The sequence below is a fragment of the Acipenser ruthenus genome, chromosome 4, assembly GCF_902713425.1.
Source record: "Acipenser ruthenus chromosome 4, fAciRut3.2 maternal haplotype, whole genome shotgun sequence".
Lineage (NCBI taxonomy): Eukaryota > Metazoa > Chordata > Actinopteri > Acipenseriformes > Acipenseridae > Acipenser > Acipenser ruthenus.
In genome coordinates this window covers 44,150,907-44,222,995 of record NC_081192.1, presented here as the reverse complement: position 1 = coordinate 44,222,995, position 72,089 = coordinate 44,150,907, and the positions used below count along the sequence as shown (strand labels likewise).

Genomic DNA, 72,089 nt, shown 5'->3' with positions numbered 1-72,089 from the left:
TACAGCTCTTTGAAATGTTTAATGGAAGGCACATATATAAATTCCTATTGAATTGTATTGTATTGTATTACATTATTATTATTATTATTATTATTATTATTATTTCTTAGCAGGCACCCATTATAAAACATTACAGTACAGAGTATCACATTGCAGAATTTCACATTGCAGAGTATCACATTACAGATAAGAGCAGTTGTAAAGTACAATAAAATCAGTGGCAAATAAGATCAAATTCAAATAAAAGTGAGGTAAAGAATACAGTAGATGATTACATATACATACTGCTACCCTATGTAATTACATATTACATAGGGTAGCAGTGTGGAGTAGTGGTTAGGGCTCTGGACTCTTGACCGGAGGGTCATGGGTTCAATCCCAATTGGGGTACACTGCTGCTGTACCCTTGAGCAAGGTACTTTACCTAGATCACTCCAGTAAAAACCCAACTGTATAAATGGGTAATTATATGTAAAAATAATGTGATATCTTGTAACAATTGTAAGTCGCCCTGGATAAGGGCGTCTGCTAAGAAATAAATAATAATAATAATAATAATAATAATAATATAAGGGAGAGTTTGACTGAGCAGTTAACTTATAGAAAAAAAAAATGCTTATATGAGTAGTCCAGGTGTAGCGTGGGAGAAACGAGGACGGGGAAAGACAAGGTGAGCACTTTTTGGTAGCAGTTTTGGATGAGCTGGAGCAGTTTATCACCTCAAACACTTAAGTGATGTCATGAGCACAGCTCTGGTGGCTTTTCACAGGAAAGCCTCAGTTTGTTTAATGTCAAAACTCAACCGTCGACTCTTAAATAAAATGTATGAGGGAGAAAACAAATAAAATGTGAAAGGACAATGTAAACCAACTGAATGGTAAACAAATAAATTAAATAATGTAAAGTGTTTGGGATCAAAACTAAAGTTGGGTTAATGAATACACTTTGTAAATTATAACTGTGTGTTAAATAAGGGAAACTAAAAATAAATAAGTCTGGTTTAAAATCAATACTTATTATTGTGCAGAGACCATACATGGGGGCATTAAGACCCTGAAGAGGTTACTGGAGTCAGGGTTGAATCAAGGAGAAGTCAATTGTCTAATTGTTCAATTATGTAATTGGTTATGTTTAAAAGGGGTGTGTGTGTGTGGGTCGGAGAGGGTGATGGTAGGAGTTTGGAGAGTTGGAGTTGGAGTTGGAGTTGGAGTTGGAGTTGGAGTTGGAGTTGGAGTTGGAGTTGGAGATGGAGATGAGGTTGGAGTTGGAGTTGGAGTTGGAGGTTGGAGATGGAGATGGAGATGGAGATGGAGATGGAGATGGAGTTGGAGGTTGGAGTTGGAGTTGGAGTTGGAGATGGAGATGGAGTTGGAGTTGGAGTTGGAGTTGGAGGTTGGAGATGGAGATGGAGATGGAGATGGAGATTGGAGATGGAGATGGAGATAGAGATGGAGATGGAGGTTGGAGGTTGGAGTTGGAGATGGAGATGAGGTTGGAGTTGGAGTTGGAGTTGGAGTTGGAGTTGGAGTTGGAGTTGGAGGTTGGAGATGGAGATGAGGTTGGAGTTGGAGTTGGAGTTGGAGGTTGGAGATGGAGATGGAGATGGAGATGGAGATGGAGATGGAGATGGAGTTGGAGGTTGGAGTTGGAGTTGGAGTTGGAGATGGAGATGGAGATGGAGTTGGAGTTGGAGTTGGAGTTGGAGGTTGGAGATGGAGATGGAGATGGAGATTGGAGATGGAGATGGAGATGGAGATGGAGATGGAGGTTGGAGGTTGGAGTTGGAGATGGAGATGAGGTTGGAGTTGGAGTTGGAGTTGGAGTTGGAGTTGGAGTTGGAGTTGGAGGTTGGAGATGGAGATGGAGTTGGAGTTGGAGTTGGAAATGGAGTTGGAGTTGGAGTTGGAGATGGAGTTGGAGATGGAGATTGGAGTTGGAGGTTGGAGTTGGAGTTGGAGTTGGAGGTTGGAGATGGAGATGGAGATGGAGATGGAGATGGAGTTGGAGGTTGGAGTTGGAGTTGGAGTTGGAGATGGAGATGGAGTTGGAGTTGGAGTTGGAGTTGGAGGTTGGAGATGGAGATGGAGATGGAGATGGAGATTGGAGATGGAGATGGAGATGGAGGTTGGAGGTTGGAGTTGGAGATGGAGATGAGGTTGGAGTTGGAGTTGGAGTTGGAGTTGGAGTTGGAGTTGGAGTTGGAGGTTGGAGATGGAGTTGGAGTTGGAGTTGGAGGTTGGAGATGGAGATGGAGATGGAGATGGAGTTGGAGGTTGGAGTTGGAGTTGGAGATGGAGTTGGAGATGGAGATGGAGTTGGAGTTGGAGTTGGAGTTGGAGTTGGAGTTGGAGATGGAGATGGAGATGGAGTTGGAGGTTGGAGTTGGAGGTTGGAGATGGAGATGGAGTTGGAGTTGGAGTTGGAGTTGGAGTTGGAGTTGGAGTTGGAAATGGAGTTGGAGTTGGAGATGGAGTTGGAGATGGAGCTGGAGCTGGAGCTGGCGAAGGTGAGGGCGAACTATTATTAGTACTGTGAAACTGGACAACAAACTATTGAAAAAGGTATTTGGACTACGGCTTGGATAGTGATTTGGTTTTGAAGACGAAGTGACAGGCTTAGCCTGCCTCGTTATTAGCTAGAGACAACTTCTGTTTAGCCAGGACCCGAGATCGGGTTAGGTTTTGTTTATTTTCTTTTTATTATTATTGTAAATAATAAACACACACTAGGGTGTTTCCTCACATCCTGGTTGTCAAGTGTTTGTTTGAAGAAGGAAAACCTGGGACCAGAAGGCAATCCGTCACACAGACTAAACATTTACAAAAAAAAAAAAAAACACAAGATAACTACGAAAGAGTATTTAGATCCACCTTTACCAAAACAGTTAGCACATGTGAGGGGCTGAAAATTCCTGTAACCACTCCAAAGTGAGCAGGTGTACAGAAGCATTGCAGAAACTATTCACCAGAAGAGCCAGAACATTTCTACTGCAATCAAGCTTTGTGCCATATCTTGACTTTGTGATTGTGGTATAAAAAGTACAATTTAATATTTGCTTAAATGAGAGTATACCATTGACTGTATAGAAGAGATCAATTTGAAATTTGTTTAGAGGAAATCCCCTTCTGTAACTATCGGCTGGGCTTGTTAAGCACATTTAGATTATCAGAACTAAGTATCCACCTTCAAACAAAGCATTTCTCATTTGTGAAAATAAATTCATATATGATGCATCGTGTCTCCGAATGGATACACAATAAGATCTGGTCAAAAATAGAGTAATACTGCCATCTGGTGGACGATGGAGATGGTTCCGTCGGAACACTTGTTTTTAATCTACTCTTTAGGCAATACACAGGTTTTTAATTAAGGTTGTTTTTATCAATAAAGAGCATCTTGCCACATTGATAACTTTTATACCGCATAGACAAATGTCTTTGAAAAAAATATATACATTTGTTTGGAGCAATGCAAATTACGTGTTTCTATTAAGTATTATAATGACACCAGCAAAGGTGTCTATAGTGTGTCATTAAATATGTAATTCCTATATGAAGAACGTATTACTCCAAGGTATCCATTATCCAGTATCCAACAATAAAAACAAACCAGCCGCAGCCCTAGTACTCCAATAAGGCTGGCTTTTCCATATAAAAATTCCTTGTCCCAGGATAATGCCAAGTGCCTCATATTGTATGGCCTTATATCTGTTATGAAAAATAGTTGAGATTCGCAAACTACACAAAAAAAGATATCGCATTTGCGGATCATTAGTGCGTTGCGTAAATAGCACTGTCAAAACATTAGCGCAACCCATAACCTAGTTAAATAATGACAGATTGTAACTGATATGGGAAAATCATACATTTAATTGTTTTATTTTTTCTTTATTAAAAAAGTGAACAGCCTCGATTCAACACACCGTTCGTTAATTTTTCAATCTGGGTAAATCGGTGTAACGTCAGAACATGTATTCCTGAGAAATGCATCCCTTGGCCATATTTAATTTTTGAACGATATATTTTTTAATGTTTTGTTATTGTCGTGGGTGCATATTTTCATGAAACGTTGTAACGTCAATTAAAGAACCCGCATAATAGGCCCTAGTATGGGATGCGACGGGGGTGCAAAAGTTGATGTACAGCACCGGGATTCATTTTCTGATGTTACACCGGACCAAGACAAACCTGCCTGGACAAGTCACTAAAACAGTGCGAAATGTCTTTAAAACGTTAACACACAATTACTCCATTATAAATATTTTTTTAAAAATCATTTTCATATTTATATAATAATATAATAAATAATAATAATATTTATTAATAAAAATGCTCAAGGACAAAGACAAACCTTCCCCATCATAGCACTAAATCAACGAGAAACGTCTTACAGACTAGCACACAATTTAAGTATGAAAACTCATAATAATCATTGTTTTGTTGTTGATCGAGATTTCGGTAACTAACAAATCATACACACCAAAAAGCGATTCAAAGAAAGAAAAAAAAGTAACGTGTGCCACATTACAGTTGAATCCTGCTTTGTATGACCTTATAAATAAGGTTACAACCACAACCGAGCTGTTTTGAAAATGAAAGCTAATTCCAGCACGGTACCGCTACATTTAAGTTTCATGCAACGTACACCTGGTTTGTTCATAAATATGTATGCTCCCACCCTGCCTTTTCACTGCATTTTTTAAATGCTGTACAATTTTGAAGAAATTAACCAGTAGTAATAACAGAATAAGGGATATCAACCAAGAATTTTTTTTAAAAAAAAGGGGGTTAGTTTTATTAAACACCTCTCTCCTTTCTGGTCTCTTTCCCCACCTCCCTCCAGAGGTACCGTCGTGTCTCCCTCCTACCCTTCCTCTCCAAAACCCTCGAGCGGGCTGTACACCGCCAGCTCTCTGCTTTCCTGTCCAACCACTCTCTGCTCGACCCTCTCCAATCTGGCTTCCGCTCTGCTCACTCCACTGAAACCGCCCTACTCTCCCGCCTAGACTACTGCAATTCCCTCCTGGCTGGCCTCCCTGCGTCCGCCAACCGTCTGCTCCAGCTCATCCAGAACTCCGCTGCTCACCTGGTGTTCTCTCTGCCTTGCTTCTCCCACGCAACTCCACTGCTCCGCTCACTCCACTGGCTGCCGATCACTGCTCGCATCCAGTTCAAGACTCTTGTACTATCCTACAGATGCCTTGACCAGACTGCACCCAGCTACCTCCAGACCCTCATCTCTCCCTACACCCCCACTCGACCTCTCTGCTCCTCCTGCACTAGAAGACTGGCTCTACCTCCTCTACGCTCCCCTGCCTCCAGAGCCCGCTCCTTTTCCACCCTTGCCCCGCAGTGGTGGAATGACCATCCTACAGATGTCAGGACTGCCCAGTCCCTGACCACATTCCGGCACCTCCTCAAGACTCACCTCTTCAGACAGCACCTGTAGAACTCCTCTTTTTTTCCCCCTGGACACTTATCACTCTTCCTTAAATGCACTTTACTTGCTCTTATCTGCCCCCTATTTTACTGCATTTAATCCTGTACTTTAGAGTACTATAATCTGTCAAGTATTATTTAATCTGTAGTATTTTGTATTTAATTATATCCTGATATAACTATCACTGACACTGTTATCTGCTCCGTTATTGAATCGTATTTTGACTTGTACTTGCTAGAACCAAAGTCATTGTATTTATCTTGCTCTTAATTGTATTATTACTTGTACTGTGATACTTGAAATGTATTTGTTTACAACTGTAAGTCGGCCTGGATAAGGGTGTCTGCTAAGAAATAAATAATAATAAACCGTGATATTAGTTAGTTATGTGTGTAAGTTATAGTTTGACGGTGGAATAAATATTGTAGCATTGTGGTATGTCTCTACTTTAGTAACCCTTTTCCTTTGGTTAATAATGGCCAGACAACTATTTCTTAGTTAACACTCAGAGCTTTTTATTGCTGTAATAATAACACAGGGTCCCTATTGGCTGAGACCACCCCAAAATAACAAATGCACGTCTTGACTATCTCCCTATACACTGTCCTGCTCTTCCCTCTGACTATACTCTACTCTTCCCCACTGTAAATCCTGGAACCCGGCACTATCAGGCTATCACTCTTATACCTCAGAATTATACACCCACAGCACACAGTGTTTCCAAGCACACCTAACCACCCCCCCCCCTTTGTATGCCAACCCAATACGGTCCATCCTCCACCACTCTCTACCCCAATCAGCTGCCCGCTGTCTTTCCTGCTGTTCCCCTGTCACTGGTGGGAGCTGACCCACTTCTGCCCTGGAGGGGTGACCCACTTACAGGCAAAACCAGGTACATGTATCCCTCCCCACTTGTTCCTCACACACTCCCACCTGCACACCCACATACACACACACACACACACACCTCCCCAATATACAGTTGTAGTCAAAAGTGTACATACCCCAATGGAAATTTATAATTTCTTGAAATTTCTCAAACAAATAACTATAGGAAAACTCTTCTGTAGCAAAAGTTTTGTATTTGTAGATGAGGAAAAAAAGTTACAAGAAAAAGATTAAGTCTACAATTACTTATTACAGCAATTTTTTTTCCAAAACTCACTACCATTCTTCAATGCATTCAGTTCATTCAAAGTCCGAGGACTTCTCTTATGCACAGCTTTCTTCAACTCAAACCAATGATTCTCAATCCGATTTAGATTGGGACTTTGACTAGGCCATTCCAGAACCTTTATTTTATTCTTCTTTAAAGGGTACATAAGGACCTTTTTATTTTGTGTTAAATGTTCTCATGTGTTGCTGCTATTTATGTAACTGCATTTCGTTAAATTAAATATATATATATATACAGTGCCTTGCGAAAGTATTCGGCCCCCTTGAACTTTGCGACCTTTTGCCACATTTCAGGCTTCAAACATAAAGATATGAAACTGTAATTTTTTGTGAAGAATCAACAACAAGTGGGACACAATCATGAAGTGGAACGGAATTTATTGGATATTTCAAACTTTTTTAACAAATAAAAAACTGAAAAATTGGGCGTGCAAAATTATTCAGCCCCTTTACTTTCAGTGCAGCAAACTCTCTCCAGAAGTTCAGTGAGGATCTCTGAATGATCCAATGTTGACCTAAATGACTAATGATGATAAATAGAATCCACCTGTGTGTAATCAAGTCTCCGTATAAATGCACCTGCACTGTGATAGTCTCAGAGGTCCGTTTAAAGCGCAGAGAGCATCATGAAGAACAAGGAACACACCAGGCAGGTCCGAGATACTGTTGTGGAGAAGTTTAAAGCCGGATTTGGATACAAAAAGATTTCCCAAGCTTTAAACATCCCAAGGAGCACTGTGCAAGCGATAATATTGAAATGGAAGGAGTATCAGACCACTGCAAATCTACCAAGACCTGGCCGTCCCTCTAAACTTTCAGCTCATACAAGGAGAAGACTGATCAGAGATGCAGCCAAGAGGCCCATGATCACTCTGGATGAACTGCAGAGATCTACAGCTGAGGTGGGAGACTCTGTCCATAGGACAACAATCAGTCGTATACTGCACAAATCTGGCCTTTATGGAAGAGTGGCAAGAAGAAAGCCATTTCTTAAAGATATCCATAAAAAGTGTCGTTTACAGTTTGCCACAAGCCACCTGGGAGACACACCAAACATGTGGAAGAAGGTGCTCTGGTCAGATGAAACCAAAATCGAACTTTTTGGCAACAATGCAAAACGTTATGTTTGGCGTAAAAGCAACACAGCTCATCACCCTGAACACACCATCCCCACTGTCAAACATGGTGGTGGCAGCATCATGGTTTGGGCCTGCTTTTCTTCAGCAGGGACAGGGAAGATGGTTAAAATTGATGGGAAGATGGATGGAGCCAAATACAGGACCATTCTGGAAGAAAACCTGATGGAGTCTGCAAAAGACCTGAGACTGGGACGGAGATTTGTCTTCCAACAAGACAATGATCCAAAACATAAAGCAAAATCTACAATGGAATGGTTCACAAATAAACATATCCAGGTGTTAGAATGGCCAAGTCAAAGTCCAGACCTGAATCCAATCGAGAATCTGTGGAAAGAACTGAAAACTGCTGTTCACAAATGCTCTCCATCCAACCTCACTGAGCTCGAGCTGTTTTGCAAGGAGGAATGGGCAAAAATTTCAGTCTCTCGATGTGCAAAACTGATAGAGACATACCCCAAGCGACTTACAGCTGTAATCGCAGCAAAAGGTGGCGCTACAAAGTATTAACTTAAGGGGGCTGAATAATTTTGCACGCCCAATTTTTCAGTTTTTTATTTGTTAAAAAAGTTTGAAATATCCAATAAATTTCGTTCCACTTCATGATTGTGTCCCACTTGTTGTTGATTCTTCACAAAAAATTACAGTTTCATATCTTTATGTTTGAAGCCTGAAATGTGGCAAAAGGTCGCAAAGTTCAAGGGGGCCGAATACTTTCGCAAGGCACTGTATATAAATAACAGCTTATATTGTGTAGCGATCGTAGTCTGCTTTCTAACCTCTACAGCTTGCTGCATGTTCCTTTCTATAATTTATCTCTGCTTTCTGCAGCTGTAAAAAAAAAAAAAAAAAAAAGACGGGAGAACACAACCCTCCAGCGAGTCCAGTCCCGTTCTGCTGCCGCTGTGGGCTCTGAGCGACCTCGGCACGCCCCTTCGCTGTGTGAGGCGACAGTTCTCCTGGTGGCCCCCAGATGGTCCAGGAGAATCTGGTTTTCAAACTTCTGCCAGCTGCTGCGAGGCCAGCCCTGGGAGATCCCACTATGTATTCATGGATCTCCTCAGCCAGGCGAAAGAAACCCTCTGGCACTCAGAACCAGGCAGACTGCAGCTGTGGGTCTGGCCCCTGAACGGGACCGTCTGTCAGCCTTAGGGCTCTTAGACTAGGTAGTTGGTACGCTGCAGAATGCTAGGGCTTCTTTCACAAGAGCATTGTACACTTGCAAATGGAAATATTTTCAAAATTGGTGCATGGCCAGAGGCCATGATCCCGTTATATTGCCTTATAGCGATTTATTTTGCAGTTTCTGCAAGATCTGTTAGTGGCGGGTAAATCCCCCTCTACATTGAAAGTGTACCTAGCAGCCATGTCCCCATTGACTCGGTATCCCCGAGTGCTCATATACTGGCGACCTGTTTTCTAAAGGGTGCTCGGCGGTTACGAATGGAGTCTAGACGTGGTACTGGAGGCTCTCACTAAGGTCCCGTTTGAGCCCATACATACCATAGAGCTAAAGTATCTCTCTATGAAGACAGGCTTTCTATTAGCTATCACCTCCGCAAAGCAGGTCAGTGAGCTACAGGCACTGTTCCTGTATGCGCGTTTGGGACGATGGAAACAGGGTGTAGTTGCGCATGAACCCTGCTTTCCTCCATAAGGTGATTACAGCATTTCACTTGAATCAATCAGTGGAACTAGAGGCTTTTCCCTTCACGGCGGAGTCAGATAGGAGATTAAATTCCCTCTGCCCGAGATGAGATGCAGATGGGAGATTAAATTCTCTCTGCCCAGCATTGAGATGCAATGTGAATAGAACGAGAGTATTGCGTCAGTCTGACCAGCTCTTAGTTTGTCATGGTGAACGGACCCGAGGTCAAGCCCTCTCTAAGCAGTGACTGTCCCATTGGATTGTGGACACGGTTTTGACTGCGTATATTAATGCCGGCCTACCCCCACTAGTCCGACATTGCAATTTTCCTTTTCCAGTCTAACGTCAGACCCTGTCTGACATCATCAAAAGGACGTAAAAAACAGGTCTCTAGTCGTTTTTTCTCCGGAAGAAGCCGAAAAAAACAATGAAATGGCCAAGTGAGACCGATATGAGCCGAGAGAAGCCAAAAAAAAAAGGGGGGGGGGGGCGGTTAAAACTAAATTCCTCACCTCGGTTTAAACAATGACCTTTCGAACACAAGTTCTTCTTCGGATTAAGTTGAAGTCAAAGAGTTTTGAGTTTTCTTTCAATTATTATTATTTGTTTATTTAGCAGATGCCTTTATCCAAGGTGACTTACAGAGACTAGGGTGTGTGAACTATGCATCAGCTGCAGAGTCACTTACAATTACGTCTCACCCGAAAGATGGAGCACAAGGAGGTTAAGTGACTTGCTCAGGGTCACACGGTGAGTCAGTGGCTGAGGTGGGATTTTAACCGGGGACCTCCTGGTTACATGCCCTTTTCTTTAACCACTGGACCACACAGCCTCCCTTATTTGCTATCAAAGTCATCCTCCATTTATGCTGTACTTGTATGACTGCTTCTGTTAAACTACTGGGTTCAACAGCGTTCGTGTTGTGCATTGTGTGAACTGTAGAACTGTAGAGAAAACAATACTCAGACACCATAGTAAACTCAAAACTCTTTGACTTCAACTTAATCCGAAGGTCATTGTTTTTAGAATGCCTTATATATTAAATATAATATACTTTTATATTCTTTTTTTTTCTTACTCTGACAGGTTTTGAGTTCACACCTCGTTACTGCAGAATGGATGAGCGCGGAAACTCTTACTGAGTTACAGTCTTTGCAAATGATGACGTCTTGAATTATGATATGATTTTTGCTGTTTTTGTATCAAAATCCGTTTTGGGCCTGGATAAAAACACATGGTTGACATAGAGGGGTCCCCCTGTCTGAGCTTTGAAATAAGTGGCCCAAAACGATTTAACTCCCGAAATACCCCACTTACTTACTCAATTTGTATTACATTTGCGGGATGCGAATAAGAAGCTGGAATGCGAATAAGAAACTGGCCGAGTAATTTAGCGTCAAACATTGGACCCTGTTTATCAACAAGTAAGAGCAAAGGGATTCCTATGCATTTTATTGGTTACACTTTGAAGTGCTGCTGCTTGTGGGGTACGGCTTGCTCACTAAAATCTTTAGTGTTTTTTGTGGATACAATAACCTATCTATGGATACCTCGATATTAAGTGAGCAAGGCGTCTAAGGCAGTGGTGTAGCCAGGATTTTGTTTTCGGGGTTGGATGGAGATTTTTTTTTGATGGTTAATAAAGCCTGGGACACACTGCCCTCTGCGATTAATAGAGACACGATTTTTCAGTCAGGCAGTGTGTTGTGCTTTGCAATGCGATTTTACAGGATCGGCCACTCTTTCAATCGGCTCACAAAGTTTTAACATGTTTTATATTTTGCGATGCAGTTCCCTCGCAATGGGCAGTGTGTCACACCCTCTAGTGATGGTTCGAGATTTTTCCACGTGGCTGATATTTTTTATTGTCCCATGTAGTTGAATAATTCATTTTGGAGGGGGGGGGGAGGGAGGTAAAAAACCCCTAAAACCACCCCCTAGCTTCGCCACTGGTCTAATGGGGTACATGGGGAATCCAAAGAGGTGCCCCCATGCGTTCTGTATTGGTTATAATGGGCTATGTTTTGGGGTGCTGCTGCTCATGGCATATGGCTTGCTCATTAACATCTTTAGTGTTTTTGCAAAGAGGGGGTGATAACCTATCTACGGATACCTCGATATTTAGTGAGCAAAGCATCTAAGGGGGCAAAACAAGCAGGTATTATATGGGGTACCGCTATGATGTCATTGCAGGTGTCTCAGTCAGATGTCTTGTAGCCCGCTGTGGTTGCTGCTGAAGTAGACAGGTGGTACTTCAAATGTTCCAGCAGAAGAAATGCCACAGAATGCAATCGTAACACTGGTGCACTGTAATGCCACAATCTATCCAAATATAATTACATTCACAATTATTTAGCTTAATCTCATTAAATCAGTATTGTGTGAAATATGCCCTTTGAAACAGAATTGCCCCGTAAATTTAGCCAATCCAGTCATATACAAATTATAACACACCATGCTGTGGAAGCACAATGACCCCAGTAGATGGCAGCACTGACTACTTTTTTTAGCAGTTGTGTCTGCACAGAAAAGGCCTAATCGCCATTTCCTCTTAGTAGGCAGGCCCTGTCTCTGTTAACCAGAGATAGGTAGGTGGAACCCAGCCTGACATGACCTGAATATGCCCAGCTTGACATTACTCCAATGAAATGTAAAACGTTTTCCTTAAATTTGTTTTGTACACAGATTGATTTTAGTATCAGCTACATTTATGTTCCCTGAAAAACATTACCAGTTTAACAACAAAAAAAAAAAAAACCTCAGACACCAAGGAAGTTGATAATTAGGGAGTTAAATTGATTGTGGGAGCTTCATGGAGCAGTCCTGTGACTGGGTGTGAACAGGAGAGAAGGAATCCGAGCTGCAAATCTACCTCCTGACCAGGAAGGGTGCTAATAAGGTTGGTGGTACGCTTCACAGTGGTGGGCCGACTCGTTGGTAGGAAGGAACCAGAAGTCGGCCATCTTGGGAAAAGGCAGTAGCTGTAAGACTGCTAGGCAACTCTATTGTGATCAGCTGTGTTAAATGTGCCGATTGGACAGTGTGTGGCTCCGCACTGATCACAGGGAGGAGTTTAGCAGTACAAAAGGGACACAGCGACGTAAGTACGGCCCCTTACGCTGAAACTGCCGGAGCGCTGTGCTTTTTGTTATTGTTTTTGTTGTTGACAGACAGAGAGGGAGGCTAACAAGCCAGCACACACACCTGGAGCATCTGCACTGTCATACCACCGCAAGCTGGACCTGTACCTGGACACCTTCCCTTGCACACCCCTTCAATCCGTGCACTTATGGATCACAGTATTCTTGTTTATTTTTGTTTGGGACTGCAAGCCCACTGTTTACATCCCCAATACCACTGATGGTAGAGGGGACAGCCTTTTAAAATAAACAGGACTGTTTTATTATTGTACTGCCTTTTGTGGACATTGACTTTTACCTGCACCACCGCTCACATCCTGACACTGGGTCATACCATCTGAGACGAAACCACCGCTCACATCCTGACACTGGGTCATACCATCGGAGACGAAACCACCGCTCACATCCTGACACTGGGTCATACCATCTAAGACGAAACCACCACTCACATACTGACACTGGGTCATACCATCTAAGACGAAACCACCACTCACATCCTGACACTGGGTCATACCATCTGAGACGAAGTTAAAGACAAAGTTATTTTCTTTTTTGAGACAAGGTGCTTATTAAAGGAAAAGCAAGGCGACCCTGTACAGATTCACCAAACCATCAGCCATGCTGCACTGGGCATCGATTGATTAAAGAACATGTTACTGAAATCTATTTGTCAATGGCATTTGATGGTAATTTTTGATTTCATAATGGTACAGATCATTTTTTTATTTTTGAACCAGCTTCATTGCATTAAATATATATTTTCAACTTGTGTAAGGAAACTAAATTACTTATGTATTTTTGTTTCTCTTTGTGAAGAAGTGCACACAACAAGGAGCTAAGCGCAATTTGACAAGTTTACTTTTATTAATCTCAATAATCAAAAGTTACACACATATTGCTTAAAGATAACACAGTGGGTTTAATAGGACAGAAAGACAATGGTCTGGTTTCAATTCAAATCACCCTGGCTGAAGTGCTGTTTACATTCCCATTGACTCCACCTCAAAGACAAACATTCAGAAATCTACCCAGAAACAGGCTACTGAAGATCTCACAGAAACAGCAAATCCTTGTCTAATTAACCAGATTCCTTCCATGTTCATTTATACCAATCTTAAGGGAGAGAAGTAACAAATACAAATAACTGCTCTGGGATATGAATCACCGGGGTTTCAATCATTTCATATTGCTAGGATTCAAGTACTTATTTCATCCAACAGTTCAACAATAAATATTGAGAAGCACACTGTTGTTGAACAATTTATTTTCAAAACATAGTAAGTGGATCTTGAGTAAACATACCAATGTTTATCATTTTGTTTTGTATTCTTACGCGAAAGTATTTCTGCTCAGTAAAGTGATATGCACTGTTAAACAAAGGACTGCCAATGTGTAACAAGGCTCATTCCTGTTGCTCTGAAGTGCCTTCTTGTCGAAGCAACAAAGCCACTGGGAAACCTCTCAAGGATGGTTTTAGCATAATATATTAATAAGTGTTATGTTCTGGGGAAATATGGGGTTGTTCATTTGTCCATACATTTGAACATCTGTATGTCACATGTACTTTTTTTCATATATCTGGAATAAGGCTTTTTAAATTGTGATGAAACTTGAGTGTAACATTACTGAGTATAAGCCTGTACACGCGTCCATCTGCATGTATCCTGAGAACACAAGAAGTTATTCTACATACTGCACATCAGTCATTTTAATATCACTTATCCAAATCTAACCATTGCCATGTCTTATTCTATACTACTATGTACATACACTTGATATATGCAATGAGCACCCATTTTTTCATCATACTGTATCTTTAATTTTGAATTTACAGTCATGATAGGGATGCATGTTACTGATGTACTTGTTTTAGGTTAGAAATACTACAGCTTCTTTACAAATGTAACTGCAGAACATCAAATATGTGGTGCTTTGCTTATTAAACCTAAAACCAGGTTAAAATATTAGACTTTATGGAATAAACTGTACATCATACACACTGGGAATGGCCACATAATCTACTGTTTTTAATAAACTTTTATGCAACCCAAAGGTTTTTTTTTTTGTTTCATGATAATTTGATTAAATCTAGTGAGTAGAACAAAGCACTCGTTTCACTCAGCTGTGTGAACTTGTTTGACCATTAATGGGCTTGGCTACTTTGATTAATTGACTCTAGGTAAAATATTAAACAAATAAATATAACATAATCATGCCTAATAAATTACAACATAAAGTACAAATCTTTGTTGGAAAATAATCCACAAAATTGGTTACAAAAATTGCCTGACTAAGGGCTGGCTTTGTCATTAGCTCATCTACATTAACAGGACCTATGTGTGAATTCTGAAAACAAATTTTCGTGAAGAGGACTGCAGTCCTAAATCTGAGTAGGATAGAGGTGAATTGCCTGCTTGTGAATGCGGTGGTGTGATAGATTATTTCAGGATGACTCTCAGAGAGTGCTCCTCCCCAATGAATGGTTAAGTACTGTGCATATGAATATTGAAAGGCTCCTGCAAGTGACAAACACTACATGTTTCACACATTATATATATACAGTGGTTTGCAGAAGTATTCACCCCCCCTGCAAAGTTTTCATATTTTGTTGGCACCTGAGCGCTTTCAAATTAGACTTTACATGTAGAATCTACACAAACTACTCCACATTGATAAAATAAAAAAATGCATATAGAATATAAATAAGATTTACAGAGAGAAACAGATTAATCTCAGTTGCAGAAGTATTCAACCCCTTTGCTACTGCAGCCCTAAATCAGGTCAGGTGCAAATGATTTGTTTGAAAGGTCACAAAATTAGTGAAATGGTTTCAGCCTGTGTGTATTCAAAGTGGTTTAACTTGTAGATAATTTCCCTCAGGTATATAAAGACTTTCAAGCTGCAATTCACATAGTGATCCAACAAAGCAACCATGAAGACCAAGGAGCTTTCGAAACAAGTCAGGGATAAAGTGATAGAGAGGCACAGAGCAGGAGAAGGGTACAAGAACATTTCAAAAGGTGATGATTATCCCTCTCAGCACAGTGAAGTGCATCATTAAGAAGTGGAAGATGCATCATACCACCCAGACACTACCCAGATTAGGTCGCCCTCCCAAACGGAGCAGCCTGGGCAAGCAGGAACCTGGTTCGGAATGTCACTCTGAAGCCAACAATGACCTTGAGAGATCTGCAAAGTTCTGTGTCTGAGATGGGAGTCACTGTTCACACATCAACAATAAGCCGGTCCCTACACAAAGCTGGCCTGTATGGATGGGTGGCAAGAAAGAAGCCATTACTCAAAATGCCTCATCTTAAAGCACGTATGGAGTTTGTGAAAAAGCATTTAGATGATACTGCAGACATGTGGAAAAAGATTTTGTGGTCAGACGAGACAAAAATGTAACTTTTCGGTCTAAATTTCAAGCGTTACATCTGGAGCAAGCCCAACATTGCACAGTCAACACCATCCCAACTGTCAAGCATGGTGGTGGGACTGGGAAGCTTGTCAGGATAGAGGGGAGAATGGATGGTGCAAAGTACAGGTGAATCCTTGAGGAAAAAAGGTGCTTCTACCAAGTACTGACTTAAGGGGCTGAATACTTATTCAACCAGTAAATTTCATTTTGTACATTTTCGTTGCAAGTTTTGCTGACATTTAACCTCCTCCATATAACAGTGTTCAGTTTAACCACTACAGCTTTGAATAAAAAAAGTTTGGAAAAGTTTTTGTTTGAAAAACTGTACATACATTATTTGTAATTCCAACAAAATGTCAAAACTTTGCAGGGGGGTGAATACTTCTGCAAACCACTGTGTGTGTGTGTATATATATATATATATATACAGCTGAGCTATATCATATTTAACAGATAATATATTTTTCTGTGGACTCCCGTATTTTGCAACATTAAAGAGTAAGTAGCAGGGTTCAAAAAAACTGTTTAAATAACATACCTGTACTATTTTTGGGTGCACATGTTTGTGGGTGTCTGGTGATGTGAGTGATTGGGAAAGTGTGGAATGTGGCCAGGTGGAAATTGAATGATTGGTTGCCAATTCCCCCTGGGCACGCCCTATAAAAGAACAAAGGAACGAATGTTTGGTGTGGGTTGTGTAGGAGAGTCAGGAGCGGGCAAAGTGACTACGTTTAGAACACCCAAGCACAGCTACCTCATGTTTTCAGCAGTTCTTTGCTGGTTCAGTAGGGGGGCACTAACCCATACCACCATAATGTGGTAATGTGACTGGCGGTTAAGGCTGGCCAGCAGCAGAAATAACAACTCAGACACAGAAACTGTAGTTCAGCACTTTCTGCGCACTTAATAAACACAAAACAAACAAAAACACAGGAACAAAATAAGAGTTTGAACAGAAACACTCCTAAACACACACACAACACCCAAGCACCCAGTGTTCCACAACTACACTTTTTTTTTTTTTTTGCTCTCGCTCCTAACTCGCCTACACAACCCACACTAAACATTTGTTCCTTTGTTCTTTTATAGGGCGTGCCCAGGGGGAATTGGCAACCAATCATTTAATTTCCACCTGGCCACATTTCACACTTTTCCAATCACACATCAATCGCTCAATTAAATGCAATTTCCATCCCCAGACACCCACACACATGTGCACCCATGTGCAGAGCGTCTGCACTGCACCCATCTCCCCTTATGCTGTCACAGGATGTTAACAATGAAAAGAAAAATGACAGGTATGTTATTTAAACAGTTGTAGCAACACGTGGGGATGTGTAATGCTATATTTTTTGGAACTCTGCTACTTACTCTAATATTGAAAACAACAATAGATATTTTATATCATACGCATTGTTTGTGATATTTAAAGGAAACAAATCTATAATATTAATATTGATAGCAACAATAGATAAAGCTTCTTAAACTACAATAAAATACAGCACTGAAGATACGTCATTAATTCACAAAGTGTATTATACAATGCTGATGTGCACAAAAGAAGATTCCTGTTATGTCATGGTGGCACGCATTAAATGCAGTAAGCACAGAATCAAGTAATGCCAAAGATATAGCTGTTTCTAATCAGGAATTATTACATTTATTATTACAAATAATAAAACAACAAACAAAATACAGGAACAAAATAAACAGGCACGGTGGCCAAAAGACAGACTAACAAACAAGTATCATGCTGGTATAAAACCAACACGGGTTGTTTCCTAATCTCACGTCTCACGTTCCGCCTCTGAACAAACTCAACCTCTTTATCACCCATGATCACCCTATTTATACACCTGTGGCTGGATCCGTAATTAATCATTTAATCACTTATAGAGCCACATTCCCACTTGTTTTTGAAGGCAGGATTTATAACTGCCTCTCTGTCACCCACTATTCCACACACAAACCCACATCCCCGTGCTCACATACCGCTATACATTTTAACTCACCCCGTGATAAATAACCCAAACTACACAAAATAAACCAAAATACTCCCAGGGGCGGGGTGACCCCATCACAATGGCATAAATAAGTTCTCCACTGATATGCAATTAGCAATTTACTGAAGGTCAGTAACATGTTAATAAACAGTCAATAGATATGCATTAGGAAATATATGCGTATGAAGAGAACTGTATGCATTGTATCTGTAAAACTGTACATATATGTATGTCATGTTGAGCCCTACTCATGTGTATTGTCTTTTATGAATACAATTAATAATGAGTCTGTGTGGTCCAGTAGTTAAAGAAACAGGCTTGTAACCAGGAGGTCTCTGGTTCAAATCCTGGCTGACTCACTGTGTGACCCTGAGCAAGCCACTTCACTTCTTTGTGCTCTGTCATTTGGGTGATGCATAGTTCACACACCCTAGTCTTTGTAAGTTGCCTTGGATAAAGGCATCTGCTAAATAAACTAATAATAATAATAATAATGAATACAGACTTTGAAAAGGCATTGTTTTAAATTTTGTTTTGTGAATTGGGCTCAAATATGTGACTCTTCTGTCCATATCCCATATATGAATGCATACAAGCTTAAACCATTGCCACTTCCACTACTTCCAATACTGCATATTCATTTATTATACTTACTCAAATCTCCTTCACTGTTCATCTCAGTTCATAGTTAAAGTGGTTGTAGCTAATCAAATATTTCCTGCAGTGCACATTCATTGACTGCATAGGTCTCAAATGTGCAGTTTAGAAAGAAATACATTTTAATATTAAACATGTTAGCTGGTACTACACTGTGTTAAACACAACTAAAGAAGTGTTTGCAAGACATGTTTATGGATTGTCATTCACTTCTGGGGCCATTTTTAGCTGGAGAGCGAAATTGGCCCAACCCCTTTCTGTTAGTAACCAACCAACTGCTTCCCCTAGACCTGCGTGCTTTGCAGCCAATAAGATGCTTTGACCTCGAAGCCTTCCTGGAAAGCATGAGATACAAAGTAAGAACTTTCTTCAACCTTATGTAGTACTAGATATCATGTTTTAAAATTTAAAACATGTTTGCTATAACATATGTTTACTTCAAATTTGAATATTTGAAACTCTTTTGTAAATAAGAGTGCATGACAGGTACGATTTACTGTATGAAATTATTTTGTCAGCTACAAACAGTTTGCCAATGACAGTACAGTACTCCCCACCAATGCAGACATCTACCTTGTGAGAAGAGTAATGACCCGTTACCTAGATTTGTGCAACTGACTGCCACACCCTGCATTCTGTATATTGTATCTGAGACAAAAAACGAACAAAATTAAGATAAAAAGATTTTTAAAAAATAAATAAATAAATAAACAGTAATAACCATCAATAGGCTTTGTCTGGAATTGGATTATGCCGCAAGACAGTGATATTTTATATGAATGATTATCGTTTTCAAGCAGAAACTGGGTCATTATGAATCAATGAAGCCCATGCCTGTACTTGAGTGTAATTGAAAGTGAGTCATAGTAAGAGACAATGACTTAAGGCATGTGAGGGAAAGGGATTAAATTACCTAGCAAGTGAAAAATACACATAGAATTAAAAAGTAGGTTCCATCCCTTTACCAGAAAACTCAGTTGTGAGTAGTTGCGCAACTAGTTGCTTGAAGTAGAGCAGTGCTCTATTTTCCAAGCAACCAGCTGAGCGACTTCTGTAGACACAGGCGATCACGTGGCAATTCGCCAACTCTGATTGGTTCTTATAATACTGATTGCACGGCTTGCATATTAAGAAGCTCTAATTTTAAAAATGTCGGCGGTATAAAAAAAAAAGAAATTAACGGTTTCCTCCAGCTTTTACGCGGCTTTGTTTTTTTCTTTACGGAATATGGCATTTAAAATAACAGTTGAAAAAATAACAGCCAACTCTTCCTCATTAATTACCGGTCGACCTGTGTCAAAAAATAAATAAAATAAATACGATTCTAGACACGGGAGAAAAAAAACTAAAACGTGTCAACTCGGTTGTCAAAACCAAAAAAAACTACTTCACCTTGTAGATGAAATAAAAATGTTAAAAAAAAAAAAAAAAAAAACCTGTCACCTCAGTTATCATAAAAAAATGAATCTTGTAGACACGGGAACCTTGTTGCACAAGTAATTGCTCAGATGTGGACACAGCAATTGCTCACAACTGAGTTGCGCGATTTCGGGAGCAATTGGGTTGCGCAACTGATCGCTCAGGTGTGGACCCGGCTTAAGAAATACATCCGAATTACCACGTAGCACTAGGAGGCGAGTGTTGGGGGCGGACAGGTTAATGGTTGCACTCAAGGGTACCTGATGCACCTGGTTAGCTCTTTTTTCTTTTTTAAATTCAGTAGTCGGCAATTAATTTTTACCATGTTTTTCTCCCAAGTGCCGAATTGTATTTAGGCTCAGCCTACCGCTACCATCCCTGTGCTGACTCGGGAGCGGCGAAGACAAACTCGGCCCCTGGGAGCTCCTGTCCAAAGTCGGCAGTGGAATATCCTGGACTCAAACCGGCGACGTCCAGACTATAGGGCGCATCCTGCACGTGGAGCGCCTTTACTGGATGCACCACTCGGGATCCCCCTTGGTTAGCTCTTTTGAGGCCACATGTTTTAAAAAGTCATCAGAATGTGATGATTCAAACAGAAAGTAATATAATGTAAATCTAAAAAATACAATAGTTAAGATAACTCTTTTATTTCACGTCCTGGCTGTGCCGGTTTTCACTGGGAATTTTGGAGGGAGTGTCGCATTGGGTTTGGCGTTCCCGCGAATAAGGGAGACAAAAACCACAGGGACTGTTTCTCCTCATTGCGCTACAGCAGAAACCTCTGGCTAGGTGCCTGGTAAGCTCAGACGGACACCTGCAGGGCTGGCCTTTGTCCTTGAGAGGCTGGTAGCTCGCTGACATCCAATTCTGAGCTCCTGAGTGTGAAACATAAATTGGCTTGGCTGTGGGATCTGAGGACACCCACTGATCCTTCAGTTCTCCTGAACTGTGAAGGGAATTGATGCAGATAGGGTAGTATTTGGATATTCTATATTGGGGAGAAAATCAGGAATTAAATAACTGGGTAAAGATCACATGCCCATTCCAAATTGCTCTTCAATCTTGACCACCATTACATCTTGAAAAGAAGTGTGTGTGCCCTTCACAATCTCATACAAGTCATCTAAGCAAAGAGATGCAAACTCTGTGTTCTGGTATCTACCAGTATACCACACATTGAATTACTGCAAAGTATTTTTCATTTATTTATCATTGTGTTTTTTGATTTCATGTAGTATTTATGTGCTTCCAAGACATATGAAGATGTTTTTTTTTCCTCCACAGACTGATAAAGTTTACTTGAAGCAAGAGCATACTAACTGTATCCCGGCATGCTGTCCAATTTCCAAAACCCGACACACAGAAATCCAATAGCCTTCTCTCCATAAGGAGCTTATAAAGGTTTCTATTAGTCTTCTGTGAGTCTTTTGCAACTGTTGAACACAGAGCCCATACTGACATTCAATTTATATGTACTACCAAACAGTTACATTGCAAAACACTTATGATCCTAATAAACAAAATACCACACTCAGGAGATATCAATGTTCTAGGCAAGAGGCACACTCTCTGCTCAATAATATTTTGTGCTATTATGATGGTGAAGTGCCAGGCAGATTATATTGGACTCCTACTTAGCCCACATGAACATAACCCCAAAAAATGTACCTTTGTAAATGTTTACTGAGCATTGGTAAAAAAAAAAAAAAAAGCATTGCAATGTGTAGATAAGCACAGATGAGAATGGTAATATGAAAAAAAACATAGAAACATATATAAATGAATATTTTACATGAGAAAAGGAAAGTAAAAAAAAAAAGAGTTCGTAGACTGCACTTTAAATCTTTTTCTAGTGATTCCAAAAGTTCATTTGCTGTGCCGCGAAACTGCCGTCTGACTAGACTTCTGTAGATTGTATCAGTTTACTGATTTTTTTTTCTAAATGGGAATTTATCATTTATTTATAGTTGAAATTATTAAGCGTATTAATGAAACTGTTCAGAAGTGTTTGTTTGACTATTTATTTTGGCCAACGTGCCATTTTGTTTTATGTGCAGTGTTTTGTTCAACTTGTTTATTTGTTCATTTATTAAACTGCGCAAGCAGCGCATTCACATTCGCTCGCAGTGCTGCGTGTTCTTCCGTGTCTGACGTCATCCACAAAGCCAGCCTGTTCACAGTCACGTTTCATACTAAAAACTTATCATGATTTTTTTATCTGTATTTTTGTTCACATTTTCTGTGATTTTGTTTGATATCTAGGTTTAAAATATTTGATTAAATCCATAAAAAAATACTGTTCCGCCGTAAAGGCACAGAAAGGAAAAAGACTGCTCTGATGAAGACATATTGTTGAAACGCATAAGCTAATTTTTGAAAAATGTGTTTTGTTGAAACTTTGATTGTGAACCTGGATTTTTCCTTTCTGTGCATCACGGCTGGAACGGTACTTTTTTGAAAAAATTCCCAGGATAAGGCACCCCGGTTGAGAAAAGTTTGTAAACTTTCTTTTAGCGCTAGGTACCTGGATCTTTTTTGGGTAATGATAAAATAATAATCATATATATATATATATATATATATATATTAAAGGACCTGCATCACCTGTACACCTGAGCACTGCAACCCACACGTTCACAGGCTCACACAAACTTAACTGATACATATTTGCAATTAAAATAATTCACGCAAACGATTATAGATATATGCTATTGAAAGAAAAAAGTGCATCACCACAGAAAGCCAATCCTTACATTCATGCAGAACATGATAATTTATATAATGTAATAATCACCCATAGTTTTCTATATTAGTACAGCAAGATACCATATTATATTTTAATTGAAAGGTTGACTCGTGTTGACATCATATTCCTCTGACAGACAAGGACCAATCAAAAAGCGAGACTGTTATGAGGTTCCATCCCAAAAACTGGGCCTGTGTCACACCTCAGACAGTTTGAAAACTTGTCAAACCAAGATGAGGAAAATAACAAATTATTTTCATGTGATTGGAGACGTTTCAAAAGAAAACCTTGATGAAAAAAATTCAGATATGTCGACGTCTTTACAACAAATGACCAATGAAGGTATTATTATTATTATTATTTCGATGTTTCCAGTACTGAAAAAGGGTATACAAGTCTACAGATCTGAAGGGACTAAATGTATGTGTACTATATAGTATTTAAATATGTATCATGCACTAAAAACATTAACAATGACAAACACAAAGTTCACAGTTCAAAACAGTTCTTTTATTTCTCTTTTTGTCTGCTTAGACCATTAAATAATAAACGCTGGCTCTACACACCAATGTGTATTGCAAGCTTTAAACCATGGGGTTCAGTCCCAAAATAATAAATCACAAACAACACACGACAGACACGGTCACTTCTCCTGACAGCGAGTGCTCTGCGTGCAGGTGCAGGTGTAAGGTATTCATTGACAAGTGGTGTAAGTGCAGTCCGGGCTTGATGCTGGTCTGTACTGACAGCTTCCCGGCTCGTGTTAGCCGTCTAGTAGTGACAAACAGACAGTTAGATTCCACAAACAAACAAAACACTTAACACTCTCGATACGTTTACACAGCCCATTTCCTTTCTCGGTCAGTTTCGTAACCACATCAAAGGAACAGATTACATTGTCACATCCCCAATTATACTCTTAGTCACGCCCCCTGCGATAGCTAGTCCAGTCACGTCTCCTCCAATCCATGACCGACACATCATGTACCGCTTTAGGACGAGGACTTTGGGCATTCTGACTCCGCCCCCTTCCTGGCTGGCTGGCTTCCAAATGACCCTGGAATGAACTGCCAGACCAACCAGTACGAGCCATTCTGTTCCTGTTAAACAGCGCCCTGACAGATCGGGAGGGAGATTGTTGACTAGGATTCACGCGCTCTCAATATCCTGCCCACTATTACAGTTTTGTTACAGTATACATTATTTTATCTCTAACGCAATCACAGTTTTACATATAAACTGTTCTCAGGCTACGTCCAAAATTCTGGGCCTTTTTGGCTTTTCAGATGACGTCCCAAATTCTGCGCTGCTTTGGTTTTCAGATAACGTCCCAAATTCTGGGCTGCTTTGGTTTTCAGATAACGTCCTAAATTCTGGGCTGCTTTGCTTTTCTGAATTCAGCCCAGTTTTTGGGATATTCTGCTCAGCTAACAGCCAAGTTTCTAAGTCATACATGCTCAGTTTACCATAAAAAAGTGCACAAGAACTGGATCGTGAATTCATTTAAGAGTAGCCCATAGTACATCAATCAAAGTTATGTATTTTTTTACTCTCCCCAGAAAACTTTCTTTTATGAAGAAACAAATAAAATTTAAATGGAAAAAAACCCAACATTTTTCCTACATTGCACAAACAGATACATGAAAATTCATTAAAGCAATCGTTTTCCTTTATTAAAGGCTAATACTAAAACACATTTTTGAGAAGGAACAGATTACATCATCACAAGGAAAAAAGGACATGTAATTTTCTTATGCAATGTCCATCAGTATTAGACCTTCTGGGTTTAAGAGACCAGTGCCCTTCAACAACTTCAAATAAATCTATTGTATTAGTCAACACTTTCCTTATCTGTTCCTGATAGTTTATTATACTGTATTGTAGCGTTTCGGATTCTTTTGGGGACAGAAATGAGACTGCAACTGTGAGTAGATAAAGGCTCAAGCCACTTATTTTTACAATAATTAAATAATCACAAAATGAAATCATAAAGTGAGGGAAAGGGAAATGGGAGTCGAAAGTGAAAATAAATGATTGTAGTAGTTTTTCTTTTACCCTACCCTTTCTCACTCACTCTCTCTATCTCCCCCAAACACAACCTTCTCTCACACTTGTCTTCCCCAATCCTCCCGTTCTTTTCCCTGCATCCCCTTATATGCCTCACTTTCCCTGCCCCCACCCATCTATCGTTTTATTCTTTCCTCTCCCCCTCAGGATCGCTACAATATAGTCATGCCTAGAGGTTTATCAGACCTCAAAATGAATGGAATGGTGGAGTTCAATATATTTTATTCACCTATCACACGCAAGAACTATTCCTTAAAATATTCCTTATCTATTCCTGATAGTTTAAACTGTAAGCTACAAATAATGTTCAAACAGTTGGACTATGCAAATATAATGACTACATTTCAATTCAGGCACTTACAATCTGGCCTACCTAAATTTCCTCTTGTAGTTCAATTGGCTAAGCAGTTCCTCACTTCTCCCACTTTAACTGCTGTGTCAGTGTGCTGGCAAAGTAAATAGCTGCTGCGTGTAAAGAGCTTTGGTATCCTATGGGATGAAAGGTGCTATATGAAATAAAGAGCTTTTTAAATCTAGGGGTACGGTAAGTTTGGGAGTTCAAAGTGTTTGATGACCCTGGCTCAATCACCCTCAAAAGGATGAGAAAGGGGAATCTGCCTGGTATTGTAAAGGGGGTTCTAAACCACCCAAGGTCTTGAAGTGTTGTATGCTGGCAGCATAAACAGCTCTCTGATTGCTCCTGGAGTTTCAGAACCCTCCATTGGTGTGAAAAAATGGACATTCCATTGCTTATCAGTGCCCACTTTGGGATGCTGGTAGAGGGCACAGCAAGTTTCTTGTTGTTTTTTTATTTATTTTATTTTTATTTAGTGAGTTCTTACCTCAAAACTTTTGGGTAAACACAAAATGCAAGGTTGTTTATAATTGGGTTTGCTATTCTCTACCTGCCTTTAAAGCTGTAATTGACATTGTTAAACCATCTCAATTTCTTAATTACATCATGGATATATGATGATGAAACGAGCTGAAACATGTTTCTAGCTATACATTCCTTGAACAAAACTGATCGCTTTACACTCACTGTAAGGAAGATGTAGTCACCACACTACACACCGCTTGTTTCATAAAATACATACATTCTGCCTGGAGAAGCACATAACAAATGCAGAATTAGCAAGAAACAATTGGGGGGATTCATTAGGTGTTTGAATATAAATCTGGTGATATGGAGCAATGAACCTGCTAGCAGGGGTCTCCAATCATGGTCCTGGAGGGCTGCTGTCCCTCCTGGTTTTTATGCTTATTGGAAGCTTAATTGGTCCAATTAAATAATGTAGGGTTATTAAGTAACACAAGTTGACACAACCTGTGGCATTCTATCAATATCAGGACTGCCTATGGACTGTTAGAAGTATCAACTACAACAAAGTATCAATCTAGGCATTAAGTAGGTCACACAGATTGATACAATTAACTTGTGTCATTCTGTCACTCTTGCAGTTAACCCTTTTATGACCAGTGTAAATGTTTCCAAGTGGGAAGGACTATACAGTAAATGGTTAAGGGTTGTTTACATTTCAAACAGTATCTATAGCCTACAGTATAATAAACTATCAGGAATAGATAAGGAAAATATTGACTAATACAATACAATAAGATTTATTTGACGTTGTTAAAGGGCACTGGTCTCGTAAACCCAGAAGGTCTGATAAACCCCATATGCATGACTATATACTGTATTGATGGACATTACATAAGCAAATGAGATGTCCTTTTTTTTTGGAATACCATGTTCCAAAAATGTGTTTTACTATTAGCCTTTAATAAAGGAAAATGACTGCTTTAATGAATTTTCATGTATCTATTTCAGTGCAATGTAGTTTCTTCATTGTAATAAAGAAATATGTTGTTTTTTTACATTTACATTTTATTTCTATTTCTTCATAAAAAAATAATGTTTTCTGGGGAGAGAAAAATACATTAACTTTGATTCATGTACTAAAGGTCACTCTTAAATGAATCCATGATCCAGTTCCCTTGTACTTTTATATGGTAAACTGAGCATGCATGACTTAGAAATTCAGCTGTCAGCTGAACAAAATATCCCAAAAATTGGGCTGAATTCAGAAAAGCAAAGTGAACACCAAATCGGCCCAGAATTTGGGACGTTATCTGAAAACCAGTGTGGTCCAGAATTTGGGACGTTATCTGAAAAGCAAAGCTGCCCAGAATTTGGGACATAAATGAGAAAAGGGGCAGTCTATAGCACCAACTAAGACATAGCTTATTTTACTGGACTGAGCTGAGTAGGGTCCTTCTCTGGGGTCGTCAAGTGGACACCTTCCAACCTTGGATTTTCGTCGACTAGCCCATGACACCTTAAGAGGGCTCGACAGTGATTCTGATATCCCAGCATCACCCCCCCCCCTTCCATCCCCCACTCAGCTAAGCCCAGCTTACTTACCTTCCTTTATATCTACGTTGCTTTCTTTCTACAATGCTTGAGGTCCCCAACCAAAATCTTTTCGCCTCAGAGCCAGTTGCTGCTTCTCTCTGCTGCTTCAGATAAGTTCTTCACTATGCATCGCAACTCTTGACCACTGAATTCAATGTCTCTGAGAATCCAGGATATGGAGTATGCCACAAATCCTCGACAACCCACCTCCACTGGGTAAACCTGGACTCTCCATCCTCGCTGTTCTGCTTCAGCAGCCAGTTGAGCATACCGAAGTTTCTTCCTTTTATACACCTCATCCACAGCATCCTCCCATGGCACTGTTAACTCTACCAGGTAAACAAGGCGTGCTGTTCCAGACCACAAGACAATATCAGGTCGAAGGTTAGTGGTGGCAATCTCAGGCAGAAAAATATGCCATTGTCCAACATCTGCCAGCATTTTCCAGTCTCTAGCAGCTTCCAGTTGTCCTAGACGAGTTTTTGTTTTAATACCTTTTCTTGGTCGTTGCTCCCCTGAATGGAGGAATATTGTCCTTTGTGTGTCATTCTGATGGGGTGCAGCCTATTTTGTGGTGGTTTTGTGTTTTATTTTTTTTTTTGCAGGGAAAATAAAAGACTTTTAATTAAACAAAATACACAAAACAAAAGGCACAATGGCCAACCAAAAAGACAAACACAAAAACAGGCTTTAAACAAACTATACCAAAAATAACCACTCACTCTCTCATACAGGTCTTCTCACTCTCACAAACACCCAACCACTCCCTTTTATACAGGTGCCTGGGCTAATTGGGCAATTCGCACCTCATTAGCCCAGGCACATTCCACACATTCCTCATACAAACTCACTCACTGAACCACACCCCAAACTCACTCATATCCACTCTAAACAATGCAAAAAACACAAAACCACCACAAAATAGGCTGCACCCCATCACAGTCATATATTGCTGGAACTGGTGGCAACCTGTTGGTCATGCTGCGCTTGTCTTCCAATGCTAAGGCCAAACATCGCAGCACTTGGTCATGACGCCAAGTAAACCGTCCTTGGCTAAGACCCACCTTACATCCTGTCAAAATGTGTCTTAATGTAGCTGGCGATGAACACAAAGGACACCATGGATCCTCTCCTACCCATAGATTAAGGTTCTGTGGTGATTATGGGAACATCATATGTTGACCTGATGAGGAAACTGATCCTGCTCTGTTCCATTATCCATAGATCTCGCCAGCTGATCTTGCGTTGTTCCACACTCTCCCATCTCGTCCATTCTCCCTGCTTGGCCTGGGAAACTGCCTTTAGGCACCTCATCCTCTCCTCCTGCTTTTGCACTTCGTTGACTACCAGCTTCCTCCATTGAGCTGGGGCTGCTTTGTGCCATGTAGGAGGAGCTGAACTGAGACCAAGGCCTCCTCTTCCATGCTGTACTTGCCCCATGATATCACCGATACAAAGGGCAGCCTTTGCATCTTCCACAGCTTCCTTTGCCGTCCACTTTCTTCCAGTTTTCAACACAGGTGCTGCCTCCCTCACACATTTGTTGTGTGACTCTACCAATGTCATTTCCAATCAAACCTTGGCACACTTAAACTCCTCGGTTAGAGCTGAGACTGGCAGCTGCAGTATCCCTTTACCATACAGTCCCACTCTGCTGAGGCAGTGTGGAACGCTTAACCATTTCCTTACGTATGAACTGATTAACGCTTCCAGCTTCTCTAATGTTGTCAAGGAAACCTCATACACAGTGAGTGGCCACAGAAGTCTTGGCAGTAGACCAAACTGAAAGCACCAGAGTTTAAGTTTGCCCGGTAAAGCGCTGCTGTCTATGCTCTTCAACCCTTCCACTGCTTGTTGTCTCACTTCTCCCCCACAAACTGTGTCCTTTAGGTCAAAATCACACCATCTCCCAAGACTTATCACAGCCTTCTCAGACACTGTTAGTATTGCTTCACCATTAATGTAGAACCTACTTTACCTTTAATTATAGAGATGCTGCTTGACTTCGGGGGCTTGAATTGCATTCGTGCCCATTCAATGTTATTGATTAGTTTGCCCAATAACCGATTAGTGCAGACTACTGTTGTAGTCATGATTGTCATGTCATCCATGTATGCTCTAATTGGTGGCAGTTGCATTCCAGAAGCCAAGCGTTCTCCTCCCACTACCCATTTTGATGACCTAATAATTACTTCCATTGCCATGGTAAAAGCCAGTGGAGAAATGGTGCATCCTGCCATTATTATTCCAATTTTTAGACATTGCCATGTAGTAGTGAATTATGAAATTGAAAAACAAAATTGCAAATCTCCGAAGTAGGCTTTCACTAATTTTGTTATTGTCCTTGGTACACTGAAGATAATCAAATGCTGCCCAAAGAAGCTCATGTGGTAGTGAACCGTATGCATTAGCTAAATTAGAGATAAACTAATGTATCATGTAACAAAACTGTAATTGTGTGCAAGATATATATATATATATATATATATATATATATATATATATATATATATATATATATATATATATATATATATATTGCAATTAAAATAAATCATAGATATATGCTATTTGAAAGAAAAAAGTGCATCACCACAGAAAGCCAATTCTTACATTTGTACGTAACATGATAATTTATATAAAGTAATAGTCACCCGTAGTTTGTTACATTAGTACAGCAAAATACCACATTATATTTTAATTGAAAGGTTCTGGAAAGCAGACCTCTCTCTCTCTCTCTCTCTCTCTCTCTCTCTGCAATGTTAATTTTGTAATGTAATGAGAACAAAAGATTCAAAAAAGAAAAATAATATACAGAATAGTATATTATACAGTTTATACTCTCAATAAAAACTATCCCAATAAGCCACAGTATAAGGAATGGATACTAGATCATTTTGAAAAAGATATTGTATACATTTATTCTTATTTTTAGTATTATCAAATAAACAATATTTTCCAGTAAAAGTTTCGGAAGGGTCAAGGGAAGGTAAAGGACAAGATAAAGCTTTCAAATAATTTTTCAGTAAATTGATTACTCCTCTAGGAATCGAGTCGAAAGTAATTGCCAATTCCTTGGTTGTAATAGGTAATTTGAAAGTGGATAACAATTCTGTATAGTTAAGATTGCCATTACAGTTAAATAATTGAGTAACTAATATGATGCCATTGTTGAACCAATTGGGGGAAAAAATTGATCTGTTTTTATAGCAAATATCTTTGTTATTCCAAATGAAATATTTGTGTGGGGAAAAATTATGTTTGTAAATCAGAGATCAAGAAAGAGACATTTGTTTATGAAAGTTGGATAATTTGATGGGAATTTTATTGATAATGTAATTACATAACAATAGAAGGTTTAAACCACCAAGATTATTAAAAATATAGGAAGGAATACAATTCCAAATTGAAGCTGAAGTCTTAATAAATTGTTTAATCCAATTTTGAAGGTATTGTTTAAGGTGGAAAAATCAAGAAAGTTTAGGCCTCCAGATTCATAGTTGTTCATTATTACTGATTTTCTAATATAACTAGTTTTATTTTATCAATCATATTATTTATGTCTTTTGGTACATCAAGAGATAAAGCTGCATAGGTTAGTCTAGAAATGCCTTCAGCCTTAGTGAGCAAAATTCTACCTTTTAAAGATAAATCTCTTTGCAGGCATTGGTTTAATTTATGCTGTGCCTTTGCAATAAGAGGGTTAAAATTTAGAATACATCTGTTTTTTTTTAAAATCTTTATTTATAACAATTCGTAAATAGTTTACTTCATTTTTAATTGATTTCAATATAGAGGTTTCATTACAATGTTAACAGGTAATAATTCACATTTTTTAATATTTAAATTTTGACATGAAGCTTTTGAGAATGTTTTAATTATGTTATTGGTATCTGAGATTTGTTTTTCAAGAAAAGAGTTGTATCATCTGCCAATTGACATAATTATTTGTTTCTCTGCAATTGAAACACCCTGTAAACCACTATTATTAATATGGATTGTCAGGAGCTGCATTGCAAGTAGAAACAAATAAGGTGAAATGGGACAACCCTGTCGGATGCCACGCTGTATAGAGAATCTTTGATTATCATGTCATCCATATATGCTCTAATTGGTGGCAGCCGCATTCCAGAAGCCAAGCGTTCTCCTCCCACTACCCATTTTGACACCCTAATAATTACTTCCATTGCCATGGTAAAAGCCAGTGGAGAAATGGTGCATCTTGCCATTATTATTCCAATTTCTACACAAAGCTTTTTTGTAATGAGATATGAGATTTTGTTATGGGATGCCAAGCTGTATAGAGAATCTTTGGGAAGTACCATGACCTAATTTAATTTAGCTATTACTATTGTTGTAAAGAGTTTTAATTGCTTTAATAAAAAAACTCCCAAAGCCAAATTATTTTAAGACTATTAAAGATAAAATGGTGTTCAACTGTATCAAAAGTTAAAAAATATATATATATAACTTTCTTCTGCTATCAAATCCGAATAATCTAAGATATCTGTGACAGGAATGGACGAGTGGTGACGTCAGACCAGAAGAAGGCACCACAAAAACAAAAGGTACGGTGCAGTGGCCGTTTTATTTAAAGCAAACAAAAATAAATAAAATATTTAAACAAAAAGCAATGTGCTCACCGAGCAAAATAAAAGGGTAAACAAAAACAAATCACGAACACAAAATAAACAATACGATCCCAGGTCAGGCTGGGCAGTTGCTGTCACTGTTCCTGGAATATTTACGTTTTGTTTTGTTTTGTTTTGTTTTGCTCCTCTCCTCTCCTCTCCTCTCCTCTCCTCTCCTCTCCTCTCCTCTCCTCTCCTCTCCTCTCCTCTCCTCTCCTCTCCTCTCCTCTCCTCTCCTCTCCTCTCCTCTCCTCTCCTCTCCTCTCCTCTCCTCTCCTCTCCTCTCCTCTCCTCTCCTTCCAACACCCCACCCCGAGCTAGAGAGCTGCAGGCTTTTTATAACAGGTGACCATCTCCCAATTAGCAACAAATTAAATCACCTAATTAATTCGGGAGATGGCCACCTTCTGCACGAGTTTTAATTATTACTCCTGGCAGAGGACGAGCACCGATCTCGCCTCTGCCAGGACACGTTTTAAAAATAAACAAAACAATAACACGGCGGTACGCCGTCACAAATTACAATAAATAAATCATAATACAAAACAAATACAAAATACACTGCACATGGGCGGAGGGGACTCCGTTCTAAAACTAAAATAAACAAAACAATGTACAGGGCTGCTCGCCCTGTTACAATATCTAATACTAACCTAATATTATTTGTAATATGCCCATTTTCCATCAAACCCGATTGTGTTTCATCTATTATTGTATTAAGAGCTATTTACATTCTTTTTGCAAACATCAAAGCTAATATATCGTTGTTGAGAAGACTTATGGGTCTTCAGTTATCAAGTAAAATAACGTCTTTTGGGTTTAGGTATTAAGGTAATTAATCCCTGATTCAAGGTATGCGGCAGAGATTCTACATTTATACTTTCTGAATATACTTTATACAAATAAATAGACAACTGCTTCACAAACATTTAATAAAATTTGGGGGTAATACATCATTACTTGCTGATTTGTAATTTTTAAGGTTTCCAATTGAGTCTATCATTTCTTGCATAAGGACGGGTCCATCAAAAAAAACTTTTCATCTGCATTAATAGTTTTAACATTTCCTATTAAGTCAAAAAATATTTAGTAGAATTTTCACAGACGTTAGATTTATATAAATTATGATAGAAATGTGCACAGTGAGTGGCTATTTCCTTTGGGTTATTTGTGATATTGCCATCCACAATAAGTTGAGTAATGGAGTTGCTCTGGAAGTAGTGTTTTTCCAATCTAAAAAAGTAAGAAGAATGTGTTTCTCCTTCTTCTAACCATTTTTTTCTTGCCCTAATAAAAGCCCCTTTAGCCCTGAATTTATATAACTCATCTTATTTATTCCGTAGTTCATTCATTTCAAGTCTCTCCTCATCTGACGCGCGATCAGTAGTTTTTCTTTTTTTTTTGAAAGAGTAATAATTTTAGCAGTTACGATCTTCCTCCTACTTTTGTCTCATTTTAGTCTGCTTACTACCAAGTTTCATAGCAAATTTTCTAATTTCAAATTTTAGGAGCTCCTAATTCTTCCCAAAAATATTTTTCATTTTAGGCTTTAATCTAATAAACGTCAATTAATTTATTTATATATATTTTTTAAACTTTTTCATTTTCTAGTAAAGAGATATTTAGCTTCCAATATGAAGTTTTACTATTTTTGGTTATTGGGATTGTTGATAAATCTAATCGTATATATATATATATATATATATATATATATATATATATATATATATATATATATATATATATATATATATATATATTGTTTTGTGATCAGTTAAGGGGGTTGGAAGAATTTCTACCTTCACATTATTTTCATTTCATTCCAACCGTGCAGTACACTGGACATTTTTCGTTTGAGATTTGCATTGCACAGATCAGCAGTACAGCAACCAGGTCTGTATGTGCAGATAGATGGACACCTAGGCTTTCTATTGGTGTGCTGTTTGACGGAAGACGTTTGCATTACGTCAATCAAAAGAAGATGGAAATGGAGACTTATGAGCCTTGGCCGACAAATCTTTTTATAAGAGCCTGCTGATGTTGTTGGTATTTAGTAATATTTTTTTTGACGAAAACAAATGCAGTCCAGTAATGTGGACATTTGGAATTAAGCACTTATGCTTTACATGTGACACGCATAAAGTACTGAATTTATTTAATAAATTGCATATTGCTTCCGATTTTTGGGGGAAAATGTTTATTGTGGAATGAGTGGAGACGAGGTTCTATAGCTGTTACATTGGTGCTGAGTGCAGTGAGGATGAAGAATGTCAGGCAGAAAGTGACAGTGACAGGGATTCAGATTCATCAGATGATACAACAGCAAAAGAGGTAGTTATGAAGATGACAGATTGTGTGAAAAATATATACCAGTATAGTTCATTTTAGTCAGGATTTTGAGTAATGTCTAACTTTGCTTAATTGTATAAATTCTCTGAAATAATAGTATTTAGTACATTATATTTAACATACACATATATTATGTATTATTATTAAAACATTATTTTTTAGTGTCATTTACAAGATATCATCAAATAGACGAAAAAGTTGGTCTTCATTGCATTTGTTCGGCACAAACGGCTTTGTATGATACAACATCCATATCTCCATATTTTCTGATTATTTGCAATAAAAGATGCAGGTCTTTAACACTAGCTACCAGTTTTCCGTGGAAACAGTGACTGGCATGGATCAAAACAATTGTTTTAAATCCTGTCTTTCATAAGTTTGAGTAGCATTTCCAGTCCCCACACAATCATTAAAGATGTGGCACTTTTAGAGGCTTTATGCTTGTAAATTCTTTGAGCTGGGTGACACCCACCTTTCGCTCAAGGAAGCGTGTAGCTACATGTCAGTATTGTGTAAGAGCTGATCATCCTCCCTCTGTTGTGTGTGGCACTCCTTGAGCTCCATTGAGCTTATATAACACTGACAAAAATACTGAAAAGATCAACGTTACCTGCACACAATATTTCGAAGATTTGTGAAAATGGTGCTGTTGTACAGATAATAAAATGAAAATAGGTTTTGTTTTAACACCTAGCAAGTATGGCCTTTAAACTGTTTTTTTTTTAACAATTTCACCTAGGTTTGTTGTTCTAACTGCCCAATTAGAATGTCAATTCACTGCTGCAACCCACTTACTGAAAACCAGCAAGCAACCGGTCAGGCCAATCAAAGCTAATGGAGCCTCCAGAGTTGCATCTGGGAAGTCTCTGCCTGGCCTTGTTGGGCACCTGACCAGAAAGGGTGTCTGAAACATGGTGAAATGAACTCAGACACAACTCCACTAGCCAATGCGGGTCTCCTTTTGAGCCCCAGCACAGATCAGCACCACAATATGGCAGGGATTTGAACTATGTTCACTTGACTCACTCTGAGCAGCTTTTACTAGGCGAGCCACTGGAAACCTCAGATTGAAGGATGATGCGTTTCTGTAATTTTGAATACCAGTACTAAAGCTTGTAACAGAGTAGATGAATGTGGTTTATAGAGATGAACTGCCACACAAAGACAGCCAAATGTTTACAAATTCAAAAATGCTATCCCACGAACTGCTACACAAGAATTTAAAACAATGATGCATGCGGCCAGGCAGCAAGCTCTTTGTTTCACCTCGATACCATCCGCTGTAACAAACAAATTAAACTAACAATCTTGAAATTAAACCTGAAAAGTCTTCATTAGATAAGTATTCACCCCCTTTGCTATGACACTCCTAAACAAGCCCAGGTGCAACCAATTACCTTCAGAATTCACACAATAACTTAAATGGAACAGGCCGTCCTCCCAAACTGAGCAGCCGGGTAAGAAGGGCATTGGTCAGAGAAGCCAGCAAGAGGCCAATGACAACTCTGAAAGACCTACAGCGTTCCATGGCTGAGATGGGACAAACTGTCCATGTGTCAACAATAGCTCAGGTACTCCACAAATCTGGCCTGTATGGAAGAGTGGCAAGAAGGAAGCCATTTCTGAAAAAAGCCCATGTAAAATCCCACTTGGAATTTGCAAAAAGGCATGTGGGAGACTGAAAAGATGTGGCAAAAGATTCTGTGGTCCGATGAAACAAAAATTGAACTATTTGGCCTAAATGCAAAGCGTTGTCTGGTGCAAATACAACACAGCACATCACCCAGGTAACACCATCCCTCCTGTGAAGCATGGTGGTGGGCATCATGCTATGGGGATGCTTTTCATCGGCAGGGACTTGGAAGCTTGTCAGGGTAGAGGGCAAAATGGATGGAGCTAAATAAAGGCAAATCCTTGAGGAAAACCTGCTTCAGTCTGCAAAAGACCCAAGACTGGAACAGAGATTCACCTTTCAGCAGGACAATGACCCCCAAGCACACAGCCAAAATGACACTGGAGTGGCTTAAAAACAAGAAAGTGAATGTTCTAGAGTGGCCCAGTCAAAGCCCGGACTTGAATCCGATTGAGAATCTGTAGCAAGACTTGAAGATTGCTGTCCACCAATGATCCCCATCCAACTTGAACAATTTTGCCAAGAAGAATGGGCAAATATTGCACGATCCAGATGTGCAAACCTGGTAGAGACTTACCCCAAAAGACTCACAGCTGTAAGTGCTGCCAAAAGTGCTTCTATCAAGTATTGACTCAGGGGGGTGAATACTTCCTATAGGCACTGTGTATAATATATATATATATATATATATATATATATATATATATATATATATATTATTTGTTTATTTAGCAGACAACTTACAGTGACTAGGGTGTGTGAACTATGCATTAGCTGCAGAGTCACTTACAACTACGTCTCACCCGAAAGATGGAGCACAAGGAGGTTAAGTTACTTGCTCAGGGTCACACAATGAGTCAGTGGCTGAGGTGGGATTTGAACTGTGGACCTTCTGGTTACAAGCCCATTTCTTCAACCACTGGACCACCCAGCCTCTCAGCACAGTGAAGTCCATCATTAATAAGTGGAAGATGCATCATACCACCCAGACATTACCCAGATCAGGTCACCCTCGCCTAATGTAATTCAATATGTTAACGTAACATTATTCATCAGGTTATATATATATATATATATATATATATATATATATATATATATATATATATATATATACAATGATTAATTTGATACTAGCCACAAGCTTATTATGATAACTAACAATCAGTGTTACAGTACTGGAATGCTTTCAAAGGCAGCAAAACAATGACTGTTATGGCTTTCATTTTGTGTGCTAACTAAGAGTAGAAACATGATTTTTTTAAATAAAACATTCTCCCTGAATCTTTACAGAAGTATGTTAGTGGTTGTAAAGCATGTCCCAGGCAGGCTGCCCAGCCTTGTTAATAAAGAAGGACAGCAGCCTGCTCTTCTGTGCAGCAAAGTGTGCATAGAGCTCCCGTGAATGACGCTGGCTTAGTGCTGAAACCACCAACGTTTTTTCATTCTACAAATGTGGTTTCGGTTTGGTTTTCAGTTTTGACTGTATTGATCATCTTGGAACTTTATGCAAATGTAGGTTTTCGGACTTGGGAAAATCATAATCGTTGCATCTTTATTTTGCAAACAAAGAAAAACAAGAAAACTAGAATCTTTTTGCAGATATTTTCAACTTGGTTTGTATAAACCTGATCATACAATCAATTCTCTCTTTGCCACTCACTTTCATAGGATTCCCAGTTCTGTAAAAATAACACAGTAATTTGAATAAACACAAGTCATAAAGGGTCCATAGCAACAGCAGCCTGTCGCTGATCCAAATGGCTGATTCAGGTTGAAGTCCCAGTTCTTTAAAATATTAAAATCCAAGACCTTAAACGAAAGACCAAATTAGTTGTCATTTAATAGCTATGTGCAATTGGAGACCAAACTCTCCCTTACTTATATAACATCTTCAGAAGCCTTCTCATTGTGCCCTTGATATACCCTGTAGATATTGCCTAATTATACAGTTCACACGCAGCATGATGCATCTGCTCCCATTACACAGATGCATCAGTCATATTTTCTGAAATGTTGTAGAGCAAGTGCTTCCAAGCTGCATTTTGCAACAAGAGGAAGTGGTTATTGGTGAATGTCAGAAAAGCACAGTAAGGGTAGACACCTGGCAGTGTCAAAGGTATTTTGGGAAAAAACAAACAAACAAAAAAAATTACATTGCATAAATTGCTGATCATACAAAACATTACATTTTATATGGTAGGTGAATCACCCCAAGGAGTCACAGTCTCACTGTATTATAGTTTGTATGTCTGAATTCAAAGTATTTGTAGAAATAATGATGGCTATGCTGCTGGTATTAACCATGTAGGAGGTGCTGTGCCGGATTATGGTAATGTTCATTGTGACCATCCCTGGATAATACAATTTCTTAGGGATTATTTTATTAATAGATGTGTAAAGCACTACATTGTTGCACATCTACTCATTATACAAGTCTCAAATGTGCAGTTTTTAAAAGAAGCACATGCTATAGCAAACATATCTGGTACTACACTAGGTGTACTTCCTGAGTCATGCAGCCTGGAGTGTGAAATTGGTTATTAATAGGAAAAAAGTCAATGAATGGGTAGGAACAATTAGCTAACCCAGAAGACACTGTTGGAGTGAAATGGCCAAAGGAGATAACAGACTTCCAGGAAGGCAACACAAAGCAAACTGAGAACTTAATGTAGTACCATGTTTTAAAATGAAAATACATTTGCTACATCATCTATTTCTTCAAAAACTGTACATTCAGGCCTATTTAGTTAATGGAAGTGCAAAAAGAGTAAAATTTACTTCATTTTAAAAGCACGTTTTAAAGTTAAGGTTGAGATTCTTCAAAACCTCGCACATCCAACACAGAATTACATTGCCGATGTACTGAACAAAAGTAAGCCGATAAAACAACGCTTACATTTTTTCTCTTTCTTCGTGTAGGAGCTTTAACTAAGAAATAATATTTTAGGACATTCTTTTTATAGAGACAAAATGGTCAATAGCACCATTTAAGTTTTAGTTTGCAATTAAAACTTGATCTCCCGAAGCTCTGGACAGCCAAAGATAAAATTTGGCAAGTATATTGTCAGGTAGTGAAGGATTACACATGTGAAATTAAATTAGAATTGGAAACAGATTTGCAATGAGCCCAGAATGAACCACGAAACTGCATTAGAAGCTATTAATAATAAAAAAGTTGCAAAACAGTATCTTTGGAAGTATAGGTAATAAATGTATGTTGTCTGATGTTCCTGCAAAATCAGGCACTCTGGCATCATTCCACATGGAAAGCCCCTATTACAGTTTTTAGAGATGCAAAAGAGCAGATTAAATATAACATGTAGATTATGTAACATTTGATGCAGTGTAAAATAAAAAGCAAAAACGTTCAATCTTAAAATGTATTTATTCCACTTACATGAAACTACATTTTTTCCCCCTCCAAATAACGATTATGCTTGGGTGTTCTGTATGAAAACTCTAGAAGACATGAAACATAACTAGCCAGCCAGACAGACAGCAATAATCTCCATTTACTTCCCCATTAACTAATTTCACAGCCACATGCATTTTAGGCAAGTATAAAAAAAAAAAAAAAAACCCAAAACAAACAAAAAAAAAGGTAATAACTAGATAACCATATGGGAAATTCTTAGTGCTCTGCTCGATATACAATATTAAAGTTACAGTATCAAGCATTATTTCGTTGCTTGCTTTGTTCTTAGGTTTTCTATACCTCGTAAATTCTTTACATAGAAATAAAAATATTACTTGTGGATCCCCCAAAATGAAAATTAACTAGAGCAGATGATAGTTAATGGAATGTTAACCTCTTCTGCCCGCCCCCAAGTTAACGTGCTCAATGGCATTTTGGTTCTTGCTCCCGTTATTTCCAATTTATACACTGGATCCCAGGCAAACACCTGGACACGGGACATTTGTTTTTCTGTGTCGGCTTTGTGGCACACCACAACAGTGTGTAAGAACTATGCCAAACACTTAAAATGTGTATACAGAAAAATGTCGCACCCTTTGACTGAACAGGTCACCTTTTTTCTTAACATAACCACCCCCCTCCCTCCCTTGCCCCACACAAAAACTACATGGGAAACATACACCCCTAAGCTTGACAGCCCCCACCCTCCCAAAAAAGAAAGTAGTGACAGATGCTTGTGAAAGAACTAAACAAACTAATTGGTGGGACAAATGGACGACAGTCTTGATGCTGAAGAACTGGGAATTTAGGCAAAACAGGAGCAGGGAGACAAGTTTTAGTTTTCTTTTCCTTCTTCAGTTTCATCTCCATCTCCTTGGTTGTCTGATGTCCACAGCTAGAAGGAATAAAAATACACATTTTATAAGCTGGTTCAAGGGAACAAACAATACTACACTGGACATGTCTAACATTATTTTGATAGGCAAAAATGTCATCTTAATTGAATGGGCGCAAATGTTAAATTATAAATCAAACAATTATAGCATTGACAGCCATAACCTGGTACAATTGATTTAAATATGAAGGCAAAGCCAGAAATCAAACCTATGTGTGCACCAGGGGGTGGTGGTGGTGCTATAGAAGTGACGTGGAAAGGGTCTGCTGCATTAACCTACTTTAAACAATACCCGAGGGAGGTAAAATTACTGGAAGCAAAAGGGATCACTGCTGATCAAATTAGCCTTTCGAGCAATGGAAAACAAGTCAAATAACTGAGCAAGAGAAGGGACCATCACAATAAAACTGGAATGGAAACTGCACACCATGCAGTTAGAAAAAAAAAAACTGGCTTTAATGAGGGGTCCATCTTCTAGACTTAGAAAATAGAGCCGAGCCAAAACTTTTAGGACATGCATCACCACTACACTGGCTTGTCCTAAACCAGTGGTTTCCAACTATGGCCCTCAATGTCCAGTCTAGGGCTGTGTATCAAATCAAGTACTAAAAGGTACTGACCCCCTTTAGGCTGGAAAAAATACCTGGACTGGAATGGATCTTGACGGCCAGAATTAGGAACCACTTGTCAACGTGGCTTAGTTTTCAGTAGATGGTCTGTGGTTGCTTGTATATGGTTCAGACAGATCTGAATTTAAGCACAGGCATTGGGCTACACAGCTAACGATTCTCTCTGAAAAAACTAATTTTGACTTACGATGCCTGTGATGCAATATAATACCCATTGAATATTAACTGTAGTTGGTACTTACTGTCAAATTGTCTCTCAGTAGCTGCATTATTAATGTGCTGTCTTTGTACGAATCTTCATTCAATGTATCAAGCTCTGCAATTGCTTCATCAAATGCCTTTGGAGAAAGAGAGGAAACAATATCAAAATTGCACTCCTATTTGTGAATGCTTTGTTCAGTACTGCAGCTGAAAGGTTCTTGGTACATGGGGCACTTACACTCTTTGCAAGTGCACAGGCTTGCTCAGGCGAGTTGAGGATCTCATAGTAGAAGACAGAGAAGTTGAGGGCCAAGCCCAGACGGATCGGATGTGTAGGCTGCATCTCCTTCTTGCTGATTTCAAAAGCCTCTTGGTAGGCCTGTTGTGAGTTCTCTATTGTGGCTGTGAAAAGAATCACACAGAGAAAAAGGACGCATTAGAAAACATTTAGACTGAGGCTAGCGCCTTACGTGGGAACTTTATGAATGGGAATGAGCGATTAGTATATTTTCCAACAACTCAAAAGTTTTGGGGCAAATTAATTCATAGTTTTAGAAAACGTCATTGAAATATACTATCCAACAATGTTCCCTCTAAGCTTTTTAGATACTGAGAAACTTGCCGTTTTGACTGAGAAAGGGCAAATTATCAGTGAGAAATCTTCAGCCACGCATTAACCCTTTTAATGTATTTTTGTTGCATTATACAATTTTGAAACAATATTCCAACACAAGTATCTCAACAATTTTACAATTTACTTTACATTTAAACAACACATTTACTGTGGCTCTGCCTCTGATTTTGAATCATCCTCCTATGCAGCCCTGTCGGTTGTTATCACAGATATAGACTGCATGCTTAACTGGTGGCCTGCATAAAATTGCTTTATACTACTGCATAAAACACTGGCATCTGCACTGCCTTCAATTGTAACCATCTTTAGGGCTACTAATTGTTCCATTCTTGGGAATGCCAAATTCTGTTTTTCAAAAAATGGCCAATTCCATTTGTTCCCACTTTTTAAATCAATGTATTAATTAAATATGGCATTTGAACAAATATTTTGTTGGTAGTTAAAATAAGTACATTTAATAAATGTTGCTGCAATAGTAAGCAAAGTACCTAAAGACACTGCAAACCTGTCAATGTTTCTAGACATCACATGGCTCATTGCTGGCATTAAAATAAGCAGGAAAACCTAAGAATTATATTACAACAGTTCAGAAAACCAAATGTCCAGCACAATGAGAATCATATTTACAGTCTTCCATTAACACAGTAGTTCAGTCTACAAATAAAGGTGTTTTGCTTATTGCTGGCATTTACAATACAATAAATATGAAGCAGTTTAATAACAGTCCAGCAATGTCATGTAAGAGTAATCCTCTGTACAGTACTCCACAAATTAAGTTTAGCGTTTTACTGGCATTATAATAACCAGGATAAAATATGAAACACTGATAAAGGCGTGCTGACTGACTAGTTGCTCTAAAACAGGTTCACTGCTATGTATTACCCGATTGTAATTTAAATAGCACCCCTTTTAATGTAAAACACATCATTAATCCTCAATTGTTTCTTTCCTAATTCTACAGTGTTATTTGCAAGATTTAAAAGAGACGTGTCTCCAGACAGAATGTTTATGAAACCAACGGTGTGTAGTGTAGTGACTACATCCTTTACACAGTAAAGTGATCAATTTCCTTTAACCCTTTGCGGTCCATTGTCGGACTGGGTCCGACATTGCAATTATTCCTCACAGGTCCTTTGTCGGACTGGGTCCGACATCATTATAGCAACGCAATAAACGGGTGTTTAGTCGTTTTTTCTCCGGAAAAAGCAGAGAAAACCATTCAATTGCCGAGTGGTAGCGACAGGAGCCGAGACAAGTCGGGGGGGGGAAAAAAAAAAAAAAAAAAAAAAAAAAAGGCGTATTTCATGAATAGTCATACATGGTATCAGGTATCAGATAATGGGCGTTCATAGTAAACAAGCTGGCTAAGTGCGTCAGCGCACTGAGACTATCATGGACATTTGCAGAGCTTTTTTCAGATGTTATAGTAATAAAATAATGACTTGGATCGCATTATTGAGGAGTTTGGTGATAAAACGAGTGATCTGGAGATGATCGATCGGTATGTACGACTATTATTATTATTATTATTTATTTCTTACATAGCTGAACGCTATAGCAAACAAAAGGGTGGGGCGGGGCTGGAGATGCCTAGTGTGTGCTTTGTTGATATGCAGGGCCATTTAAACCCGTTTGACTGTGAAAAAAAATACTTTTAAACAGCGCGTATAAAATTAACTGCGCGTGTGAAAATTAATTAGACCTGGCGTGCCTGACGCGCGATTAATAAATGGACCGCAAAGGGTTAAGGATTGTATAGCTAGAAAAATACATTTAACTAAATTTCTTTGTCGTCAGAATATAATTCAATTAAAGAAACAGCCATGGTTTAAAAATTGCTAATTATAGCTTCATTAAAAAGGCAGGTAGCGTGGAAAGAAATAAACTAAACAATGAAATACGCAATTAATTTAGCTTACTTCGGGAAAGCTCCGCCTTGAGCGCAGTACCTTAGATCTTAGTTTCTCAGCATAGAAGAATGCAGAGCTTTGCCATTGTCGCCGTCTTATTTTCTACGTGTTTATGACTGGCATTATGATATTTAATGGGATTGACTCTTACATGATCACACGAATTACAGCAAAACTGAATACCATCCTCATATATAATCAGATTTCTTTTAGCTCGGTCTTACTGAAACATCATTTTCTTTTTGTTGTTGGTGCAGCCACCATGTTGAGTTTCAGCAGGGACAGGGAGTGAAGTCACATGATGAATAAACTCGCATAAAAATAATGGATATGGTATGTCTTCTTCAATTACTATACACATAAATGTGTATTTTCGAGTAATGTACGGAATAAATTTTTACCAGCTTCAAAACGCTTCAGATGATTTCTGAAATGGTCGTTTTTTAAAAGGGAAGTAAAACAAAAACCGTCAAAGAGAGTATTGTGATTTTTATTTATCTTTACCGGGGTATTTATACTTCTAAATAATTCAGGAAGATTGTGCTTCACAGATTTTAGTATTGAATTATACAACAAGTTAAAAATTGTAAAGTCCATGGGCAGTACCGAGCAGCACTCTCTATAGAGGCGCTCAATTGGCCGAACGCCGCCCCGGGGGAGGGAGGATTATGTCGGCCAGGGTGTCCTCGGCTCACAGCGCACCAGCAACCCCTGTAGTCTGGCTGGGCGCTTGCGGGCTTGCCTGTAAGCTGCGTTGTCCTCCGACGCTGTAGCTCTTGGGTGGCTGCATGGTGAGACCGCAGTGTGAAGAAGGAAAAAAAAAAAAAAAAAAAAGTGGTCGGCTGACGACACACGCTTCGGAGGACAGCAACAAATAAACACTGGACATTCAAGATGCAATACCGAATTAAAACATCCTTACTGCAACTTATGCATTCCTTCTTTTTTCAGCCAGATTCCCTCGACCTTTGTTTAAAACACAGGGTTTTTAGCCCAATTGAAAAGTACATTTATAACTCAAGGTGTTGACGGTTGCTTTATTAATCTTCACACATCCAAATTAACCAAGAACATGTTCCAAATGCATCGTTACTAATTAAGAGCTTTACTATTAGCATAGTAATGGAAGGAAAATGCAAGTGCAATTTAGATGTTAATTTAGAACTGCTGATGCACGGCTGGATCAACTCTTTTAAAAGGCATATTCCTACAAATGCTGCAAACCGGCGATATTGGGATCAAGGCTGGACTTCCCTTACTACAAATCAATTTTTCTGCAAAACCATATGCAACAAACAGAAGTCTACATGGGGGTTACATTTCAGTCTGTTAAAGCATGTTAAGTGGGGAAAAAAAATAGGAGATTTCTGAAGTATGTTTTAACAATGGGATAACTATAACTAGGGCTGTGTCCGAAGGTTCGTTTGCTAGCCAGGGATTCGAAGATTTTTTTTAAACCTTCGAAGGTTCGTCAGATGGGTTCACACACTTTTTTTCTTCCAGTTAACAGAAACTGTTTGACAATGTGTGAATACTATAAAATCACACATTAAATGTCACTCGCATGCAAAATTCCATCTTTTTGATTTGTATCATGCATATTACGTAAACAAATGTTATTAATCTGCTACCAAATTGTTATACGTAGCAACACTAGCGCTGCTGCCGTGTATGGAGCAGGGTATAGTATCCAAAGCAGTGGGCTCGTACCTCTAGTGGCTGTATTGCTTCAGTAAAATATGCACTGAATGGCTAGTGTATGGTATAATATGTTTGAAACATACAAAATACACTAACGCTAATAATTTTAACTTCGAAAATTGAGCACTGCCCACCCCTCCCCGCTCCAGATCGTGTTATCCAGAAGCAACCTTTAATTTCTTCATTTGCCATCTCAACAGCAAAACGTTGTAGCGCAAGGCGTAAGCTGTACTGAAAAGAAATGTCTCGAAACCTCTCTGCTGTTTGGGATTTTTTTGTTAAATGCCCAGACAACCAAAAAAAAAAAAAAAAAAGTTGAATGCAAACTGTGCAAGCAACTCGTGTCATGGAGGCATAACCAATCTCTGGGGTCACTTGAAAAGTGTAAGTTCATATTATTAGTATTATATTTTTAGTAATAGTAAAATGTGACTGATAACCTGCTTGGAACGGTGAATGTTAAATAAAGCTTTGTCCGCTGCAGTTGGTGCTGGTGCAATGCAAGCTTACTGTATATATCGCAAGCAGGCTCAATTACGTGTAAATAAACAATGTGTATTTTTTTACTGTTCTATATAATGTTTTATATGTTTTTAAACTACATGTGAATGTTTTATTCCATTTATATAGATTACCTGTAAAATAGGATTTTCAATCAAATAAACAAGTAGCTATGGTGACGTCACCAATAAATTATGCAAATGAGTACCAATGAAGGAAGGTTCGAAGGTCAAAATGTACCCTTCATTGCAGCCCTACTATTTATACATACCCATAACCAATACTGTGAAAATGTAAGACATGTTCTAGTGCTGGGACAAAAACGGTATTTTCATGTTTGGATATCTGTTCAATATTTAGACGAGTATTCAAATATTTGTTCAAATGGAAAAGGTTATCATAGCCATTATATGTAACACTATTAAAGTTAAACATCCCTATAGTAATAACTGGTTGTGAAGGCCTTACTTTACCATAATGAATGAACTACAAAAAAATGTTTTTCATGTAAACACAGTACATGAAGTAGACCATGCATTTTTTTTTTTTATAATCCCTGCCATTGTTGTGTCTTAAGAAACAAAGTTGCTATAGACACATTATCATAAAGTATTACTTTTTAACTTGAATACACACTTTAAATAAAATGTGGAAAACGGTGCAGACAGAATCAGACCCTGATTGACTCACTTCCCAAATCTGAAGCAGCACTGGCAACTTCATATGTAGGATCACTTTTTGACAGCTAGAGCTGCATGTGCAGCCTAATCTGAACTATTTAAAATGCTGAAGATTGACAGCCAGAAGTAAATGGGGGACCAAGAGTGGCTATGCTGATCTTATTCGTTGAAAGGCAAAGCACATAGTGATATGTATTTCTCAGTTCTACAATTGTGTAATTTCTGGAGGACAGACTTTTTTTTGCCTTCAAATACATGTTAAAACGTTTGTATATTTGTTCACCCCAGCACCAATATTTCCACTGCTAAATACAAAGCTTTTACCCAATATGATCAATCCCCCCAGATAAGCACATTTTGAATGTTCAATATTGAGGCAATCTAAGAACTGTGTCCATTTCCAACTGAAAGTGAACACAAAGCCCTGATTGTGCCAAGCTACACTCACAACAAAAGGAGCTTTTCATCTATTGCTTTACTTCCCCAGTCCCCCTATTCCAGCTAGAATGATTCTGAGCAACCTAATTACAGTCTGGCTTGGGTAAATTTACATTTAGCACACTATATATCAATTATAGTAGTGGTTAGGGCGTAGTGGTTAGGGCTCTGGACTCTTGACCGGAGGGTTGTGGGTTCAATCCCTGGTATGGGACACTGCTGCTGTACCCTTGAGCAAGGTACTTTACCTAAATTGCTCCAGTAAAAACCCAACTGTATAAATGGGTAATTGTATGAAAAAATAATGTGATATCTTGTAACAATTGTAAATCGCCCTGGATAAGGGCGTCTGCTAATAAATAAATAATAATAATAATAATAATAATAATAATAATATAAATAATTATACTCTTGAGTTATTCAATCTGAGCTCTAACTATTGGGTGGTTGTAGCAACACAAATTATATGTTTAGTGAAAAATCAGGTTAACCTTCAATAGAACACCTCATGGAATAAAATAATTAAAACAACCAACGCTTAGGGTGTGCAAACACCCCAGATGTTCTTTTGCAGGTTAAGATAGTCATTAGTTTGTTCCTATATTACCATTCTGATTCACCAAGAGGGGATCTATTGCATCTTGTGCCACACCCTTCCTTTCTCTCTATAAGCTTCAACATGTTTCCGTACCCTGCTAAACCTCAGCTGCAATGATTCTTTTCTCTGGCATTTTCAGCTCTGAGAACACACCCTTGTGCACAGAGCAGGAAATTAAAAGATACACTCCCCTTTCATGACTCATTTAGTCCAGGTTGAGATGCCTTCTGTTTCATTACTGGTCAAGTGTTGCTTGTAGGTACATTCTGGACAGTCAAGATTGTCACTTTAATTGCCTTCTTTGAATGGAAGGGCACTGCCATTTGAAAACTGCCATTTTCCTCACGCAGTGTGAACAAAGGTTATTAGAATATTAACGGGACTGGTTTATTTTTACTAGGATCCTTGTTAGAAACCAGTCTGATTAATCTTATATTTCAGGCATTAGGCCTAATTTACAATCTTTATGCATAAATCTAATTTCTAAAACCAGTATTGAATTTGGACAGTGTGGCCAATGAGACAAATTAAGATACACACAGCGATGGGCATTTTTTTTTCTTCTAAATGTGAATTCATATACTATAAATCTAACTTTTGATCTGTGTGTGTGTGTTTTTTTTTTTTTGTTTTTTTTTTACAAACAAATTACTTTAGATAGCATCTTTCTGTATTCTTCCTAGTAAAACTTATGCAAGTCTGGCTTACCTTTTTTGTCCTCCCCAGCAGCCACCTCAGCTAAGTAGCGAAAGTAATCTCCTTTCATTTTCAAGTAGAAGACTTTGCTTTCTGCTTGAGAGGCGTTTGCAATCAGAAACTTGTCCAACAAAGCCTGCACAGAAAAAGAAACCTTTGTCAAGATTTGCACCAAATAAAGATGATAGTTAAGAAGAGACACTCCTATTAAATATGCAATTAAAAAACAAAAACCATCTTGGGAGAAAGGGAAATATAATCATGTCCCAACGTCAAATTTCAAAACGCAGTGTGTATACATCAGTACAGCAGCAGACAACAGCTGCTAAAAGGCTATGGGACTTTCACTTGACAATTCACGACAGCTGAAATTACCTTGTACTCACCGCACTGCTATAAAAAGGACTTAAGATATTGCAATTAGGGATGCAAGTCATTTATGCTTTGTTTGTTTTTTTTCAGCTGTTTTTGCCATCCAATGGATTTTTGATAAAACTGCATTTCTGCAGCCAAGGGAACAGGACATACCATTATTACACACAAAGTTCTGTTCTTTAACCCTTTGCGGTCCAATGTCAGACCCTGTCCGACATCAAAGACGCAAAAAACAGGTCTCTAGCCTAGTCGTTTTTTCTCCGGAAAAAGCCATTCAATGGCAGAGTGAGACCGATAGGAGCCGGAAAAAAAAAAAAAAAAAAAGCGTCTCATGAATACTGATATCCCCGACACCACATAGATAATAAGGACATAAACAAACAAGATACCTTCTTCCACACCTTCTTCCAGCGCTCAAAGAACATCAGACATTTGCAGAGCTTTTTTTTAAATGTTATAGTAATAAAATAACGACTTGGATCGCATTATTGAGGAGTTTGGTGATAAAAACGAGTGATCAAGAGATGACTTATCGATAAGTACTATTATTAAGAGGTATTTGAAAAATATAGTGAACAAGAGGTGGGACGGGGCTGGAGATGCAGTACTGAGTGTCCTGTTGATATGCAGTGCCTTTTAAACCTGTTTTACTGTGAAAAAAAACACTTAAAACAGCGCGTCTAAAATAAACTGCGCCTGTGAAAATAAATTGGACCCGACGCGCCCGAGACAAGCTCAACACAGTGTTGCTGTATCACTCATACCAATGAACAGGGTGATTAGAAAGTACGTTTACAACGCACCATATCATTGATGTGGTAAACCACATATAAAAATAATTGTATAATCACCCTGTATTACACAGACAATTTAGAAAATAAAATAATGTATTAGACATTCAACTTATACATTTTCCTGGTACCCACCCCCATTCTTGCTGCAAGTGGTAAATCACGTCTGTATACAACTCAAGCTCATGGGATATCTGAAAACAGCCCTAGACACCAAGACCAAGTATGAAGATGTGGTTATGCCTACTGAGGGATATTAGAATCAATCAGGTAAGTCCTGCCATAACTTTTATGTTACATTACTAGTTATTAACCCTTTGCGGTCCTATGTCAGACAAAGTCCGACATTACAATTTTTCCTTTCCGGTCCGACATCAAAAAAGACGTCAAGAACAGGTCTCTAGTTTTTCTCCGGAAAAAGCCGAGAAAAGCTTTCAGTGGCCGATAGAAGCTTTAAAAAAAAAAAAAAAAAAAAAAAAAAAAAAAAAACACACAGGAGGCTGAGCAATACGCATAGTCCCTTCACCACAGACACAACACTGACATAAACAAACAAGATAGCTGCTTCTGCATCCAGTGCTCAAAGAAAATCGCGGACATTTGCCAAGTTTTTTAAGATATATAGTAATAAAATAATGACCTGGATAGCATTATTGAAGAGTTTGGTGATAAAACAAGTGATCAGGAGATGATTTATCAGTATGTACTACTATGAAGAGATATGCGATCTACAGCGAACAAGGAGTAGGGCAGGGTTGGAGATGCAGTACAGAGTATCCTTTTGATATGCAGTTTTACTGTGAATAAAATTAGTTTTAAAACAGTGCACGTAAAATAAACAGCTTGTGAAAATAAATTGGACCTGACGCGCCTGACAGGCGCTGAATAAATGGACCACAAAGGGTTATTAAAAGTGAACTGTTTATATGCAGCAAACTGTGCTATGAGCTTTCGAAGATCCCGCTGGTTTCGTGCCAAAACTGCCAACAATTTCATTGTACAAAAAAATTCAGTTTGGTTTTCTTTTGTCTATCGATCGGTTTAGAATTTTAAGCAAATGTCGGTTTCAGTTTGGGAATCATAACCATTGCACCCCTGTTTGCAATTATGGTATGCAAAAACCTTCCCAATTCTCTTTACAGTTGGTTTTGTTATTGGTACTTTTTTTAAACCTGCTTAATATATTCCATAATAAATAACCTCAGAACTACATTCTAAAAAGAAAGAAGATGCTTAAAACCCATTGCCAGCACACATTTGTCCTGTACAATTTAAACCGCCACAATTAGACACTAAACTGCTTGTGAAACAATCTTAATACATTCTAATTCAAGATTAAACCCCAAAGATTATTCACACACAAGCAGTGTCCACCATGATGGGGTGTTTATGCTGCTCACCAGACAAGATTGTCTTCTTTCTGCAGAGCTGCCCTCACATTCCTGAACTGAACTTGAATTGCAGCATAAACTGCTTCTAGGGTTTTTGCACAGAGTAGTCATTTGTAGCGTTTTTTCACAAGGCTAAAATTGTTGTTCAAATGGATTAGAATCACATTTAAAAAGGGGGGAAAAAAAATAAGACTAGCAAGCAACAGTTAAGACTATTTTATAGCTTTCTGAGTTGCATTAAAAGGTATCTTGTTCACTTGAGGAAAGTAAAATCATTGGGATGGAGAATCCTGTTATCTACATTAAAATACAAGGCCTTGCATTAGAAGTAGGTCATTGACTAGGTTCTTAATTTGTCACTCATTAACTGTGTGCAGTAGCACACAATTAAATCAGCAGAGAGATTTAAACCACGTGTGGGGGGGGTTACCATTTTCCATGTACAAAAGTGAAATGAGCAAATGTTCCTAGTTGATTTACAGTAAAGCGCACAAAACAGCAACACACAACTGGCATCTCACCTACTTGTCTGCCTTTAAAGGAAGGGAGGAGTGTGCAATAGAACACTGACGCAGTAGAGGGGTTCTCTCTCTGTAATCTGGTATTAGTCACAGGGGCAGTAAAGTGGATTCAATTGCCATGTCTGGTTTTGACCTGGAGGGAACTCTATTCTCAGCCTCCACTGCACTGTCCTCTATACACTGAATACCTTAGAGATTAGAAGCGAAAGTACACTGTCCAGCAAACTGTCTCAAGTTTTTTTGTGCAAGCTTTTGGTAGTCCGGATGTATTATATAGGTACAACGATGCATTCCTAATCATATAGAGCACTGTATTTTACAAGGGCATTATTCACCAGTCGAATTTGTACTGAAGTCTAATTTGTACAAATATAAAACAGTATATGAAGCACACACACACACACATACATTTTACAAAAAATACAAATATGAACCCAACTCCCATGGTTAAAACTTTGAAAATGAACAGTTATGCTAAATGAGCCCTGGCCTATCATTTTTAGATAAAACCAATCTATACTACAGTGTATGATTTACAATAGGAAGCAAAGATGTAAAAGAAAGACAGCAAGATGGAACAATCCATATTCCAGGAGAGGCGTCTCCATTTTTTGTCAGCGTTAAAACAGGGAGAAACTTAAGCACAGAGAGGTCAAGTTACCCGGTCACTTCAGGTCATTTGGTGAGTCAGTAGCTAAGCTGGGATTCAAACACAAAAGTCCTAGTTCTTTACAATTAACCCTTGGATCATACTTCCTACAAGGCACATGCTCAAAGTGAAATAAGTTTTAAAAATAAATCCTATCCTTTCAGTAATAAAAACTGACAATACATTTAAATGCATAATATTTACTGTATATTTAGTGGACAGAGATGCAGAGACTGCATTGCCTACTTAAATATTTCAATGACAGGGGGTCCCCGAGTGGCTCCTCCAATTAAAGCGCTGTCGCTGGGAGCGCAGGATGAGTCACACAGCTTTGATGTCGCTGGATCGCATCCGGGCTGTGCAAAGAGGACTAACTTTGCAGAGGACTCCGAAGGGGGCGTCACTTTGGCTCCAACGTTCCCGGGGTGGGGGACGGAAAACCGGCAGGGACTCTTTCTCCTCAATGCACAACAGCAAACCCTACTGGCCAGACACTGAGCAAATGGATAAAAAGCAGGGCTGGTTAAGCAGGGGTGGTTTCTGTTCTCTGGGATCAGTAGCCCACCTCTGCTCTGGATTGCTCAGCATAAGAGATTCTGGCTTGCGAGATCAGAGGATGCTCACATGCCCTCCAAACATCTGTGCTGTGTGGGGACCCACTGCGATGAGGAGAAAAAACATAACTGGACATTCCAAATTGTGGGAAAAATAAATTAATTACAGGGCGCAAAATAACCAACGGATATTGCAGAAATGCCCAAGCCACTTGCCGAAATGCCTTTCAAATTCATAAACTAGCTCGGCGTCAGCTGGCCCGTTCAGTCGCAATTTAATTGTCTAATCTTTGTCCTGCAAGAAAATGACTCATCATAATGTATTATTGTTGCCATTCTTGTTACTGTGCACTTCCCAGCACTATGCCACGAGAAAGACGTACTGTATCACTGGTTAATCAAAAGCAAAACAGAGGGAGGGACGCTGTTGATTAAGCCCAATATGATCGCGCTTCCAGGAATTCAATGACATGTGTTCACTGGCTGTGTCACCAATTTTTCCATTTGTGAGTTTTATGCCAAAAGATGTTTAAAAAGAAAGAAGGAACAGCTGTCTAAAGCAGCAGCGAAGTGTTCTAGGATTTACCTAATGTTCAGGTAAAAAATGTGTGCAGGACAATTCGTCCCTGTCAATAATAACAACAATAATATTAATGTGAACTTCGTTGTCAAGTACTGATGAAATTGGTTGTGCCTTCATATGTGAAGAGCCACTTGCACAGTTTGCATTCCACTGTGTTTGGATCATTTAGGCATTTCACAAAAAAAATGTCCTTTTCTAATTTACCGCTTAGTAAAAAAAAATATATATATATGTGATAAGGAGATCTGATTCTATGCTCAATTGCAATACTATAAAATACAAAGGTGCAATACACATTAACTCCTTTCATGTCTTTTGTAAATAAAATTGCCAATTTATATAGACATTTCAATGACCGTTGCATATTTGTAATTTGGTGTTATTCCCCCCCCAAAACACCAATGCTAAAAACTAACATACAATAGGTAGATAATTATTAATTTTGCTCAAATTCTTCACACACCAAAAAAGAAAGACCAAGTAGCTATGGCATGGTTCAAGTAGCAGCTCCCTGCGAGCATGAGAGATAGCATAAGTGAACGAAACAATCGAGTCCATCGATTTCTGTTTTCATTTATTTTTGTGTAATACATTATCACTACCTTATAGTTCTGCTTTTCAACTAGTAAAACGTGTGCTTTTATAAATGGGGTTAGAATGTGTATGCTGAAAAACATACCTTTTTTCCCTCTGAATCGAGTGTCCACCAATGCACCATAACAAAACTGTAAATCCTTTGCAACTGTACATTAAGAACTGTGAAACTATATAAAATCTCTCAAATGTAAACATCTAATATGTGCATCTAGCTGCTCATGATTATGAAGCAGAGCACGCCATTGCCTGACAGTTTCTATTTCAAGGTTCCACTTCCACCCCACCCCCCATCCCCCACCCCCCAAAGCCGTGTTGTTTGTACAGGTTTTGTAACAGCGATTAGCAAACTACAATTGCGCAAACACTGCAGACCGAACAACTCAATTGACCATTATCATTATTAAACTCCAGTCATAGGTAAATCTTAAGCCAGGTTTGCCTGAAAATGTTTAACTTGCCCTTCACTGACATCGCTTATTTGTGCTGTTGTATCACTAAGGCTGTATTTTCCATGAGTTAAAACCAATGCTGTGTAATAACACCCAATTCTCTGTGAAATTTTCTGAAAGAATACCATTTAAAAATGTTTTGATTAAATGTTCGCTTGACCAGCGGACAACATGTTATATGATATCCAGTTGAACTTGCTTACCCTTGACTTACCCCCCCATCCCCTTTAAATGATATTGGCTCAGCCAATATCATTTGAAGGATTATAACCCAATGACCTGCTGTACAGTGACAGTGCACTGCAATAACTGGAACTGTTCTTGAATGCTCTTCGAATTTGATCTTGGAGTCTGAAAGAAAGGACAGGGGGAGAAAAAACAAACAAAAAAAAAATAAAACCATGGACACCGTATGCTGTGGCCAGCTCTGGGTGACTGCAGCACAAGACTTCCTGTGGCTTGCCAGCTGTAGCTCTGCAGTGCTAATGATCATGTTCTCTTTATACCCAGTCCTTGCAGTGCTTTATCTGATCTACTGAGGGCACTTTTTGTTAATGCTTTTTACTATGAACTGCTAGATGGTGAGGAATTAACGCTTACAATTTCTGTCCGAGTGGACAGCCTAGTTATTTTTAAAAGCGTAACATTTTATGTATTCTTGTTGTGTGACTGTGGCTGTTAAAACGCCCAGCAGGCAGCGTTAAGATACTCTGTGGTTTTAATAGATTATATGCTAGTGAAACAAGCAGAGGCCATCACTTTTAAATTAAACTACATTTTGACAACTGTATGAAAAGAACCAACATGTTTGACAACAGTTTCTAGATTGAGCTCAAATTTCACAAATGTGTAACAGCCTTTCCTTTAAAACTAATTCTTCCTTCCAATTTTAGAGGTCTGTCCTGTACCATTCTGCAATATTCTAACACAAGTTTTAAACCCATGGAAAGCAATTTAATTAAGATATTCTTGATCACCTTCCCTGGTGTTTACAAGTCAGCCTCAAAAGCATAGTCTATTTGTTTGGTACAAGAAAGTGTGTCGTTACATAATCTATACATTTAGTTTTTTATATATAAACATGTGAACTTCAGAGTTTTAGTTTTATGTGGGAAAAAATGTTTTACTAACATTAGTTCCACTACTGTATTACTTGAAGAAACATGATTCATACTTGAAACACATTAAATACTACACACACACTCTCTCTCTCTCTCTATATCTCTCTATCTCTCTCTCTCTCTCTCTATATATATATATATATATATATGAGAGAGAGAGAGAGAGAGAGAGAGAGAGAGAGAGAGAGAACAGTTATCACAGAGCAGATGGTTCATCAGACGTTAACTCTGCTATTGTGTATGTCACTTTCACCCACTAAAGCTGAATGCTGTCGGAGGAGGAAGTGACATCTGTACAAAAGAACATCTCCTGTTACTATCTCATTCACAATCTCCCTTAGTATGAAAACAGAGAAAATGTATGAAAATGTTACTGTTACATACTCCAACTACTGCTACATTATAGGGTTGGAACAATAATCCATTATAGTGATATTACCGCTAATGCTTTTGCATAAATAATTTAATTGCTTTGAAAAATAACTGATAATCATATTATCATCCATTACTCAATATGATACACTTGTAAGTAACAGTAACTCTGCATTGAAGCAGTAAGTGGCAGTGACCTGTCTGCGTGAAGTGTAAGACGTGATCTGTGTGTGCGGCGTAGTGGGAAGTTGTAATATGTGAGGTAAGTCTTACTGAGTAAAGGTGAAAGTTTGAAGCCAATGGCGATGGCAGCTGCAGAAAACCCCAAAACCAGCTGAAAAGATTTTCAAAATAAATAAAAATCAGTCCTGTGTGGGAGTTTTTTTTTTTTGAGGCAATACCACCAATCTCTTCACCCATCTAAGACCATGTGAATGATTCTTGGTGTTAGATCTCCCTCCCGACCTGTGAGGCAGCTGCATAAAGAGAATAGAATACCCTGGACTAAATGGCAGAACAGTTTATCCCCAGGGTTAGGTGGAAGTCAGCCATCTAAAAAAGGGGGCAAGCTACGATATACAAACTCAATGACCCGGACGGGAAACGGCGTGGCATCCACGGATTGGCGGAGGACGCAGTGATGTGATCTGTTCCTTTGTGAATGGTTACGTTAAAATGACCAGAAGGAGAACCTGTGCTTTGAAACGTGAGCGTTTTGTTCGTTTTTGTTTGTCGTTAATAATACTGTTTGTAATTATCTGGACAGCTAACACGATCCGGAGCTGTCGCCAAAAGCCAGCACTAAACCTGGATCAACAACACTGCACTTTTATTGTCACTAAAGAACTGTATTCACCACGAGCACTAGAGCATGCACTGTGGACTGGTGTTTGTGTTACGTGTGGGTGAACTGAAATGGGACTTATTTCGGGTCAAACCCGCGGATTATAAATAAGCAACACATGCCACTGTATTGCTTCATTAACATTGTTATTGTTTACTGCTGTTAGCCAACAGGCATTGGATAATACAATTAAACCTTCATTGCACCTGGATTATCGTTTGTCTGATTATTGATCACTTGCACCTGCACACTTAACCACTTTGCCACATGGTGTCAGAACGCGGGATGGATCATGCATAACTTGCAGCGCTGCTGGAGGCGCTGGACAGCAGACGGGAGGTCGGAGAGCGGTACATGGCGCTGATCGAGGGGGTCGGGCTGGTGCTACCGTCCACGGCACCAGCAGGACCCGTGATGATGGCCCCAAAGGCGAGGGCGCAAAAGATGATGGCGGAGGATGACCCAGAGGCTTACCTGGTTGCTTTTGAGCGGCTGGCTACCACTGCGTCACGGCCCAAGGAGTTCATGGCAAGCCAGCAGAGTACCACCTCCTTTCTCCACTCCACCATCAAAAGAGACCGGGTCTGAGACCACCTAGACCGTCGACCCCAATGGGCAAACTTGCCTCCCCTCCATGGAGACCAAGGTTGGCCCCCAGCTGGGGTAGAGTTGCTGCCCCTGTCCCGTTGCCATACCAGCAACGGGACAAATATTTAACCACTGATCCCTCCTTCCCCCCTACCTGTTTTAGATGCCAACAGCCCCAGGTGAAATAGAGATTGATTTAAGACCCAGTCTAGAGACCTCTAGCACAAAAGACATTTAGATGGGGGAACAGTTACTTCCAAATCAGCAACGAGAGCTGCATAAGTTCATTGAGGAGTTCAATTATGTTTTTCCGACGTGTCCAGTAGAACTAACCTTGTTGAATATGCCATTACCTCTCCCCAAGGTGTCACAGTGCGAGACAGACCTTAGCAAAGAGGTATGGCGTGAGCAAAGAGGTATGGCCGATGCTCGAACTTAGGGTAATTGAGCCTTCCAGGAGCGAGTGGTGCAGTCCAATTGTGATAGTGGCCAAAAAGGACGACACCACGTATTTTTGATGATGTCGGACAGGGTGCGACATCGGACCAGAAAGGGAAAATTGTAATGTCGGACCTGGACCACAAAAGGTTAAATGCAATTGCTATTCTCAATGCAAAAACAACCAAACATTTAATATTAGCCTAAACTTTCTGTTTATTTTAAACTACAAACAGAAGTACAATAAATACCGTAGCATTTTTCATAAATTACATTGTAACTCAGTCTAAACTTTCTTTTATCTTCTAGTTGTGTATCTGTTAGATAATGATCATAAAATAAAACTGAAAGCTGTTCAATAGATGTGGACTGACAGTGACCCTGCAACATAATCGACTGCTCAAAGTGTCAACAGCTAATATTTTTTTCATTCACAATTTAGAATTTGTATAAACTGGAAAGCATTTAAAAAAAAACTCTGAGTAGCTTATAGCAGCTAGGGACATTAGACTACTCTTATTTCAGATCATCCAAAAGAAAGTCATGTATTGCATGTGCTTTACAAAGAGCCAGAGGTAAGAACACAGTTGAACTTTATTTTAGAGCGTCCATCTGATACACAAAACCAGATATGATAGATACAACCTCAAGTTAAACTTGATACATTTCACCTGCTTTCCAGAAAGAATAGCATTTTGTATCAAATATAAATCAATGAACATAAACTGCTAAATAAGCATCACATTCCTGTGTGAAAAGTAGAAATATGTATTTTTTTTTTTTTTTTTTTTTTTTTAAGAAATTGTAGTGGTCGCCATTATTTTATTATTATTGTTTTCTCCCTAATTTAGTAAATGTTCAATTATTTTTAGGCTCAGCCCACTGCTACTACCCCTGCTCTGACTCGGGAGCGGCGAAGACGAGCACACGCAGTCCTCTGAAGCGTGTGCCGTTAGCCGACCGCTTTTTTTATACACTGCAGACTCACCATGCAGCCACCCAGAGCTACAGCGTCGGAGGACAACGCAGCCCTGGGCAGCTTACAGGCAAGCCCGCAGGTGCCCGGCCAGATTACAGGGGTCGCTGGTGCACGGTGAGGACTCGGCCAACTGAGAGGAGCCCGTAACTAAGTTTTAAGTAACATATTTACACAGATAATCACGAATTAACTCAAATAAAAGGGGGTAGCGTCTTGCTTTCATCTTGGCAAATTTATCAACACCAGTCTATTTTCTCCCATCCAGAGTAGCTGTATGCAGGTATGTTTTGACGCTTTTCACACACAAAAATAACCTTGTATTTGCCAAACTAATAATATTTTCACACGGCAAACATGTATTTGGAAAAAAAAAAAAATCCATTAATTTTCAGCTGGCTCTTTGAGCTAAAATATATAAATATATATATATATATATATATATATATATATATATATAAAAAAAGCTTAATACCATGTGTCCATGAACCACATGCTTGAGTTGCGCACGCCCCCGCTCCCCCCACCTCCGTTTCCATGTTTTTAAAATTTCTCGTGTTAGCTCCCAATTCAGACGGGAGCCCGAATAGTCCGACTTCACTACTCGGGCTGGCCTGAATTCTAAAGTCTGAACCCAGGCTGGGAAAAAATTATCACTAATTGTCAAATCAAGAATGTTGTAGGGGATGGGAACATAACTATACATCTGGGTATGTGAACGCCATTTTTACTGAATAAAGATTTGAAAACAAGACTAAGACTTTTCTTTGTCAGATGCAATAATCTATATAGATGATTATGTAGCGGTATAGAGCAATGTATGTATGTGTACTGCGTGAAACAAATGCGCAAAAATATCTAGATGGATTTATCTTAAATCATTGACAATTTGACTATAATACCGTCTGCAACTAATTCACGTCTAAACCTTTAACTCAAGTATTTCTGGGGAAAAATCAGTAGTATTTCCTGCGCAACTCAAGCGATAACTCGGAAAAATATGGAAACGCCACCTTTTTTTCATCAACTCTAGTTCTGGGAGAACTCAGGCCAATTTGAGTTGACGAGTCGGCTGTCCATTGGAAACAAGGTATAATACTTTCAGTTTGTGTTATGGAAAAGATAAGGTTTGACCAAAAAATAAATTAAATTAAAAAATACCGGCAACAACACTGGCATATCGCCCAACTCTAGACTAGGGCTGGGGTTTTTTTTCGCAGTAAAATATGGCTTCTAAAAATAGGTATTTCAAGATATTTCAGGCTTAAACATATGTATTAAAAGCAGAAAAAAATACCACTGTCACATTCAAAATTGATAATTTTATCTACTTATTATACAACAAATATTCCTAAATATTTAAATGCTTATCTGAAAAAGTGAATGTTAAATTGCAGAATATTTCGTTTAAGCCAAGTCCACACCTAAGTTGCGCAACTGATTGCTCAGGAGTGAACCCGGCTTCATGTCCACCTTTTAAAAGACATTCTACCTCCAGTGACAAACAAAATAAAAAATGTAAAAACACACATGGAATGTCCCATTCTTGTACTAGACAGTGATCTTTAACAAACATTTCCCATCTTTGATGCAGCTGTTGTCTTACGTGGATGACATTTTAAAGAAAACCATGCAGCTCCATGTAGTGTGTTCAATCATTTACCGGAAGCAAACTAAACCGACGGTCAGGTTACTAAAAGCAGTGTAACAGGCAGTGCATCAATAAGGCAAACGTTTGCTATATTTATTTAAGTGAGTGTATATTTACACTTCAGAAATTAATTTTCATGGGGAAACTACATATTACGTAGCAATGAGTACATTTCACAGAAATCAGGAAATCCACAAAAAACTTATGCATAACAGGTAAAGGAAAGGTCATTGGAGTGGGGTGGTTAAGATTTCCCATTAATTCTATGGTAACCTGCACCCATCCAAAAACAAATGTGTGCAATGACTGCTGTAAAGCAACACTGCCAAATGTGTGGCACCTTGCATAAGGTGAAGATTCAACTTATTAATTGGTGGTTTAAAAGTACAGACTGTTTAAAATGGACAATTCACCCCTCTTCAAATTAAATGAAACTTACCAGCACATCTTTGCAGATGTCCCTGAGCTCTGCCTCAATCTTTTCCCTGTACTCTTTGGCCATCAGCTGCTTCTTGTCGCCGCCCTCGGTCTTCTGCTCAATGCTGGAGATGACCCTCCAGGAGGAGCGGCGAGCTCCCACCACATTTTTGTAGGCCACAGACAACAGGTTGCGCTCCTCATTGGAGAGCTCCACGCCTTGCTCCGTCACCAGCTTCATGGAGGCTGCCATGTCGTCGTACCGCTCACCCTGCTCGGCTAGCTTAGCCTTCTGCACCAGCTCATTCTTATCCATGGCTTCTTAGTTCTACACAAGACACTAACAGGAACAAAACAAAACAAAACCAAAAGGTATTTATGCAGTGGATTGTTTAGGGACATGGATAAGTAGCATTGTACCTTATACACTCAGCATTAGCCACAGTCACAATGAATGTCAAAGAGGTAAGAGCAATGTGCTCATTATTGACTGTATACTGAAATATCAATATAAAAGCACAAATGACCCCTTAAATCTACCCCTGAAAGCCACACCAGGAAATTACATGTGGACACTGGGCTATACAAAGGAAAAGAAAGCAGGGATCAGCAGATAGTGCAAATGGTATCCCTAACCTAGCCATATTTGTGTTTTTTGTCATTACAAGCCAGGTCCAAAGTTGCACACAATAGTTTGTAAAGACGTTTGTTTATTGCATCTTTAAGGAATGCCTCTTTCTACCATATGGACAGCAAAAAACACACCCACCTACAGATTACATACTGTGTAGTTTCAATTGACAGTGGATAACCAATGATTCATGAATTTCAGATTTTAGGGAATAAACATGCTAGCCTGACAAAAAGGGCAGACAAGCTTATCAAAATGGGAGAGAAGACATTTTAAGGCGCTCGTGCCCTGTGCAAAGAAAGGTTATTAAGAAAAGACTGAAACTGAATGTATAATTCAAAACACTTATTTTAATGTCTAAACCTTTCTATTAATGGAAATAACTTGACATTTTTAGCCCATAAAATACACTAAATAAAAGAACCAGCTGGACAACTAAGGTACATACATGAAAATGTTGATTTACAAATGAAAGAATTAAATCCAACTAAATGGGTAATTTGACACATCAGCACGAAGTTAAAAAAGAAAATATTTTAATGTAGACTTTAAATTATGTAAATGAGATATGTAGAATGGAATTCAGTTTAGGAAACAAATGTAAACCCCAGTATAATTTCGTAAATTATTCAAATAAATAACTTACCAACATCTGAACCATTTAGACACAAAGCTCTTTATGACAAATGACTGATAAAGTCTGAACTTTGCATAACATGTTCATATTAAAACTATAGAAGCATACTACCCTCAATGTAATGAAAGTCAACAAAATTGGCCTACAAAAGCAACTGTTCAAAAATCAATACTCTTGCATTATGCAAGATAGCTAGGCTTTTCTGACATTTGTTGACAGAATATGGGTTTTAAATGAATGCCAACCCACTACTTCCAAGGGAAGAATGCACAAAATTGAAGAAATAAAAACCTTGAAGTTAACTAAAGATATAGGCGTAGGTGCCTTATTAGCACCATCTGAAAATCCAATTGGAACTCGCATTCTTATTTGAATAGGGGTGTAAAAATTATCTAGTGCACCTAGAGATTAACTTTAGCCTGGCTATACGTGTCATGCAGGATTTGTATCTTTAAATCGAACCTTCTCCCAAGCAGATCCCATTCCACAAAACACAGAGCACTATCCATACATAGCCTCAGCCATGAAAATAAAACATGATAAAATATCAGATGTGATTACAATGATTTACCTTAAAAGGAGAAGAGCCGTGTTCTATTTCTACAAAAATACAACTAACATAATATGGATCGGCAAAATATACATTGTATTCTAAACAAAAAGAAATACTAGTACGGTACTAATACACAAATCCGAGTTTTGTCGAAGCGTCCAAACAATACTAGCTCCCGTTCTAAGTATTCTGCTTGATAGGGGTACCCATCTGTCCAATTTTGTTAAATTGACAAACATCACTTTTTTTTTTTTGTTTACAATTAATGACTTAACGGAGATTGCAATTTGCGACTGTGTTTGAGCGATAAATTCCCCGTATACCGAGAGCTTCATTGTGCATTGGTAATATACATACACTAGATAAAAAGGCAAATTGGAATTAAGGGATAATTCACAAGTATACATTCTGTAACTAAGCTCCTTACTTCAATGATCTAATGGGCGGAGGTCGAATGTGAGAAAACATGCGGAACCATACCTACCCCACCCAGTCCATTATCCGCTGCATACCTGATTTTGTCAGAACTACTGTAACTACTGCAATCTGTATAACTGTATTTTATATATAATCTATCTCTATCTCAGGTGTATCACCCCTTAAAATTTAAAGTAGATGTCGCCACGTTTAAGAAATTGCGATTAATGACATTAATTATTTTTGTTAAAGTTATACAAAAATATAAAACAAATTGACTATTTTACATATGTTCAATTCAATGAATAAAACCAAATACAATGTGCACCTCATCACGGCATTTATGTCCTTACCTGCCGAATGCCACAATCACACCAGCGCTGTAGTGTAATGGAGGTTGGGCAGACCCAACCCATCCTGAATTAACTACATCCGTCAACTGCTTGTTTTATCTAACCTATCTATAGAAACCACACTAACATTTTTAAATTCACATAAAACAATAAAGAAAAAGAACGTACATGCTAATAAATAAAACGCCGAAATCCGATACATTTCTCCTTCAAATACTGTTTATTTACGGTTTAAAAAAAAAAAAAAAAAAAAAAAGCTCCAGTCGATCTCGACCTTGTTATATTGCATTGCATCAGGTCATTTTTTTGTTCTCATATCACGAACATATCTGTTCAAGCGTAGCAAGATACGCACACAACTCAGCGAGTAAAATCTTAGAATCTCAAATATAACCAAACAAGGGTAAAATAAAACACATTTTAACTAATAAACAGCCACAGCCACAGCCCATCCTGTCTGTGGCACGGTTGATAGAGACGAACCCTTTCTCAAGACTGGGGCAGGCAAAGCCTACGAGCATGGAAGCCTACAGAAAGGCACCGTTTTCTCCTACCGTATTTAATCCACTCACACACATTGTATACAGAAAAAACACAATCTAATTACCAACAACCAACGTTAAAACGGAGGATTATAATAATTCTCTCTTTTTATTTAACCCCTGTCTGCCGCTTACCTGAATGGGTGAAATATACAGCGATCTCTGTCCGTCTACAGCTGATTCTCTGTCTGTCTCTCTCTGATCCACGGGGTTTCCTCCAATCACCAGCCCCGGAGCAGGGACAAAGCAGGGGAGCGCTGACGTCAAAGGCTGCCACGGCAACCGATGATTGACGTGTGCCTCAGCGTGGAGGCTACCGGAGATTGTGAGTCCTCCCTCCCCCCTCTGCAGGTAACGACTGAGATACGAGCGCGCGCTTTCTCTCTCTCTCTCTCTCTCTCTCTCTCTCTCTCTCGCTCTCTCTCTCTCTCTCTCTCTCTCTCTCTCTCTCTCTCTCTCTCTCTCTCTCTCTCCCTTCCCCCACCACAGGCGGTTTACTTCTGAAGAGGCAGGTAATGCTATTCAAGAATTTGTGCTGCACCAGCAGGCGAACAGAAGCTAAAGAAGTAAAGGAAGGGAGTGGCTCGGGATTGAAAAATAGCGAGTTAAATTGAAGCAAAATGGTCATAAACCACATTTATAAAAGGGAGCATCACTTCCATTTTAAATACAGTAATTCGTTTTCTTTCTTAAAAAACAAACAAAAAAAAACCCAACAATAATTAACTACTCATACACATAATATTAATTAATAATAGTATTATTTCTACCAAAAAACTTCACACTTCACACTGGCAATTGACTTAATACAGGGTTGCTGCTGTGAGCAGGAAGATGTTAAGATACCATCACTTTCACTGGGTTTCAGAGTGGACAGCAGTAAAAAGGAATCAGGGTAATGTCATACCCCATTAGTGCAGTAACTTTCTCATTTTCTGCATTTGCATTCTAGCAAATGTCCAGCGTCCCGATGCATAGGAAGATATTTATCCTTGGACATTTTTCACAGCTCTAGGGGGTTCGCTGTCGCACCAGTACTGTATTTTTTTAAAAATTTTATTTTATTTTTTTCTCTTTTTAACGGCTGCCTTATTGACATTTCATATCCAGTCATATTTGAGAAGCATATTGTTTCCGCACTACTGCTGCAATAAGGAGGCTGTATGGTCCAGTGGTTAAAGAAAGGGGCTTGTAACCAGGAGGTCCCGGTTCAAATCCCACCTCAGCCACTGACTCATTGTGTGACCCTGAGCAAGTCACTTAACCTCCTTGTGCTCCGTCTTTCGGGTCAGATGTAATTGTAAGTGATATTGCAGCTGATGCATAGTTCACACACCCTAGTCTCTGTAAGTCGCCTTGGATAAAGGTGTCTGCTAAATAAACAAATAATAATAATAATAATAATAATAATAATAATAATAATAATAATAATAATAATAATAATAATAATATAATTTGATGTGTGTTTGTGGCAAAGTGGGTAACAGTGTGCAGGTGCAGGTGATCAATAAACAGACAGACAATTATAATCCAGGTGCAATGTTGTTTAATGGTTTGTAATCCAATTGCATGATGGCGTAACAATAGTAAATAATAAACAATGTTAACAGGCAATACAGCGGCGTGTATTGCTCTGTTTAAATCCACGGTTGGTTCCTAAATAGTCCCGCACACACAAGACAAACACAAGTCCACAGTGAGTGCTCGTAGTGAATATACAGTCCTTAATGAAACAAAGTACAGTGATGTTGTCCGGGTTGGTGCTGGCCTTTGGCGACAGGATCGTGTGAGCCATCTAAACAATAACAAACAGTATTTTCAGACAAGACAAAACAAACAAAACACTCACAATATATTTCATAACACTGGTCTTTCCGGGTCGTTCCGTAACCATAACTGAAGGAACAGATTACGCTGCTTCGACCCCTATTTATACCGTCACTCATAACCCCTTGCTAAACGACTGCAGCCGCTACTCCAATCTGCGGCTGCCACATCATTTCCCTTCCGGGTCGATGAGTTAATGCACTGAAGCTCCACCCCCTTTCTAAATGGCCGACCTCCTTTTAACCCTAGGAATGCAGTGTCAAGCCAAATAGTCCAGGGTACTCTGTTCCCATTACTTAGCGCCCTCACAGGTCAGGAGGGAGATTTACCACCAAGAATCATTGTCTTTCTGTCATAGTGTGATTTTGAGTAAAATGTGTGAGCCAATGGAACGTGAAGGACTGGAGTTATCATCATCATCTAATTATTTGACAAGAGTTCACCACAATCAACATTTCAAGCACTGGCTGCTTTGGTTCCCCATCAGTAACTGTGAAAGTTCACAACAAATACCTCTCATTATAATTTCTCAATTCTCTGTGATTCAGTGGTACAAACAGATTGATGCATTACGATGGTACAACTGCCGGTGTGTACCAGTTGCAAGCCCGTCCCGTACCAGTACTGTTACGCGTACCACAGGTTGAAAACCACTGCTTTACTACACACAAGGGCGGGGAATGTAGTTCTTAAAAAAGTTAGTTATTTTTCTACTTTGTTGTCCTTGTGATGTACAGAAAGGTATATTACCGAAAGCTTCCAGGGATGAGGCTTCAGGCAGAATACCAGGGATTGAGCTCCATTTTTTGTTATACTCTTGTTGTCCAACCAGCCATTGATATAATTACTATTTTTGTTCCTCAGTTCTAACCTTTTTGTTTATTTTTTTAATTCATTGTTTGGCTAGTCCAGTCCCGCCCCCCAAAAAAATCCCCTCCTAAATTCACCACCATAGCTAATTCCTGTTCTTTCTCGACTGTGGACATGTTCTGATCTGGCCATCATAAAAACAAAAAGCTGTTGGTAGGTATGTGTCCTAGCCATAATTTTAATCATGTACCAGATACTTTGTATAATTTATAGGTATTCTGATCAAAATAAAAGAAACCACGCATACAGTTTCTCCCAATAGTTTTTACTTTTCAACACATAACTCCAAAACAGATACAAGAAAGAATTATCTTCAGACCGGCATACTTTTAGTTACCTAATCCAACAAAGTAAAGTTGCAGTAAACCAGCAACGATAACCTTGCCTGCTGCTTAACTACTGAGACACTACAACATAGTAAAACAAACTCAAACTTCAAAATAACCTTATAAACTCTAAATAAAGGGGTACCATAATAATGCATTAATCTTAAAATAAACTGCATTTAAATATTGCAATAAGAGAAGGTAGGCCGACATACAAAAAGATCCAGAGAGGTGCTAGTTTTTGAAAAAGATCGAGTTTAGAGCTGTACAGTATTTTAAATAGGGGAAAGGTCAAAGGATGTAGGACTGTCTGCCTGTCTGCCTTCACATGAACAATACACCCTTCCATGACATATATATATATATATAAGTGTCCATTTTGTTTTGATTATTCTTCCTTTTACAGATTTTACATGAATGCCAAATTCAGTATTTGGTAAAATCCACAGATTAACAATAGATCTACAGAAATAGCTTTCACCCTGAAAACCTGTGTAGAAGAAAACTATTTATATCACATTACTGACAAGGACTGTGATTTATTTATTTTTATAATAAAAAAACAACAACAAAAAAAACTAGCATAGTATATCTCAAAAAAGATATGATAATTAGCTTTTGACTGGATTTCGCATTGTTTTCCAAATAAACATATGAACTTAAATAAAGATTATCCATAATAAAATATTCAGGTTAAAATAAAAATGTGACTAGTTTACAAAACATTTTATTGACTTTAGAGCTGTTTGAAATAAAATAGTAAGGTTATTTTAGTTGCATGATTTTGGTTATCACCCACGATTTTGATTATCACAAACATTTACAGCAACAGTCACATGACTGGACTCTCCCAGATATGAACACCGTCCATCATTTGCATATGTACGCTTGGACTGTCACTCCATCCATTTGCATCTGCACCATGAAACCAGTCTCTCTCAATTTCGTCATTTTATACCAATATCACTGTGTAATGCAACCAGACATTACACAAAAGTAGGAGGCAGTGTGGTCCAGTGGTTAAAGTCCAGGGCTTGTAATCAGAAGGTCACTGGTTCAAATCTCACTTCTGCCACTGACTGACTCACTGTGTGACCCTGAGCAAGTCACTTAACCTCCTTGTGCTCCATCATGCAGATGAGATGTTAAATCAATGTCCTATTGTAAGTGACTCTGCGTATAATGCACAGTTCACAGCCTACCGCAGTAAAGTGTTTTGTGATGGTGGTCCACTATGAAAGGCACTATATAAAAATAAATGTATTATTAAAAGAAAAAGTAAAATATCACCTGTTTCATGTCTTTGTGTTATTGCTGTATTATAAATTAATTTACCAACCTCCAATATTTTCTGATTATATAATACTTATTTAAAACCTCTCTCTCTCTCTCCCTCTCTCTCTCTCTCTCTCTCTCTCTCTCTCTCTCTCTCTCTCTCTCTCTCTCTCTCTCTCTGCAGTGGACTCTCATTTGATCTAGATCTGCTGCTGATAAAAATAAACAAGACTGATTACAAATGTTATGTCCCAGTGGCAATGTGGCACCAGTCAGTTTTCCAGAATTGTACTGTGAGTGTCCCAGTTCAAATTGTCCAGATATAGCTCTCTTGCTGACAGAAACAAACATTGTCGATTTCAAGTCACTTTCAACTCAGTAACGGTGACAGATTGAAACAAGGGCATCAGCTATTCCAGGATGGTTGCAACTTTTTGTTAACATAGAATATTTTCTTTTGTATGAAAGTGCAGTAACAATCCAAAGATTTAATTTATTTTGACATTTCCTTTCCATTTTCCTCCCAAGAAATGTCCATCTAGAAATAACCAAACTCTTCTTCAAAATGTCATTTAAATATTTAAAATGTTTTCTAACAAGAAGTGACATCAGTACATTGTTGATGGGTGCTCTGCTGTTATGCAGATACATCTGCCAGTACCATTATATTAAATTGTCACAGACAGCAAAGAGTCCAAGGAGTGCTAGCTGTCAAATCCTTTTACACATGGATTTAAAATAAATCCACCTTGTTGTTAGGGGCAGTTTTTGGGATCCTATGTTAAAGTTTGTGTTCCTAATGTTGTTTTGCAACGGACAGAAAAAAAAAAAACCTTGTTATTATCTACAAATGTTTGCAGAAAAGACAGGAATGCTACATTGATGCTGCTTTTGTTGCTGTTGTACAATGACATTATCTGGATAGTGAAGTGGAGAAACCCTTCCAATTGACACGCGAAGGGTGTAGTTGGCAGCACTGTTCAAGCTGTGTATCAGATCAAGTATTGAAGTACTGTCAAGTATGTCCATTTTTTACCTGCAGTCATTCCACATTCCAATCATCTAACCTCTGTAGATGAAAGACCCAGAGCAGATCATCCCAGAAAGATTACACAAGATCAGATATGTTCTACTTCCAGTGCACAAGACAATGATGGGTTAATAAAATGTGTTGCTTCTTTGAAATGGATCATAACCGTTACATTTAAGAGGTAGCAGTATACTATTATGATGTATTTTCTTTGGTATAATAAAGACAGGATAGAATTATCTGGTGCATACTTTTGCTGCTCATTTTATTTTAATATCCTCCACCCACCTTTCACCTTAATTTGCATGACATCCTGATACTGCAGAAGTGGCTTGTAATGTTCTACAGTTAAGGTGGAGATGCATAACAGCACTGTAAAAGAGTAAATCTTTCTATGAGACAACCTCAGTGTCTTGAGAGAAATAAAGAGAATTGCTTTTGTGCAAGTAGCGATTGGTAGATGCTTGACAAGCAGTTGCCTCAATAGCAGTAACGCAAAACTGACAGTTCCCGGAGTTGTGTATTTAACTGAAATAAACTACCATCAAAAAGACTAGTGATGTCCAGAATAAGCAGTTTGACTGTGATGGGAGACACCTTGAATGGGATATTAAAGACTTGAAACAAGCATAACAAGTGCCTGCTAAGCAATTTCCAGCTTTCAAATGAGTTGCAGGTACTGGTGGTTCCATGCAGCAACGACTACTTGGAACTGTTATTGACTTGCATACAGCAGCAGAATATTCTTCAGGGAGCATTCATAATGCTGACAATGGAAATGGGTCTAATGTATCGTATTTTACCCTGCTTAACAGTGCCGGACAGAAAACTGGACGATTCTGATGTTATGGATTGAGTCCATCTATCATTTTTGATGAACATGTGGTAACTGAATTCTGTTAAGGGTTTCTTTTAAGGTAAAAGTTACCATAAAGCCCTTATAGTTCAGAATCAGCTTATTGAATTTGACTTCCAGCATCTCTTCTGATTAGATTCCTATTTCCCATTCTTACTGATAATTAGGCATTCTCATAGGTCCTGTCACTAACATTTATTTCATACCATACCGATTACAGAAACCAATTGAGATACAATCGCAGAGTTTATCAAATTTCCCTTAATTGGCAACATTTGCAAGTGATCTTAACCTTGACCTCTGGCTGTGATATTTCTGTCATGAATTTTTGGTTTGCAGGAGATAAAGATTAAATCCTTTGAGCTACAGGATTCGGGTTGCTGGTGCGCGGTGAGCCGAGGACACCCTGGCCGACCTAGCCCTCCCTCCCCCTGGGCGGTGCTCGGCCAATTGAGCGCTGCCCCCTGGAAGCTACCGTCCTCGGTCGGCAAAGGAATAGCCTGGACTCCAACTCGCCTTTACTGGCTGCGCCACTCGGGAGCCCATAAGTCACGCATTTTTCTAAGAAATTAATTGTTGCCCCAATACACATTGCAAATGGATCATTGAAGAAGCAGGACAAAAAAGACGGACAATGCGGTAAGTGCACTGCATATTTTGAAAAGCGCAGTATCTGTGTGATTTGTGCCAGCACTTAGACTTTGTAAACAATTGTAAATTAAGCCCATTCTGTTGAAATGTTTATTTATTCATGTAATTTCGATTATAGTATGTCTATATAAATGTCGTTCTAGTGTTAAGCTTGATTATGAATCATTATTCTGCGACATTTGTTTTAACCTCCGGCTGTACTTAAGAATTGCCACTACCCGGGTGTATTCTATGATGCTCGGTCATGAATGATTATATGGACACCACCCAATAAAAATTCACACCTTATGTCATTGGAAATACAGACTTGATATTTGCACTGCAATAAAAACACCTTGTCCGTGTGACTTTTTAGTTTTCAGATGAGAGACTATACATGTGTGTGTATGACGGTCTGTGTCTATAAATATATCATTAAGATATGCCAAATACATGGTGTCCTAAAAGTCGGATATCATGGGCGTAATTGTTAAAACGTCTTTAAAAAAGAGGAACGAATTCAAATTATGTTTAGTGCAGGTAGTCAGCAGTTCTATGATAGTATCTGTTACTTCGTGCAAAATATTTGTATGATTTTCTATATAACAATCATGAATGTGAGTGTTGGAGAAGTGGGGCTAAATATAATATAGTATATTCATTGCTTTTATTAAACAACATATATAGAAAACAGTTCTCGCAAGTTTCACATTGATCAATGTCATTAAATCCAACAGATCAACCAAACAAGTGCATTTTTTTCTACTAAGATTGACCTGCATCCTTCACCTACCTGAAATTGTAAACATTTTGCGGATAAAGGCAAAGATTTAATATTTTATTAAACACATTATGTCTCAGACCTATTTGTTAAATAATGTGTAGTATTAAAAGGCTTCTTTGCTACATTACCTGTAAACCTGTAGCAAATTATTAATTTGCTTTACAGCCAATGAAAAAAAGTTCTTGACCAGTGTAGCAGGAAGGTGAAATGTGATTCATTAAAGGGGTTCATGTTACAAGCATGACGCTAGTCCTGTCTAGTTATGTTAAGTCTGTTTTTCTAGATCAGGCCACACTCGCCAAATCACTGACTGCTTCATGCATTAAATATAGAGGTGTGAAGTATTTTTGTCAAAGTGCGAGGGGCTATCGAGAAGGGCAGCCCCAGGAGGCTGTAATGCTTTTCCTGTAATACCAGGCAGCATTACGCTGTCTGGGTATAAATCTGTAGCTGCTGGAGCTGCATGTCAGGAGGAAGTTCAGTACTGTATGTAAAGCAGTAGTTGGGCTTTCTGCCAATAGAGACTAATGTTATTCCAACCTCTTATGGTACTGTACTTGATGAGCCACTGCTGGTTGAGAGGGTCAGTGTTAAGGGAAGCAGAACCTGTAGGTTAAATCCCAGTGGACAGTAGCAAAAAGCATTTGTCAGCAAGTTATTATTATTATTTATTTCTTAGCAGACACCCTTTTCCAAGGCGACTACAATTCTTACAAGATATCGCATTATTTTTACATACAATTACATTATTTTTTACATATTATTTTTACATACAATTACCCATTTATACAGTTGGGTTTTTACTGGAGCAATGGTAAAGTACTTTGCTTAAGGGTACAGCAGCAGTGTCCCCCACCTG

General features: G+C 38.7%; 1 protein-coding gene across 1 annotated transcript; it reads right to left on the bottom strand.

Moving 5' to 3' along the window:
• Positions 1-39,250: 39,250 nt before the first annotated feature.
• Positions 39,251-63,952, bottom strand: LOC117400562 (14-3-3 protein beta/alpha-1-like). The gene is made up of 6 exons (XM_034000706.3): positions 63,768-63,952; positions 60,522-60,839; positions 48,195-48,318; positions 41,263-41,426; positions 41,066-41,161; positions 39,251-40,194 (listed from the first exon to the last, which is right to left on the bottom strand). Exons 2-6 carry the CDS (start codon positions 60,813-60,815, stop codon positions 40,135-40,137), a joined length of 738 nt encoding a protein of 245 aa, XP_033856597.1. The 5' UTR covers positions 60,816-60,839; positions 63,768-63,952; the 3' UTR covers positions 39,251-40,134.
• Positions 63,953-72,089: the final 8,137 nt, after the last annotated feature.

Excerpts from the sequence above, each read along its gene's own strand:
- LOC117400562 (XM_034000706.3), bottom strand. The coding sequence starts at position 60,815 with ATGGATAAGAATGAGCTGGTGCAGAAGGCTAAGCTAGCCGAGCAGGGT. Across the intron at positions 48,319-60,521 it reads ACATCTGCAAAGATGTGCTG|GCTTTGTTGGACAAGTTTCT; the intron begins GTAAGTTTCATT and ends TTTTCTGTGCAG. Across the intron at positions 40,195-41,065 it reads TACTGAGAGACAATTTGACA|CTGTGGACATCAGACAACCA; the intron begins GTAAGTACCAAC and ends TATTCCTTCTAG.